The sequence below is a fragment of the Urocitellus parryii genome, chromosome 9 (assembly GCF_045843805.1).
Source record: "Urocitellus parryii isolate mUroPar1 chromosome 9, mUroPar1.hap1, whole genome shotgun sequence".
Taxonomy (NCBI): Eukaryota; Metazoa; Chordata; class Mammalia; order Rodentia; family Sciuridae; genus Urocitellus; species Urocitellus parryii.
This window is the reverse complement of record NC_135539.1, coordinates 36,394,892-36,448,078: the sequence shown is the minus strand read 5'-3', so window position 1 is coordinate 36,448,078 and position 53,187 is coordinate 36,394,892. Positions and strand designations below refer to the sequence as shown.

General features: G+C 42.1%; 2 protein-coding genes across 3 annotated transcripts; one reads left to right on the top strand and one right to left on the bottom strand.

Moving 5' to 3' along the window:
- Positions 1–1,420: 1,420 nt before the first annotated feature.
- Positions 1,421–22,728, top strand: LOC113195590 (uncharacterized). Its single transcript, XM_026407178.2, has 6 exons — positions 1,421–1,723; positions 2,042–2,167; positions 3,332–3,396; positions 10,843–10,993; positions 11,234–11,329; positions 18,772–22,728. Exons 3-6 carry the CDS (start codon positions 3,382–3,384, stop codon positions 21,507–21,509), a joined length of 3,000 nt encoding a protein of 999 aa, XP_026262963.1. The 5' UTR covers positions 1,421–1,723; positions 2,042–2,167; positions 3,332–3,381; the 3' UTR covers positions 21,510–22,728.
- Positions 22,729–30,369: 7,641 nt separating this feature from the next.
- Znf12 (zinc finger protein 12) lies at positions 30,370–47,782 on the bottom strand. Of its 2 annotated transcripts, XM_026407183.1 has the most exons (6): positions 47,554–47,782; positions 46,527–46,591; positions 38,634–38,760; positions 38,277–38,372; positions 37,449–37,538; positions 30,370–34,755 (listed from the first exon to the last, which is right to left on the bottom strand). In XM_026407183.1, the coding sequence occupies exons 2-6, from the start codon at positions 46,539–46,541 to the stop codon at positions 32,921–32,923; spliced, it is 2,163 nt and encodes a 720-aa protein (XP_026262968.1). In that variant the 5' UTR covers positions 46,542–46,591; positions 47,554–47,782; the 3' UTR covers positions 30,370–32,920. The 2 variants fall into 2 exon arrangements, with proteins under 2 accessions (XP_026262968.1, XP_026262969.1); XM_026407184.1 differs by lacking the exon at positions 37,449–37,538.
- Positions 47,783–53,187: the final 5,405 nt, after the last annotated feature.

The window sequence follows — 53,187 nt, the reverse complement described above, 5'->3', positions numbered from 1 at the left end:
TTTATTTGCATTTTGTCTTTTATTCCTTTCCATTTCTCTCACTAGTGAGCTAGATGATAATGCTGACCTTTTCATTGATTTATAAGAGCTATTTATAAATTCAGGTGATCAAGCCTTTGCTTCTCATGTGTGTTACAAGGAACCTTTCCTAGTTTGTCTCTAAACTTTGTTCCGTTTTTTTAAACGGAAGGGAAATGTTTAATTTTCTAAAATAAAAATCCGTTTTGGCTTAATGATTTCTCATTCTGTTGCCATCCCCATCGATGGATGTTATATTATAAAATTCACTTTTGTTTTAGGAATTTACTTTTGAACTTTAAAATGTGGGATCCAAGTAAATTTTTCTCTAAAGTGTGACCCAGGGATTTATCCTTAACTGTGTTGAGAGTGCAAACTGTTTAGTGAAAGTGAACTTTCCCACTAGAGGCCCTTCCAGTTCGCCTTTGTCCCAAACCTCTTGGGCTTCTTAGGATCCTTTGTTTACTTATTTAATGTTTAAAATGTCAGGTGCATGCCTAAGACGGGTCAACACCGCTCTGTCCGTGAGAATATGTGACAACACCCTCTTTTTTGGGGCTGGGGATGTGGCTCAAGCGGTGGCGCGCTAGCCTGGCATGTGTGCGGCCCGGGTTCGATCCTCAGCACCACGTACAAAACAAGGATGTTGTGTCCGCCCATGATTAAAAAATAAATATTAAAATTCTCTCTCTCTCCCCCTCTCTCACTCTCTCTTTAAAAAAAAAAGAGAGACTATGTGACAATACCCTCTTTCTCCTTCTCCTCCTCCTCCTTCTTCTTTTTAGAGAGAGAGAGATTTTTAAAAAATATTTATTTTTAGTTTTCGGTGGACCCAACATCTTTATTTTTATGTGGTGCTGAGGATCTAACCCAGTGCCCCGCGCACACCAGGCGAGCGCATCCTCAGCCCTCTCTTTCTTCTTTTCGTTTGAGGGTCTTTTGATACACCTTCAATTTTCATGTATTGCTTTTTGAAATTTGTCTTCCCTTTCTTTTTCAATCACATTTAAAAATAATTACTTGGCTGGGTTAATGTGATTACATTTTCACCTGCATTCCTGAATCTCTCCGAAGCTTGGAGGCTGCGGGGAGACGTGCGGACCAGGCAGAGGGGAGCGGGGTGGAGGTGATGTGGGGCAAAGGAGAGGAGGGAAGCGACCTGGGGGAATGGGAGAGGGTGGAGAGGATGTGGGGTGAAGGGATGGGGGGTGTCAGGATGTGGAGAGGGCTGCGGTGAACTGGGGTGTGAGGGATGAGGTAATCTTGTAGATGTGAGAGCAGCGATGAAAAGGGGTGAAGAGCGGGAGCAGGGGGTGTGCAGAGACCCCGCCCAGACTGGCAAAGAGGGGCGGGCCTGCGCTGGCCCCTCCCATGGGAGGAGCCTTCCGCACCGGGCCCTGCAGGAGCGGGTTGGGTTCTGTGCGCAGGCGCTCGCTCCTCAGGGTCTCGGCCTGGTGGGACGCGGTCGCGCGCGGGGCAGCGGGTGAGCCTCTGAGGCTGTGGGGAGGGCACGCGCGGAGCGCGGGATGTCAGCCTTCCCTAGCGGGGCGGTGGGTCCCGCGTAGGGTCGCAGGAGGCCCGGCGCGTGCGGAGGGGCTCTCGCGGTGGGGGTCTCAGTCCGCGCCGCTGCGGAGGCGACGCGCTCCAAGTCCGCACGCTCGGAGCCGGCGGCCAGCAGCTGCGGATTCCGGCCCGCGGCGGGCAGGTGAGGTGGAACAGGTGTCCGCGCCGCGCGCTGCGGGGCAGGAGTTGGCAGGCTGGCGGAGCCCGCGCTCGGGCAGCCGGCGTCCCTGTACAGCGCTGGCGGCCGCGTCTCGGCTGTTGCATCTGCGGCGCTAGGGCTTCCTGGGTCTCCAGGCTGCTTTGCACTAGTCCAGCGCCTTCCCGGCGCTGTTCGGTAGAAGCGTCTGTCCGGTGGACTGCGGCGCTTCTGCGCTGCCCAGGGCGTCCAGCCCTGGGACGTGGGCAGCCTGGCTTTGTCCCTAACGGTCCTGCTTTGTGTTTGTGGATGCTACGGCCTCAGGTGTCTGGAACTGTATTCTTAAACACATCTGGGGCCCCCGGGAAAGTTCCAGCCAAAGTGAGTTTGCGCCCTGGACCCTGCTGGAACAAAGCAATTACTGCGATGAGGAGGGGGCTTCAGGGACAGGTATGACATGCACCCCCGCCCTCCCAAACCTCTGACCCGAGATCTGTCAAGAGTTTCTGAGAAGGGGCCGAAGAGACCTAGAAAAGGGATGAGGCTTGAGTGATTTCACCACGTTCGGAAGCCATTTAAGACTGTGAGTCATTTGGCAGACAGAAGGGAGCCAGGACTGAGTGGTGGCCAGGGCCGGATAGTGCGAGAAAGGCCACCTCACTCTTTGGCAGGATGCTCAGGGGAAGCTTCTATCTTTAGCTTACCCTAAACAGCATTCCCCTGCCCCCCGCCTTTATTCGCCTCTAATTCTTTACAGAAGCCAGGCAGCTGTTAACCACCATCACCGTGTCTGGCACCAGAGATATGGTGGATTTAGTCTTTCTTGACCTTATGGGGTCAGAAGAGGAGTAGCCTAGGGAAAGTTTGCCAGGCTATCAAATTTTCTCTATTTTGAAAGAAGGAAAGAAAAAAAAAAATGTGTGTGTGTGTGTGGGGCCAGACCTCAAATGGGAAATGATTTGTTTCAGATTAGTAGCTCCTGAATAGAAGTCTGAGTCCGCCAATGCTATCCACAGAGTAAAACTGAAATATGTTGCAATTAAAAGATCCTTTTGGGAAACTACAGTTAAATTAGATTTACTTTTGTGTGTGTGTGTGTGTTGCTAGGGATTGAACCCAGGGCCTTGTGTATGGGAAGCAGGCATTCTACCAACTGAGCTATGTCCCTAGCCACCTACAGTCAAATTAGAACCGACAGTTTTTATAAAAGATCTATTCTTATAACACCTAACCTTTCCCCAAAAACTTTATGTGGATTCTCGTGTTTGAGTATTAACATTATTCATAGTAAAAGTAGAGCCTTGAAGCTGCCTACCCCCAAACTGCATCTCAGTTTTCATGTAGGTGTGGTAGGTCATCTCCTGAGATGCTGGCCTTTTGCAATCAGTTCTGTTTCAAATATGTATTAGTGAGAGGGGACATGCACTGATAAGCATTAGAGGCTTAATTAAGCTTCATGAAATCAGATTGGAGTGGCAAAGGGACGTGGGGATGTTTCCCTGCTGTCCTTGTGCAGAATCAAAGGTCACAAGCTGGTGTGTAGGGGTTTTAGGGAGAACTTAGCAAGTGCAGCCCTGACAGATCTCATTCTTTTCCTCTTTCCTCCTCTTCCAGGTTTGCTCTTTGAAGAACAGGTTTCTGAGCTCTTCGAGGAATATCAGAAAATGAACAAATTTCAGGTGAATTGTTTCTTTTCTTCCTATTTAGCTGCTGTGATATTTCATGGCTTTTATAAGTGTTTTTGGTATGATATTTTATAAGTGTTTGTAAATTAAGATGAACATTTTAAAAAGCCACTTCAGGGTCAGGTGAGCGAGTGGCCAGTGATGAACGGGCAAGGCACTAGTAGATCTTTGTAGGACATGATCCCACAGTCATGGAAGTTCAGCATCATCCTAATCTGCATATGGTATTCAGCAGACACCAAACAGTTACTCCTGGGACAGGTCTTCCTGGGCAGGACTTCCTGCTTTGCAGTGCTTAAAGGACTTCATGAAGTGGAGAACCCTGTAATAAACCTGTCTGTTGTTGCCTGTGATTGTTCTTTGTTCTAAGTGGAGGGTAGAACTCAGATCATATTGGGGGCCAAAGCACCCTGGACTCAGTAGAGAGTGTTCTGAAGGTCCTCTCCCTGGGCTGCGTCCTCTGTGCTCATTACACACTTGTGGGTGGACTAAACATGTGGTCAGCTTGATCTTGTTTGGAAGCAGACTCTTACTGAATAGATGCCCTATCTGAACCGAGTGGCCACCCAGGAGATTTGGGCTCTCCATTCCCATCTCTGAGTGCTGTTTTGGTCTTCCAGGGTGCAGTTTTCATTAGTGCGTTCAGCATCCTTCCCTCAGTCTGAGTCATTTGAATACCCTTATTGTGAGGCTCCTGTTCATATCTTTTGCCCGTTTTTCTGACAGTATGTATAAATTAATGTATAATGTATAATGTAATTATTAATGTATAATGTAAAAGTAATGTATAAATTAACTCTCTATGTAATCCTAAGAGGTGTGCTTTGTCATTTATATATGGTTTGAATGTTCCCTCCGGAATGTGGGCTAAAATTTAATTGCCATTATAACAGTGTTAAGAGGTATTAGGAGGCCCTCACCAGACTGCAGAATCACTAGCTGAATAAATCTCTGTTCTTCACAGTTACCCAGTCCTGGGATTCTCACAGCAAGAGACAGACTAAGACACACAGTACTAGAGAAAATTCTTGACTCTTTACTTTCTTAATGTTAACTTGATTAACAGAAATTCTGCCGCAGTCTGACTGGGCACAATTCAGGAGCCACTTATCAAAAGAAACAAACTTTATTTTTAAAACTACAAACGCCAAACAAAACAGCTCCTCAGGAAAACCCTCAGAGCCCAACTGCCACCACCGGCTTCCAGAAGCCTCTTCCCACACAAACCACACCACCTCCCACAATCCTCCTGCTCTTGAGGCCGATTGGCTGGGTCGCGTGGGCGGAGCCAAAGAAGTCCCCCAATGAGCAGTTCCGTAGTCTGAAGGGCAGGGAAACAGCCCAATGAATATCACCGCAGAGGAGCCAATCAGCTAGATGTTGCTGGGGCCGCTGTGAGCCAATCATCAGCTGGCAGTCTGAAGGGCAGGGAAACAGCCCAATGAACATCACCACAGAGGAGCCAATCAGCTAGATGTTGCTGGGGCCACTGTGAGCCAATCATCAGCCGGCAGCTGGGAGTTTGCTGGCAACTGGAAGTTTTCTGGGGCCCCTTTGGCTGTGGCGCTCAACAAAATTCCTAATTTTAACAGGGTCTGGCTTTCTTTTCCTTTAGGAGTAGGTCTTTTTTGCATCCTGTTTATAAAGTAGCTTCCTATCCCAAGGTTCTAAAAGTATTTGTTTCTTCTGGAATCCTTATTGTTTTACCTTACATGTGGGAAGCCATTCTTGCAAGTGATTGGGCACCTCCCTGATTGGGTGTGAGGCGTTCTGGCCAAACTGTGTGGGAGCTAATCCCCACCCTCTCCAGGTCCATGTGGGGGTGTGACTGACCATTGACCCTGAGACCAATCACTGACCCTGACATTGGAATGCTGTCCCCCTCGACCTTCATTGGATGGAATTTTCCCCTGAATTTCTTGTACCTCAATAAAAGGCCACTCCCTGGCGTGCCCTGCCTCTCTCTCCTGCTAGTCCTGAGTAAGCCTTGCTTCCCCACCTGGTGGTTCGAGGCGGGAGCCAGAGGGAGGGCCATCTCAGACCTGGTCAAAGAAAAAGGTAATTGAGTCTTGTGTGTTTATTTTGATCTCACTAGTTAACTTCTATGCTATGAACCTCATGTATGAAGCCAGCGTGCTGGTCGCGTGGTTGACTTACAAATTAAAGCTGAAATTGTTGTCTCCTTCTTAGTGTCTGGGGAAGAATTTTCCATATTTCATCCTTAAGTATATTGGTTGTTTAATCAGATTAAGGCAGTTTCTTTCTTAATTTGTTAAGGTTTTATCATGAATGGGTGTTCAATTTTATCTAGTGCTCCCTTGTAGATTATGTGCTTTTTCCTTTATTCTCTAAGCTTAATTTCATTGATCACATTTCAAATATTAACCCAATCTTGCATTCTTGGAATCAATCTAATTTGGTCATCATATTTCATGTATATGTTACACACACACACACACATTTAGAGGGTATGGGAATTGAACCCAGAAGTGCTAAACTACTGAGCCACATCCTCAGCCCTTTTTTATTTTGAGACAGGGTCTCACTAAGTTACTTAGGGTCTTGCTAAGTTTCTGAGGCTGGCCTTGAATTTGTGATTCTCCTGTGTCAGCCTCCCAAGTGGCTGGGATTACAGGGGTGCACCACCATACCCAACTAGATACCATTTTTGAAAATATTTCTCCTTGTTTGTGGCTTGCCTTTTTATCCTATCAGTGTTAGCACAAAAGGACTGGGCCAGATGCAAACTGCACGGATCAGCTGTTTATTCAGGGACAAGGTTTCATACAGGAACAGGTCGACGCTGGTGGACTCACTCTCCTGGAGGAAAATGAGCCACTGGACAATGAAAGGGACTGGGCTCCTATACTGAGATATGACTGAACAAGCTTGTCAGTTTGGGACACTTAGGAATTTGGGGTCTGTTTTACTGGGTGAAATGGGAGGGAGTCTGGGGTTAATGGTCAGTTTGGGGTGCTCAGGAAACAGGATTATGAGAATTTGAAAATTTGTTTTTATTGGGCAACATTCTTACTTAGAGTAGAATGGGGGGTCTGGGGTCAGCATTCAGAGCTTCTCTCTTTCCCTTCAGGATCCCATTGTCACTGTCACTGGGAAAGAATCAGTGCCACCAATATGCTGCTTTTCTCTGCATTCCCTTTTCCCAGACTATATTAGTTTGGGGTTTGTCATTTTCCATATCTAATAATCAGTATTTTTTAAACAGCAAAAGGTTTTCATTTTGATGGTATACAGTTTGATACATTGTTTTGATTATTGATAGTTAATGTCCCCCCCCCCAATCACTATATTTAAGAAATCTTTGCCAGAGCCAAGGCCATTGAATTTTCTCTCATGTTTTCTTCTAGCAGTTTTATGGTCTTTATTTTTGTGTTAAGATATGTGCTCCTCAGACTTTTTCGCTTTTTAGAGACAGGTTCTTGCTAAGTTGTCTAGCCTGGCATTGAATTTGTGATCCTCCTGCCTCAGCCACCCAGGTGGCTGGGATTACAGGTATGTGCCACCATTGCCTGGCCTTTTGCTTTTATTTTTAATCTTAAGGGTACAGGACTGAGTATTTAATTTTTTTCTGTGATGGCAGATACAGATTTTCATAGATGCCTTTTTACCACTTTGAGAAAGTGCCCATTTTTTTTCTTATACCATTCTGACAGTTTTGTTGTTGTTGTTGTTATTGTTGTTGCTGTTTTTGTTTTTTAATGAGGAATCAATGTTGGGTTTTGTCAGATTCTTTTTCTGCATTGAGAAAATAATAGGGTGCTTTAGCTTGGATGTCAGTCATTCAGGTGTTAAAGGCTTGGTCTCACTCCAGAAGATTACACAGTGTTTGGGAAGTTGTGGAATCTTCTGGAGGTAAGGCCTATGACAGGTCCCTGGGTTGTTGGGCACATCCTTTCTTTGTTTTTAGGTCCAAACACATGTAGCATTGTTACATCACATGCTGAATTGACCTCTATGTCCCTCTTACACCTGGAGAGTTTCTCACATTGACTTCTCTTTAGGCTGATGAGAATATGTTACTGCAGCTTTCTTTTTTCTTTTTCTTTTCTTTTTTGGGCACCAGGGATTGAACTCAGGGCACTGACCACTGAGCCACATCCCCAGCCCTATTTTGTATTTTATTCAGAGACAGGGTCTCCCTGAGTTGCCTAGGGCCTCGCTGTTGCTGAGGCTGGCTTTGAACTTGTGATCCTCCTGCCTCAGACTCCTGAACCGCTGGGGGTGTGTGGTGCTGGGGGTTGAACCCACGGACTTGTGCCTGAGAGGCAAGCACTGTACCAACTGAGCTGTATCCCCTGCAGCTTTCTTTTGATTTGTGTTTTCCTTTTGTGTATTTCCCCAATCTTTTAAGTTTTTTTTCTTTGTTTTCATATGTAAAGTGGGTTTCTTGTGGACAGTCTGTAGTTGGCTTTTGTGTTTTTATTATTCTAATGATCCCCGCCCTTAACAGAAGCCTAACTTTTACAGTTGCACTGTGAGTTTATAGTTAGCATCTTACAGTCTGTTTTACTCTCCATTTCCTTTTTTAAAATTTATTCCTCATTGTCTTCAGCACCCTTAGGGTTTCCTTTTCTCACTCCCATAGGCATTTTAGGGATACCTCTTTATTTGGTAGTTGCTCCAGGGAGTACCATATACGTATTTGATTTCTCACTTTCCCTTTAAGCAGTACCTATACTTTAATTTCCTCTTTCTTGCCTTTGTATTGTTGTCATGTCCTTAATTCCTAGAGTTTATTGGCATTATTATTATTTGCTTGTGTTGCTAAATATCTTCTTGAAAATCCAAAAATCGGAGGGGCATGTCTTTTATATTTACACATATGTGTAGCCTTTTGGTTTGCTTCATCTCTTTGTGAAGATCTGAATTTTCCTCTGGCACCCTTTTCCTTTGAATTCCTTCAACATTTCCTGTGTTACAGGTCTGGTGGTGACAGATGCTCTCGCATTTGCTTGTATGTAAAAGTGTTTATTTTGTCTTCTTTTTTGGCAAGATATTTTTTGCTTGATACTGAATTCTAGGTCAGTGTTATATTTTTTCTCCTTCTTCTTTGTTAGCACTTTAAATGTCCTTCTCTAGTCTTGAGCAGTTTCTTGTTTCTGGAGGGAGGTCTGCTGTCGTTCCTGTCTTAAAAAAAAAAAAAAAAAAGACAGGAAAGAGAGGAAAGAGAAAGCAGCACTTTCTCTTCCGCGTCTAAGTTTTCCATCCCTGATTTTCAGCAGTTTCATTGTGCTCACCTTAGAGTATTTTTAGTTGTATTTGTTCTCTTCAGGGTTCTTTGAACTTCTTGTACCTATGGATTTATAGTTTTCTTTAATTTGGAAAAGTTTTGGCTTTAATTTCTTTAAATACATTTTCTGTCTGCCCCCCCCACACCACCCCAACTTCTGGATCTCCAGTGACCCCTGTGGCCTGTCTGATGAGGTCCCACGGGCGGTCGTGCTCTGTCATTTGATTTTCATTCTCGTTTTTCTTAGGTGCTTCTTTTTGTTTAAGTTTCTGTTGCTGTGACTTTTGGTTTAGCTGATCTTTTTGATATCTGATTTTTTGATCCGTTTTTTTTGTTTCAACATTTGTGTGTCTAGAAATTTCGTGAGGGTCTCTTATTCCTTTCATTTTTCTCCTCCTACTCTATATTTCTCTCTATACTGTTGACCGGGTGGTGGACACCAGCTAGATGTAGCTATTTACATTTTATTTAAATTAATTACAAGAAAAGAAAAATGTAAAATTAACGATTCACTTCCTCAGCCATGTTTCCCACATTTCAAGTGCTCAGTCACCACCTGCAGCTGGTGGCTTCCTGTAGGTGCCAGTGAAGGACATTTCCCTGTAGCAGACAGTCCCGCTGGACGTTACTGCGGCAGTATCATTTCTTGTAAAATGTGAAGCTTCTCCTGGGGCCTGTCATTGCTTTTGAGGTCAGCTGGCTTCTCACTGTCCTCAGCAGTCACACCTACCTCCTAGGCAGGACACACCACTGACACATGGGAAGAAAACAGTAGATTGCTACAATGAACGATTAACTAGAAAAAGAGGCAAATCGGGCTTATTATTGTGTGCACGGGCAGGATGCATACTGTTTACTTAAATATAAATAAATTGGGGCTGCTCAACATTTTATTGCTTGGGTAGCCAAGGATTTTGGAGTGTGCTAAGCTGTGCTGATGGGTCCAGATTGATGCAGGACAGATGAGGCTGGACACTCAGGAATTTTCAGGAGGCAGGCTTATTTAAGCCGCAGTGGTCCAGAGGGGCTAATATCTAAAAAATCTCTGGCTCCCAGGTTTGGAAATTCTTTAGATTTATACTCAGTGTGGTGATTGCATGATGGTGGGCGGGTACATCTGGTATTCTTAGGTCAGACAGAGGTTTCATGAGTTTTTATTAAGGAAGACAGAAACAGGAACTTTGCACAACAACAAGCTCTCTGACCTTTGCATCGCACCCTTTCCTGAGGCAGAGTCTATGACACCATCTAGTTGCAAATCTGGCTTTTATAGGACAGAGGAAGCTGCCAACCACCATGAGTTCTCTGCAGAAATCCTGCTGACATTCTTTGCCAACCTCTTGTTGGCAGGAGAGAGGCTTATGTGTTACAGTTATGGTGGGGGTCTCTTTGGTGTGGGCACCTAGTGGCTGCATCAAGATTACTCTCTGTGTACCCTGAGGACCCTCATGGCTCTCAGCCTCTCCCAGCCTCGGCTGCTCTCCTTTATCCTGCTCTGTGCTTCAATCTGCTCTGTGTTTTTTTGCCTCCATCTTTGTTCATAATTGTGCCACATTAGTAATGATGTCCCATGCACTGAAACCCAGCCTGATTATATAAAACAGGACCATATTTTCTACTGCTATTTGACACTGATTATTTTGTATTGGTATTCTACCTCTGAGCTATATATCTCGTACCTCCAAACCCCACTCCACACTTTATTTTGAGACAGTCTTCCTGAGTTGCCCAGATTGGCCTTCAACTAGTGATCCTCCTGCCTCAGCCTCCCAAGTATCTGGGATTATAGGCATGTGCCACTGTGCCCAGCATCCACACTGGTAGTAAATGATTCTAGCACAGCTCTTGTAATTCCTTGGAACAAGTTAAATGTTCATACTTATAATATGACTCCTTGCTAAAATTTAAGCTCCTTAAAGGCAGGAGGGAAAAAAGATTTATTTAACTTAATATTTTTGTGAAGCTAGAAGAGTTTCAGACACATGGTGGGATCTTAATTTTTGAGTTAATAAGTACACTGACTGGGTATTTCTATCATGCTATTTCTTTATTCCCCAATAAAGAGATAAACAGAATAAGATATGGAATTAGCAACCTACATAATGTTTCAAGGTAGACTCTCAAAGTAAATGTGCTAAGAATTATTTTCCACATATCTCTTTCATGTGACCCAATACTAATCACACCAGATTGACCAGGAAGGTGCCGTCCAGGGATCTGTGTCATTCGATGATGTGACTGTGAATTTCAGCCCGGACGAGTGGCTATGCCTGAGCAGTACTCAGAGGATCCTGTACCGGGATGTGACACTGGAGAACTACAGCCACCTGGTCTTCGTGGGTGAGGAGTTTTCCCCCAGCAATGCCCAAAATGTCAGAGCCCTTGGTGGGGCTTGGTGATATTTTTGTGTGTGTTTCTGGGGTCAAAGGTGGTCATGGCCAGAACCGTTGTGTCCTTACCTCCCCAGTGAAAGCTTCAAATAGGCACCTTTTCGTAGGACTTCCGAAGCTGCACCCTCCTGTTCTTGCAGGCCGCCGTGTCCAGGCAGCCCTCAGACGTCCTACCTCTGTCTCATTACAGGATATTGTCTCACCAAACCAGACGTGATCCTCAGGTTGGAGCAAGGAGAAGATCCATGGACATTAGAGGGAGAGCATCCAGGCCAGGCTCATCCAAGTGAGTGTTACCAGGCAAGAAAAGAAACCAGTGGGAGTCAGTTCTAGGGTTGGAACCTTTGGACTGTGTCTCAGAAACTTAGATAAAGACCTCAGGCGTTTGGAAGTAAGTGAACCGCAGGCCACAATGGCCTGGTTAACCCAGGGTACTCTTCCATCTGCCACTTGTAAATACAGACGCTTTCCCCTAGTGCATAACTTTTAGGGGCATTAACTATTCTGACACCTAGAATCTAAACCCCACCTGCCGCATCTGACACCTTCTTTCTTAGCTTCTCTAGAATTCATTTTCCCTCCATTTTCATGAATGCTTTTCTATGTGATTCCCACCTCCAGGCATTAACTAATTAAAGCATTCATTCTGCAGATAATCATTGAAGACCCACTATGTGCCCCTCACGTTTTTGGCATTGGGGACATGGTAGTGAGTACAGTGTCCCTGAACTTGTTGACCACACAAGCTAGCAGGAGGACATGTCTAAACAGATGTATGTGTTGAGCAGTGACAAGACAATGAATGCTCTTGGAGCAATGACAGGAGATGGTGGCTGGAGAATGCCATTACAGAGATCAGCAGTTGAGCAGACAGTTGGGGGAAGTCAGGAAGCAAGTCCCCAGACTCTGGGGGCTGCAGGCAGAGGGAACAGCAGGCCCCAGGCTCTGGGGTGAGAGTTTGCTTGATGTGTGTGAATGCAGCAGGGAGACAGCACGTGTGTGGCAGGGAAGCACCAGAGAGCAGTGGTGGGGGTAACAGAGAGGTGGCCAAAAAGGCCCAGGCGCAGCAGCATAGTCAGAACACCCATACCAAAGACAAGTCAGATACCTTGAAGGTGCCAGAGAAAACCAGCACTTCACAGGCAGGAAAAGAATGGTTTGAATGGCTATAGATTTTTCATCAGAAGCCATAGACAGAGGACAATGAAATAACATCTTCTTTATAGTGCAAAACAAAAAGAACCGTCAACCCAGGATCTAGATCCAGTGAAATATATTTCAAGAATGATGGAAATGAAGGAAAACTAAGAAAAATTCTCCCTAGTCATTCTAAAAATCCTAAAATTTCAGGATGAAGGTAATTGATACTAGAGGGAAACCTGAAATGAAGGAAAAGCAATGGTAATGATAAATATCTGTGTAAATATAAAAGGCAGTTGTTCTTATAAGTTCTTTAAAATATTTATGGCTGTTGGGCTGGGGATGTGGCTTAGTGGTAGAGTGCTTGCCTAGTATGTGCCAGGTCTTGGATTCAATCCCTAGCTATATGCATACACACACACACAAAAAAAAAAGGAAAGGAAAGGAAAGTTTAGGACTTGACAATGAAAACCATATCACTGTGCAATGAGATCATCAATGCTACGTCTGCGGAGGTGATGTATCTGGTCACAACAGAGTGGTGCACACAGGATCTGTATGTTGTAAGGTTTCTGCACTTTACTTGCTGTGGTGAAATGTTAACTCAGAGTAGACTAAGTGGTTGGGTGTGTGTTGTCATCCCTACAATAGCCTTTTAATAAATACAAAGAAATATAGCCCAAGCCAATAGATCAATTAAAATGGAACACTAAGAAATGTTCAGTAAACCCAGTAGAAACAGGAGCTCAGGATGGCTTTTACATTTTAAAAAGTTTATAGTAGAGGAGGTGGGACAGAAACCCTGTGTTGCCCATGAACTTTGAAGTGCTTGGCATCTGGTCCTTCAGAAGCTTTACGGACCCCCTGGTCAGTGTCATTTTTATTTACATACGGGTGTCAGAATCACAAATAGAACATTAGCATATACAGTTAGTAGCAAATTAAATGATAATGTGCTATGTATTAAAATATTCTGGAAGAAAAAATTTATCTGTGGCTGCTCAAAAGGCATTAAAATAAAATTTAACTATTTTTCCCTCTTTTTTAAAATTAGGGATTGAACCCAGGGGTGCTTAACCACTGAGACACATTCTCACAACCCCAGCCCTTTTATTTTTACTTATTTTTCATTTTTTCGAGACAGAGTCTCACCAAATTGCTTAGATCCTCAGTAATTTGCTGAAGGTAGCTTTGAATTTGTGATCCTCCTGCCTCAGCCTCCTGAGTCTCTGGGATTAGGCTTGTGCCACTGTGACCAACTTAACATCCTTTTTTAATTGAAAAATAAACAGTAAAATTGGGCTAGATGAAAAAAAAATGTCTGATCCAAACTCATTAATACCTAATGAGGAATTATAGACTTATTGAATCATAGCAATGAAGATGTCTCTGATAACTACCATTATTTAATATTATTTTGAATGAATTAGAAAATAAGCCCATAAAGCAAGTTATTGGCATAAAAATTTAAAAGGGAGACACAAACTTGTTACCATATGTATGCTCCACCTGAATGAAAAGCATCCAGTCAGAAGATAAGAAAAAAGAATTGATTTTATTTAAAATAGCAACAAAAAGAGGGGAAAAAAGGCTAGGAACAAATGTATTAAGAAATTTTTAATATATATACTTATCTATATAGATATGAATGTATAAAGACATATATAAAATATTAAAATACTACTTGTGAATATAATAGACTCACAATTATGTTGTATTCTTGGCTAGGAAGCCACTCATGAAGGTAGGTAGACTTGGGCACTAAAGATGTCAGTTCTCTTAGGGTAATATACATGCACACCAGTAACTCACCAGACTTGCTGATAGGTGCTCAGGGAACCAAAGTCATCCAGTGCCCTGTGAAGGCAGTTAGTGGGTGATCAGCACTGGAAAGAGGGAATTCTTTGTTTTTTTTTTTTTTTTTTAAATATCAGGGGTTGAATCTAGGGTCATTGGCTCAACCATGGGACCACATCCCCAGCCTGTTTTTTAATTCATAATTTTGAGACAGGATCTTGCTAAGTTGCTGAGCCTAGGGAAAGTCAATAACAAGAGCATGGATGGATCAGTCTGAGCTCTGGGGTCCTGGCCTGGCTTTGAACTTGCCATCCTCCTGCCTTGGCCTCACAAGCTGCTGGGATGACAGGCATGTGCCACTGCATATGGCATTCTTTCTGGGTTGTTTTGTTTTGTTTCGATCTCTTTAAGTTTGAGCTATATGAATGTATTATTTTAATTTTTTTTAAAGTAAAGGAGGAGTATCAGCTGTGTTACATGATACGGAGAGATTAGGATGAAGACTGAGAATTAAATGCTGAATGTGGTGTACTGTTCTTAAGAGAAGTTCCTAAGGGATGGTTGGTGAAATCTTGCTGTGAGTTCATGCAAAACTAGGATCTCCACTCCCAGCAAAACAGTAAACCAGACCTCCTGTAGGGCCTTGTCAGTGCAATAGGACTAGAAATTTAGTAAATTATGATAGCACGTGGCTGGACTGTTTAAAATGTAAGGGAAATCTGTAATGCCCAAGAGAAAACAGAAATCTAGCAGTGAGATGAAGCCAGAGAAGTGCTCACTTAGCAGAAAATGGATATGGATATGCCATCGAGGTGTTGGAAGGCATGTGCAGGTTCTCATCATCTGGGGCCCAGGTCAGCGAGTCTTGGAGATGAGGACAGGGCACCAGAGCTTGGACCGATCCATCCCTGGAGCTCCTGTTATGGCTTTCCCTGGCCTCCAGCAGCTGGGAACACATGTTCTCTCAAGCAATGGATCTCCGTTCAGCCCCCAGGACTCTCAGGTGAAGGGTACCAGAAGGAAGCTCACAACAGAAAGCTAGTGGGCCCCGAGGAAGAAAGAAGTCATTTGTGGGAACCAGTAGAATGCAGAGAATCAAAATGCGAAGCACTGCAGATTTTAGAATTATTAGATATAAAACATTAAAATTTATAAGGAAGAACAAAGTCCAAAATAACCAAAGCATTTCTGAAGGCTCAGAAGAACTAGGCCCCCTGGGGGTAGCCATGACCCTCTCACTTGCCCAACCTGTTACTCTCAGATAAAAGCAGTGGTCATAACTATAAATACTGGGGAATATATCTGCGACCTTGAAGCAAGAAAGGATTTCCCAAACAGCACGCAAAAAAGCAGTTTGTGTGTGTGTGTGTGTGTGTGTGTGTATTTTACTTTTCATGTAGTTAAGTATTTTATACATTTAAATAGTGCAAAAAAAATTTAGACACATTGTCAAGCAGTCTTGATCACATGATCACTCCTCTGGGAAGAGGTCTTCTGCTGTCTCTTTAGAACATTTTCCCAGGGCCTCACCTGTCCCTGAGGTTTCAGCTTTCTGCTTTACCAGGTGCTTTGAGAACTGCCTCCTTTACCTCCTGTAGTGTACACAGGATCTGTATGTTGTACTTTTTTCTCAGTTTTATCTGAGCTGTTTCAGTCCTTCATCATCAAAATGGCAAAGACTAGCCTTCACATCATCTCCACATTGTCTTTTCACATTCCTTATTTCCACGTAATGAGGCTCCACCCTTTTATCTCCTGCTCTGTCTTGACAACCATGAAAATCATCCAGCCATCATACTGATTTCTGTAGTTCCTCATATGTTTTAATTTTCCTTTGAAAATTCTTCTATAGCTACTATTTTTATTTTCTGGCGACCTTACTCAAAACGAGAACCTTATTCTCTTGTGCTTTGGTCATTTAGTTCCTAACTGTAAGCACAGTTGACCCTCTGTATCCACAGGTCCCATTGGATACAGATTGAACCAACTGTGGAGCAAAAATATGTGATCTAGGCATAGTGTTGCATGCCTGTAATCCCAGGGGCTCAGGAGGCTGAGGCAGGAGGATCTCGAGTTCAAAGCCAGCCTCAGCAAAAAGTGAGGCACTAAGCAACTCATTGAGACCCTGTCTCTAAATAAAATAAAATAAAATAAAATACAAAATAGGGCTGGGGAATGTGGCTGAGTACCCCTGAGTTCAATGCCCAGTACCCCCTGCCGTGAAAAAAATGTGTTTGTACTGAACATATATAGACATTTTTGTTTAATATTCCCTAAACAATATAGTATAACAACTATTTATATAGTATGTGCATAGTGTTAGTTACTATAAGAAATCTAGAGATGGTTTAAGAAATCTAGAGATAGAGGATGTGTGTAGGTTATGTACAAACACTATGCCATGTTACATGAGGGACTTGAGCATCAGATTCTGGTATGTGCCAGGAGTCCTGGAACTAACCCCTCTCTGATATTGAGAGACAACTATATATACTAAGTGTAAATCAATCCATTTTGTGTTGTCACTGGGCTACTATAAACCTAGTGTTGCCCTCTTTAAAGACACCTCTTTTTTTTTTTTAAGGTACTGGAGACTTAACTCAAGGACATTTAACCACAGAGCCACCTCCCCAGCCCTTTTTTTATTTTTTGACAAGGTCTTGCTAAGTTGCTGAGGCTGGTTTTGAACTTTCAATTCTCCTGTCTCAGCCTCCAAGTTGCTGGGATTACAGGTGTGCACCACCATGCCCAGTTCAAGACACCTCCTCGTAACACAAACACCACACCAGTCTGTGTTCATTTTGTTGTTGTTGTTACTGCTCAAAAACTTATAAGTTCCACATAACCTGACCTCCTAAGTATTACTAATTTTTTAAAAAATTTAAAAAAATATTTATGTTTTAGTTTTAGGTGGACACAATATCTTTATTTTTTATTTTTATGTGGTGTTGAGCATCAAACCCAGAGCCCTGCGCATGCCAGGTGAGCGCGCTACCACTTAAGCCACATCCCCAGCCCAGAATTACTAATTATTACAACATTCTCGCCTCTTCTTCTTGAGGTTTGCCAGTCTGGATCTGTGAGAAAGGGCTCATACTGATCCTGGCATGTGATTGATGTTCCAGGTGTTATTTTACACATGACTTGTTTGTGCTAAAGTTTTCACCTTTTTTATTTATTTGGTTTTTTTTTTTTGGTACCAAGGATTGAAACTAGGGTGCTTAACCACTGAGCCACATCCCCAACCTTTTTTTGTATTTTATTTAGAGACAGGGTCTTGCTGAATCACTTAGGGCCTCATTAAGTTGCTGAGACTGGCTTAGAACTCGTGATCCTCCTGCCTCCACTGGGATTACAGGTGTGCGTCACTGCACCCAGATTTATCTTTGTTTTGAAGTGCTTCTTAATTACTCTGGTCAACGTTAATCTCTGGGCTGGGGTTGTGTGGCTCAGCAGTTGAGTGCTTGCCTAGCATGTGTGAGGCTCTGGGTTTGATCCTTAGCACCACATAAAAATAAATAAATAGAATAAAGTTGTTGTGTCCAACTACAACTAAAAAATTTTAAAACAAAAAAATTAATCTCCCCTTCATAAAGTACCCCCTGCTTTTTTTTGGTTACTGAGCTTCAGGAGACTCAGACTTGATCATGTCCCATGACATCCATATGACATCCATATGTTTATTACCTGAGGCTTTAGTCACCATTTGAAGGGTCTCCTTTTATTATTCTTTTTATGTGTAATATATAATTGATATGTTCTTCTGTTGCATTAATAGATATGTTTATGTAGAAAGTATTTCTTGAGTACATAGGCCTACATCACATTCCCATAGATTCCAAGTCATAAAAATATAGGTTGATATCATCTATAACAGTATACCCTAGGTTTTGAATAAAAGTTTCCAGTAACCCTATTGCACATTGCTTGTTGAGGACCACTGGCCATGTGTCTACTCAGAGCCGTTCAAAGGCAACTAGAGAGAGCACAGTAACACCTGCTAGGAGCATACGTTATAATTCTGACAAGTAAACAAATGGTATGAAATATTTTGAAGTTTACTGTTTATCAAGTGCTATTGGGATAAAGTTTATACTTTCCAAAGTTGTGTTAATGAAAAGTGTACATAGTGACTGCTTCCAATTTTTTTAAGAAAATGCAGGCTAAGAGGCCTGATTTTAAAAAGGTGAGAGAGAGAGATGGACACGCATTTTCTGGAGGGTATGTAAGTTTTAGTGGAGCAAAAGCCCGAACAGTAAGCCCTGGGGGTAAAATTATGTGTCAGACTTGTGACTTGTGTTTGGGAGTGATTGATTATTTAGGAGGTATTGATTGTGGATTTTTGTAAGGGTACCTTGCTTACATAAATGTATTCATCTGTTGGCACCTGGACAGTGGGCTCTATGGGTTATGTCTTACCCCTCAGCTAAGCTGCCCTGAGGTCCTTCTCCAGCACCCCCTTCTCACTGCACCTCTTGTGCTTATCCTTTTTTTGTGGGTTTCTCGGATGTGCTCAGCCCTCAGCTCACTATTTCATTTCCCCTTCTCTTTTCTGTTTTGCAGGTCATATTTTTCAAATTGCAAATATATGTGTATTTATTGCTAGTTTTACTCACCCACTTCCACTGTAGCAGGTGTGTCTTATATTTTTCTAAACCAAAGAGAAATGTAAGCCATGGGATTTCATCCCAGGAGTCTGGGCCTGAAAATAGGGATTCAGTGATATAACAAGTCACTTTTGTGGATATGTGTTAATGTTTTTAATGTACACTTAATTTTTCTCATTTCTAGAAGCCCAGAAGCTAAGTGATCTGGTAAAGAAAAGCCAGGAAAACCCAGACGAACACTTGTGCTGTTTGTCCCTCCTACACGACAACACACTGAGTAAGAAGAGAGAGAACATTTGTGGAAACACACTTAATCAGGACACAAACCCTGTTTCTTCAGGAAAAACACCCTGTGAAAATGACTCACGTGGAGTGAGTGTGAAATGTATTTCAGAATCGAGTGTTACTGATAAAAATGATTCAAGTAGGAACTCCAGTGCACTCACTGAACATGGGAAGTTGCCTCTTGACTGTGAGCAAGAAAACAATCAGACTGAGCAGAAGTCTGATGCGTGTAACCACGGTGAGGAATCTCTGGGTGGTAATGAGGGTCTTACTGAGCAACAGGAAGTTCAAGCTGTGGGACCACCTTTGGAAGATAATGATGGTGGAGAAGCCGTCCCTGAGCAGGCAGCCACCACCTCACCCCAGACGACAGAGGCAGGAGAGAAGCCCTGTGACCACAAGGAACCCACAGGAAGTACCGGTGCCATGTCAGTCCCTGACATCCCTCAAGAATGTCAGACGAGGACAGATTGCTCTGAAGTTAATGGGTGTGAGAAGTCAGTGGTTTGTGAGGACCAGCAAGTTAACATGGAGGAGAAAACCCAGGAAGCCAGTGAAAATGAGGGTGGCAGCAAGGAGCCCCGTCTCACTCAAGCTCCTGGAACTGGCACAGGGGAGAACACCTTTGAATGCAGTCGTTGCAAGAAATCTTTTCGCCAGGAGTCCCAACTTACTAACCACCAGAGGACCCATACACAAGAGAAACCTCGTAAAAGTAGTAAACGTGGGAAAACCTTCCAGAAATCACAGCTCACTGACTCGAAGAGAACTAACCGAAGACAGAAACGCCGTGAACATAAGGCACGTGGAAAAGCCCCTGTGAAGTCCCCTCTCGGGGACCAGCAGGGGACACAGCCAGGAAAGAAGCTGTATGTATGTGATGACTGTGGGAAACCTTTCCGCTATCGCTCAGCCCTCAAAGTCCATCAGCGGATCCATACGGGAGAGAAGCCCTATAAGTGCCATGAGTGTGGGAAGTCCTTCTATGCCAAGTCTAACTTCACTCATCATCAAAGAATCCACACAGGAGAGAAGCCCTTTGAATGTCAGGAATGTGGGAAGTCCTTCTCTGTGAAGTCAAACCTCACCAAACACCAGAAGACACACACGGGGGAGAAGCCTTTCAAGTGTAGCGAATGCGAGAAAACCTTCTTCCAGAAGTCACAATTTGCTGACCATCAGAGAACCCACACAGGGGAAAAACCCTACACATGTACTGAGTGTGGGAAATCTTTTTACTATAAGTCAGCCCTACATGTCCATCAGGGGAAGCACAGAGAAGAGAAGCCTTACAAATGTACTGAGTGTGAGAAATCCTTCTGCTATAAGTCAGCCCTGATTATACATCAGGTAACTCACACAGGGAAGAAACCCTACGACTGTAATGAGTGTGGGAAAACCTTTTGTGTGAAGTCAAATCTCACTAAACACCAGAAAATTCACACAGGAGAGAAACCCTATACATGTAACGAGTGTGGCAAATCTTTCTCTATGAATTCAATCCTTGTTGTACACCATCGGACCCACACAGGGGAGAAACCTTACAAATGCAATGAGTGTGAGAAATCCTTTTACAAAAAGTCAGCTCTTACTAAACATCAGAGAACTCACAGCGGGGAGAAACCACATGAATGTTCTGAATGTGGGAAGTCTTTTCATATGAAATCCACCCTCATTATACACCAGAGAACTCACACTGGAGAGAAACCTTACAAATGTAATGAATGTGAAAAGTCATTCTATGTGAAGTCTCATCTTAATATCCATCAGAGGAATCACACAGGAAAGAAACCCCATGTATGTGGTGAATGTGGGAAAGCCTTTACCATGAAGTCAAACCTCACTGATCATCAGAGGACGCACTCAGAGGAGAGACCTTACAAATGTAATGAGTGTCAGAAAGCCTTTCGCCACAAGTCAACCCTAACTGTACATAAGAGAACTCACACAGGGGAGAAACCTTACAAATGTAATGACTGTGGGAAATCCTTCTATATGAAGTCAGCCCTCAGTCAACATCAGAGAATACACACAGGCGAGAAGCCCTATGATTGTAAACAGTGTGGGAAAGCCTTCTTCCAGAAGTCACACCTCACTAAACACCATCGGACACACACAGGAGAGAAGCCCTATGAATGTAAGGAATGTGGGAAAACCTTCTTCCAGAAGTCACACCTCATTGAACACCAGCGAACACACACTGGGGAGAAACCCCATGAGTGTAATGAATGTGGGAAATCCTTCTGCTACAAGTCAGCCTTAACCATACATCAGAGAATTCACTCGGATGAGAAACCCTACAAATGTAGTGAATGTGACAAGTCTTTTTGTATGAAATCACACCTCACTGTACATCAGAGAACTCACTCAGGGAAACACCCCTTTGAATGTTATGAATGTGGAAAGGCTTTTTATGTGAAGTCAAACCTCATCAACCACCAGCGGACTCACACCAGGGAGAAGCCTTATATATGTAGTACATGTGGGAAATCCTTTGGTATGAAATCGGCCCTCACAGTTCATCAACAGGGACACACAGGGGAGAAGCCCTATGCATGTAATAAATGTGGGAAAGCCTTCTGCAAGAAGGCAGCTCTCACTAGTCATCAGGTGATTCACAGGAGAATGACACCCTGAATTTTAATAAATGTATCGCTTCCTCCTGTGTGGAGTCAGACTTTGTTGCACCAGGAGGACTTGCAGGAGGTGACGTGAATGTAATCATGTGGCAGCCCTCGTGTAACTTCAGTCTTCAGCACAAGGGAGACGGGCTAGATGACTCTCTACAAAATGAATATGGGAAGACTTTGTGTCATGTCTTAACTAAATGTCAGAGGACTCAAATGGGAGAGCGCCCTGAGACATCCTGTGTACATTAGTATCCACCAACATATCAAGTGCACATTGCAGAGAAGGCACGGGGAAAAGTGAACAGTGAAAGTGTAAAGCCATTTATGGTCACAGCTTACTGCACATCAGGTAACTGATATGGGTGTGAAATTGTGTGGGCATTTCGTATGCACATAAGCTCCAAAGTAATCAAACTAAATTGAAAAAGTAAATAGAAAAAACACTAAGGGAACATTATTAATTTAGGTGATGGGTACTCCTGATGCTTCTGGAAATGTAATGCTGAAGTCATGTTTCAGACTTGATTCCAAATTTTGAAAATATGATGAAAGATGTGTCTAATCTTTGGATGATAAAGGTTTTTGAAAAACACAAGTTGCTGCAGCAAGCAGCAGTTATTTGAAGAGGACCTGAGGTGAGTAGGGCTTCTGAATGTGAGTAGGTAGCATGCTTATGTTGTGTACCTTTGGTTTTCATGGTGAAACTCAGTGCCGTTGCCAGTGAAAAATGTTGCCCCACAGCTTAATAACCGTTAGGACAGACTTCCCACACTGATGCCACCAATGCTTCTTTGTAGCTTAACAGTGCAATATGCATTGAGTGACATTTGAAAAATTTGAGTACTGTACCACAGCATATTATTATACTGAGGAAAGCAAAATATAAAAAACTATATGTAGCATGTTATCTTTTATGTAAGAGTTGAGGGGACATGTGTATGTATATACGTATACCTTTTTATGAAGTTTTGACTTTTGAAAATGATTATTTATATATGCAAGAGGAAATAAAAGCAGGTTTTAAAATTGAAAATGAAGAGAATACTCAAGGTTATTTCACATGGGTAAATCAACCACACAGAAATTATCAGAGACTTTTGAACACAGTATCATAACTATACATCCTTAGTTGGAACATTTTTCAGGAACAAGAAGGGTCAAAGAAAATGATAATGTCACTCATTAATTTCCATGGTAGTAATATTGATGCTATTTTTAACCTATTTTGTGTATATTGTAGGATGAAGCAAAAAAGAGCCAAAATTTCCAGTTTAAGAGGTGACAAGAACTCCAATTCTTCAGGGAAAACTCCCCGTAGTGATAAATATGAGTTGGAAACTTTAAAAAAAAATTATTTCCACATCTGTTCATTGACAGGGCCTTTAAAAAGTGTTACCAGGGCTGGGGATGTGGCTCAAGCGGTAATGCGCTCGCCTGGCATGCGCGGGGCTCTGGGTTCTATCCTCAGCACCACATAAAATAAAGATGTTGTGTCCACTGAAAACTGAAAAATAAATATTAAAAAAAAGTGTTACCAGTATAGTGATCAGTAGATTCTGTGCCTAGCATTGCCACCAAGGGAACGGAAACTCTGTGGAGGAATAGCTGGTGATTTGGGGTCCTGAGGCATCCACAGTGAGCCTGGGGCCTCCTGGGTAGGAAACCAAGGAAATGCTCAGATTGAAGGGCAATGAAAGAACACAGCAGCTAGCTTGGAGGGGCTCCACTGGCCAAATTAGAAGTAATTTGATGATCAAGAAGGATGACTGTAACTGATTGAACAGTTTTAATAAACAAAAATCTGAGTCTGCAATAATCTCCACACATAAGAGGGGCCAAAATAATCTATGAGCTAATACAGGCAGAAGAAATGGTAGAATTTTAGAACCTGCAGTAGCATCCCCTAGTGCATCTAGGTAAAGATCACAGAGCACATGGATGTGAACACGGTTGCACCTTGTGACTCAGGGCTGGGTGGGTGGAGGCTGTGAGCTGATGGAAGACCTCACTCTGCTGGGAAAGGCTCAGTGAATCAGCTTTGCCACTGAGAGAATCCAAGCCTGTTGGAGTTAAGATTCTTTGGTTATTTGGAGCTATAAGACATCCTCACTTTGAAGAGGGATACCTTTTTAAAAATGTCATTCAGGTTCTGAACTGTAACTCAGTGGTAGAGGGTGTGCTTAGCAAGCACGAGACCTGGGTTCAGTCTCCAGTTACCATTCCTCCAATTATGTAATTTACAAGAACACTCTATGGCTGTTTGGGGAGAAAACTATTTCAGCATTTGTTTTCTGTTCTGTAAATGTCCATGTCATGAGGAGATATTTTTCTTTTTTTTTTAAAATATTGTTAGTTGTAGATGGATACAATACCTTTATTTATCTTTATGTGGTGCTGAGGATGGAACCCAGTGCCTCACATGTGGTAGGCAAGTCCTCTACCACTGAGCCACAACCCAGCCCTGAGATATTATTTCTTGTTTGAAAGAAAGATAGTACAGGGAATTTCCTTTGGGGACCTAGTTATGTATAAGTATCCTTATTTCTCTTTATACAAAACAGTCCTTTAAAAAAAACAAACACATGACTGATTGACCTTTTTCTGAGAGTCTCACTGTGCTGCCCAGGATGGTCTCAAACTCCCCAAACCAGCCATCCTCCTACCTCAGTCTTTCCAGTAGCTGGGCACAGTAGTTGTGTGCACCAGGCCCAGCTTCCTTTTTCCATTTTAAAATAAGCTGTGGTTTGATTTAAGGATCTGGTCTTTTCCCAATGAATTGCTAGTTGTCCTCATGCCATTTAATGAATCCATCCTTTTTTGTTTCTGATTTGAAATACTATCTTTATCTTGTACTAAGCTGCTGAGCCCCAGGGCTGGCCTGTGTGCCCTGGAGACCAGTCACCATCCTACCATGTCGTCCAGCTTGGTTTTTCAGGGAGAGCCAGTGTGGGTTCTCGTGAGGGGTTTGTGATGAGAGGTCATTACAGAGCTGTATTTTCTTTGCTTTGACCCTGGAGTTGCATTGGTTTTCTCTTCAGTGTGTGTGTGTGTGTGTGTGTGTGTGTGTGTATGTGTGTATGTGTGTGTGTGGGTGTATACTGGGGATGAAACCCAGGGTTGCCTTATTTTTTACTTTTGACAAGGTCTCTAAGTTGCAGAGGCTGGCCTCCAACTTAAGATCTTCCTGCTCCAGCCTGCTGAGTGGCTGGGATTGCAGGTGTATGCCACCACACCCTGCGGCCTGCAGTCTCGATGCATTTGTGTGGCTGCTTGACTGATTTTTGTTCTGTTTTACTGGGATGATTCTTAATTGTGCTCGAGAGGGCTGTGTTTTTACAGTGGATTTGGATGTATTGAAGAGCAAGTCCCTCTGCTCTATTTTTCAAGAATTACTTGACTTTTCCTCCATGGCCCTGGAGGGACAGAGGGCAGGAGTCAGGCAGGTGGCTCCTTCTTCTCTTCCCTCTTGGGTCCTGGAGCCCCATCCTTTCTCTCTGGATCATAATCTCAAGCCTCCTGAGCAAATGGTCCCTCCCAACTGAGCGGCACCCTCCTCACTGAGGACCTGCTGAGGAGACCCAGGAGTCCCTGAAGCTGCTGAGCCACTTTGCTGAGTCACCCGTGTGGGAGTATATACATGTTTCCCAAAAGAGGGTTCATCACACCACCAAGGTCAAGCACCAGAGCTCAGCTAAGATCATAGGAATTCTTCAAGTCCTGGCTCACCTCCCAACTTCATGTCACTACTCTTGTCATTTGTCCTAGGAACCAGGTAGGGTGCTGGGATCATGGTGAGAAAAGACAGGGGCTCTCTACCACTGAGCACAATCCCAGCACCCCCAGCCCTTTTTCCCCATACTTTATTAAGAGACAGGATCTCACTAAGTTGCTTAGGGCCTCACTAAGTTGCTGAGGCTGAGGTTGAACTTGTAAACCTCCTGCCTCAGCCTCCTGAGCCACTGTTGGTCACTGCATCCAGCTTCTTGTCTTTTTTATTATCATTATTCTTGTGGGTGTGAGTGGTATCTCATAGAGACTTTAATTTGCATTTCCCTGATGACCAGTGATGTTGGATACTTATATTTGTTGCCCATTTTAATATCTTCTTTGAAGAAATGTCTGTTTAGGTCCTTTGCCTTCCATACCCCCTTTTAAGTGATTTTTTAAAAAATAACTTTATATTTTTTAATACGGTGCTTAGGATCCAACTCAATGCCTCATGCGTGCTAGGCAAGCGCTCTTCCACTGAGCTACAACCAGCCCCTTTTGCCCATTTTTAAGTTGGGACTTTTTTTCAGCTGTTGAGTTGTAAGGGTTCTTTATATATTTTGGATATTAATCCCTTATCAGATATGCCATTTGAAAATATCTTTTTCTAGTCTGTAAGTTGCCTTTTCATTTTGTTGATTGTTCCATTGCTATGCAGAAGCTTTTTAGTCTGATACAGTCTCACATATTTTTAATGCTGTAGCATGCATGCACTTTTGGAATATACATATATATAATTTCTTTTTTTTTTTTTTTTTTTTTTTTACCAATTTTGAGTTGGATTTTGTATATGGTGTGAGGTAAAGGTCCAGCTGAATTCTTTTCCATTTGGTCAGACACCCTTAGTTGATGATACTGTCCCTTTCCTATTGTGTCCTTTTGGTGCACTTCTTAAAAATTAGTTGACTACCTATGTGTGGGTTCATTTCTGGACTCTCTGTCCTGTTCATTGGTCTGTTTGGGTTTTTATGCCAGTACTATACTGCTTTAGCTATTACAGCATTGTGATATCACTTAAAATCAGGAAGTATGATACCTGTTTTTCTTCCCAAGTATTGCTTTGCTGTTAAGGTTGGTGTGTGTATGTGGTTCTATATAAATTTTTTTATATAGATTTTTCTTTCTTTTGGGGAGAATACCATTGGAGTTTTGGTAGGGATTGTGTTAAATAGGTATATTGATTTGGTTATATGGAATATTAACAATAGCAATTATTCTGATCCACACAGAATATCTGATCCACACAGCTTTTTTGTGTCATCTTCAGTTTTGTTCATTGTTTTATGGTTTTTAGTGTAAAAACATTTTCCCCTCCTTGGTGAAGTTTATTCCTAAGTATTTTTTTATGTTATCATAAACAAGATTGTTTTCTTGACATATTTTTAACTAGGCTGTGATTTGTATATAGAGGTACTATTGATCTTTTGTATATCGATTTTGTATCCTGCAACTTTATTGAATTCATTTGTGAATTCTAACAGGACTTTTTGGGTACACTCTTTGGGGGTTTTCTAACTAATAGGAACATGTCATTTGCAAATAGAAATGATGTTACTTCTTCCTTTCTGACTTGGATGCCTTTTATTTCCTTTTTTTTTTTTTTTTGACTTATGTCTGAGCTCTTGTCATGTTCTGGTCTGAGATCCTGCTCAGCCACTGGCCACTGTGGAGACTTTATATGAGAGATTTCCATAAATTCCAGTGTACTGTCGCCACTCCAGTGGAGGAAAGACCTCTGAGTCTCCCTTAATCCCACACACCTCCTCCTGGCTACAGTCCCTTTCAAATTTTGGTGTTATCAAGGTCCAGTGTGTCCTACGTGGCGCTCTCAGCATGTATCCAAAGTTGTGCATATTTTTCTATCACTGGTAGTATTATTTTATACTTAATTTTCATCTCAAACTATGGCTTTGAGGCTTATTGATATTAAAATATCCAACTCCAGTTTATTATGTTTGTGTATTCATTAATGTGTAATAATCTGATTTTGATTCTCTTAAATGTTTGTCCTCTCAGAATTCATTTGTTGAAACCTTAATCTGCCTGTGCAAGTGCTAGGTTAGGCTTTTGGGAGGTGACTGAGTGGGATCAGTGCCCTTATAAAATAGACCAGAGAGAGCTCGCTCCTCCCTGGCCCAAGGCAGTCAGGGTGTGTGCACAGTGCAGGCCCAAGGCTCCTGGGAGCCCTTGGGAATCCGCATGGCAAGGTGTCCCTAGTGAATAGGTAGAGCCTTTGAAAGGTGCTACAGATGGCAGCCAGCTCTCCTGAGGATGCTGCCCCCTTTCCAGCAACATTGCTTTCAAACTGTGGGATATGGTGACCCATGATTCTGGGCTGTGGAATCAACTTAGTGGACTGGTGTGCTTTTAAAAATAAATAGTTCAGAAAACATGAGGAAGCAGCATGATAATAAGACATGTTGTTCTGTGAAATCCTCTCTCTGTCCCTTCTTCCTGGGATACACTTTCCTTCAGGTCCCTCGGCGCCTCTCCCCTGCACCATCTCCAGTTTTTTTCAGTCACCTTAATAAACCTGCTTAAAACGAAGCTCCTGCCTCTTCAGCTGTCTGCTTCTCCTTTTCCTTTTTTGCAGAACCCTTTTATTACCCTCCACCATGCCCCGTGTTCTGTTGCTTGTCTTCCCTGTGAGAGGGCAGGGACCTTGGTTTGCTCAGCTCGCTGCCATAGTGGCACCTGGAACACAGCGTGGTGTGCAGTAAGCACTCATCAAAACTTGAGTGAGTGCACGTGTACACTGTCTTGGGTGGCAAAGTGAGATTCATTACTTTCTAAGGCTTAAAGTGGAAAAAAAATTGGAAAACACTGCTCTAGAGAAACACACCTGCGATACACACGTACGGGAATGTCCGCAGAGTAGACATGCTGCAGTTGTAGGACAGTGGAAGCCATCTGCCTTGGGTGGCTGTGACAGCATCAGCCTGGTTGTGTATAAACAACTGACATTTATTTTCTTACAGCTCTGGAGACTGAAGTCTGAGATCAGGGTGCAGCATGGTCAAGTTCTGGTGAGGGCCTCTTCTGGGTTAGAGACCACCAACTTCTTTCTGTGTCCTCACTTAGCAGTAAGAGTAACTCTGAGGTCTCTTTTATAAGGCCACTAGTCCCATTCATGACGGTGCCATCCCCATGACCCTATCATTTCCCGAAGATCTTAACTAATACTATCATTTTGGGGTTTGGATTTTAACATATGAAAGGGGGGGAGGACATAATCATTTAGCCCATTGTGTGTGGGGAGGTAGGGTAAGAAAAGGGGGGAAAATACTCTTAGCTTTTGCAGGTTGGTTTTCTGCTGGGGGTCGGCCCCTTCAGAGCTTGGCCTTCACTTCCAGCTTAGATCCTGAAGGTGAGTTCAAGGTGAGAACACAGGGCCTTCTTCCTTGGGTCATTTTGAGATGTGTCCCTATCCAGTACCCATGAAAGTTGTTAAAATCCGCCTTCCTCCACATATCTCCCTTCACCCTCTTCCTCTTCATGTCTTTTCCTCTGTCTCTTGCTCATCACCAGAGTTCCTTGCCCCAAGCTGCTGCAGCCAATATCTGTAGGCACCTAACTGCTTTAGGTGCAAACTACCTAGGAAGACGCTGACCATTCGGAGTTTAGTAAAACTAAGAGAAGCTCTGGTGACAGTTTCATAGACAGCAGCAAACAGGTGAACCCACAGCCACAGTTCTGCCCCCTCATACAACCTGAACCTGGAACACTGGCTCATCCTTTAGGCTGATGCTCTGGGTGGGGTGCAGGCCATGGCAGATGGGTACTTTAAACAGCCACAGCATCTTCTGACTACAAAGGTGCTGCCATAACCCTGACCCTGACCCACTTCTTTACCAAGCCTTCATCTGGTGGCTGGAAGGTTTAGATTCTATAATTTTGCAGAGGATAATTCTATCAGTTTTGTCAGTTCAACAGTTATTCCTGTTGGGGATTTCCTTGCTCTGCCATCCATTATAATATCACCTCCCTTCAATTCCCCCCCACCTTTTTTGGGGGGGTGGTAAGAGGGATTGAATCACTGAGCCACATCCCCAGCTCTATTTTGTATTTAGAAACAGAGTCTCACTGAGTTGCTTAACACCTCACTTTTGCTGAGGCTAGCTTTGAACTTGTGATCCTCCTGCCTCAGCCTTCCAAGTGCCAATGCTCCCCACTCTCCAGCCTGTTTGGCCTTGGAATAATCTGATTCTGTGATTCTACTAATGGTTACACTTAGTGGGAGATGAAAACTAGAAACCAAGGTCTGGACAGGTGTTTTTCTAAAGATAAAATTACGGCATATTCCTTTAGGAATTAAACTAGTTCTTGTACTAGGATTGTTACCAATTCTGCTAATACTCCTACTATTTTAAGGATCTTGAGTGGATTCCTTTTACTTTCTAAGACCTAATTTTATTTAGTCACTTTGCACACCACTAGGTTTTGGAGAAATGCATATATTGCATTTTAGAAGAAATGACTATCCTCAATTTTTCCTAATTCTGTCTATTAAGTTGGCTGCAGAGGAAGGTAGCTTAGTAGCCGAGACAGAGACTGTCATGTCATGTACAATTCCACGCTAATATGTGGTCCAAGGGAGATGGGGGATAATAAGTACAGGGAGGAAAAGCAAAGTCTGTGTAAAGATTACAATTCAGGCTTTCCTCAGCATCTGTCTCTCGGCCATTACCTGACTGGTCTTTAGTTCTCTGGATCCACACATAGCTTTTCCTGCTATGGCATCTCCAGTAATGGGCCATGGAAACAAGCCAGGAGCTCACACTAGTCATCACTTTGGCAGAAGGCATAGACTTTAAAATTCAATCAAGGAAAACCAATTTGCTTTTGATATAGTTTTTCTTTGTCATAAGAAAAAAGCAACATAATTTAAAATATGGATATCCTTGTGGCTCCATTTTATTTAACTAGAGGTGTTCTAGGAAAGCTGGTCATTATTTAGGCTGCAGTCGCGTTGCTTATTATATAGTTCTGAGGATCCTGATTGGACAGCACAGCTGAACATAGTGAGATGGAATAAAGACAGGGAAGGGAGGCTGAATCTTGGTCTCAAATAGAATGTAGCTCTGGTATTAACATCATGTCTTTATTTTTGTCAAAATGTACATTGTGTAATAAGCTGTAATGACATTCCAGGGTGGAAACCTTTGTAGATAAAATTTCAACAAATATGCTATAAACTTTTGGTTCCTACCCTAAACTATACAATCTACCAGACTTTTAATTCCTATTACATAGCATACAATCATCTAGAAAAATATGGAGAAAAAGTGCTAAGCAACAAAACAGGAGTGATGTGTGTTTCACACATGAAAAATATGGCATTTCAGTTCAGTGGTGTAAAGGGGTAAATTAGTAAAATGAGACAGGCTACCTGGCAAGTAATCATTTGAAAGCAAAATTAGATCCTTACCTTATACCATATATTGCCAACTAATGTAGCGGTGATCCATGAATAATAAAATTAAATTACCTCAAAATTTATTTCACATATTAGAAAAATGGAGGTGCACCTGAGGTATGACAGATTCCAAAGGTTAATTCTGCAAGTCTGTGTTATGAGAGTTCAAGGAAGCATAGACATTTAATTGTTTTAAGTTGATATCCAATGCTCAAACTATTTACATCAAAATTTACAGGAAATACATTTTTTATCAACACCTCAAAATAAGTGCTTAAAGTCCACTTCTGAATTGCATAACTCCTATAAAAGTGTAACTCTGTTATCAGTTACAATGTCTTCAATTATTAGCAACAGAGCATTCTGAGTCAACTGGCTTAAAAAATGAACTTAGTCTATCACAAAACAAATAGTCCAGACATGGAACGGCCACAAGGCTGGCTGGTTCGCGGCTCAGTGACATCATCCAGGTCCCAAGTTCTTCCAATCTTTCTGGTCAGGATTAAACTATAATCACTGTTGAAAGCTGATACCAGGCACCAGATCCAGGAAAGGTGACACTGACCAAAGACTCCATTTCACCTTGCTTGAGTCCTTGAACCTTTGAGGAAATCTTTTCCAGAAAACACCTGTCAGGTACCTCTTTATCTAGACTGATCCCAGGACCACTCTAAACCAACTGCTGGCAATGAGAAAGGTTATCATTACTGATTGAAACTAATCAGGATTTATCTCCTATCCTGTGAGGACAAATGGATACCCAGACTCTGCCTGCAAAGAGTAAGGAGGGAGGACTGGGGGAATCATTCAACAATGTCTGTCACAATTAATGTGTTCTCAATTCCTTCAGTATTGGAAAGGAGCAGAGCACAACATTCACAAACTCTATCATAAAAAGACATCTAATTTCTATGTTATACAGTATTTGTGCTCTACACACACTTATGTAAGCATCCAAATAAAAAACAGGTGAAAAACAGAATGGGAATATTTTAAGTAACCCTCTCCCCTTTTTAATTGTATAGAATGCAGTAAGTTCTAAAGCTCTTTGTCACTCTTGGAGACTTCCGGCTTAACAATTTAAAATTATCTATGCAGAGTTTTCTATTTTATACATCTAGATCTATCTCCTTTATCTATAGGTGAAAATATTACAAAAAATGGCTTCATTATGGATGACATAGTTCATTAACAATGATCAAATGTGTTTGTAAATGACAATTATTATCTCACTGAAAATACATATTAAGATATTAACATTGTGATGCTATTCAGAGTGGGCAATCTTACCCTATGTGTTATAAACTAATAAGGAAACAAGGTTTTTCAAACAAGATTCAAACTGAATAACAATTACTATAATGTATCATAGTAAAAAACAAACAAAAAGTCCCTAAATCCTATTGTTTCTCAGGAACCGTTTACATGAGTTTAATCTAGTAGAGTTGGCTAGCTATCCCAATAATTTTACATTTTCTATTTACAAAAAGAGTATGTTTATTCACAGCAGATATGTTCTGTTTTTGTTCAAACTGTTTACAAAAAGTTTGTTATATGAGAAACACAGCTTTCCGTATTAACATTTTCCAAAGGAGTACGTTTACCACATTCCTTAATCTGTTAAAATTCCCTGATATGTAAAGCAGTTCAAATCCATGGTGAGACATACACATTCTAAATTTTGACATTTTTATTTCTGTATAGTCTAGTATTTATTTAGTGAGTTGCATGGTCTTGTTAACAGTTGTGGTTCTACTTCGTGAATGTTCAGATGATGAATCTGACCTATACGCAAGGGCCTGTCCACACTCGCCTGCACGAACTGTGATATACAATGGTGCCTTGGTATCCAAGGCTGGATGAAGGGAGGGCTGGTTATTGATTCCATTACCCCTCAGATACCCAAATGTGCAGATGCTCAAGTCCTTATGTAAAACGGTATAGTATTTGCATATAACTAATATAATCCTCCCCATATACTTGAAATCATTTCCAGAATACTTACAATACATAACATACGTGTTATGTAAATAGTTGTTACACTGTATAGTTTAGGGAATAATGATAAGAGAAAAAGTCAGTGTTAGAACAAATGCAATTTCTTCACCAAATATTTTCAGTTGGTCAAATACGTAGATATGGAACCCATGGATACAGAGGGCCCAGTGTACAATAGTGTTTGACTTCATGTAGAGTTTTTGTCTATTATATTAAAAGGTTTCTGAGGTACAACTTCAGAGAAGCCTTCCCACATCAACTATGTTCATATTCCCTCTCCTATGAATTCTTTGATGGCTATTGAATGCTGATTTGTGGTAGAATTTTTTCCCACATTCAGTACATTCATAGGGCTTCTCTCCTGAATGGGTTCTGTAATGCACAGTGAGGTAAGACATCCGAGAGAAGGCTTTCCCACATTCGTTACATTCAAATGGTTTCTCTCCAGAATGGATTCGATGATGTATGGTGAGATATGACATTTGAGAGAAGCATTTCCCACACTCAAAACATTCATAAGCTTTCTCTCCTGTGTGTGTTCTCTGATGTCTATTAAGGGCTGAATTCTGACAGAAGGTTTTCCCACATTCACTACATTCATAAGGTTTTTCTCCTGAATGAATTCTGTGATGTATAGTGAGGTATGACATCTGAGAGAAGAACTTTCCACATATGTAACATTCATAGGGCTTCTCTCCTCTGTGTATTCTCCGATGTCTACAAAGGGCTGAATTCTGGTAGAAGGTTTTTCCACATTCACTACATTCATAGGGTTTCACTCCTGAATGAGTTCTATGATGTATAGTCAGGTACGACAGCTGGGAGAACAGTTTTCCACACTCATTACATTCATAAGGTTTCTCTCCTGTGTGTACTCTCTGATGTCTCATGAGGGCTGAATTCAGATAGAAGGTTTTCCCACATTCAGTACATTCATAGGGCTTCTCTCCTGAATGAGTTCTGTAATGTACAGTTAGATAGGATAACCGAGAGAAGAATTTCCCACACTCATTGCATTCGTAAGGTTTCTCTCCTGTGTGTGTCCTCAGGTGCGTTGTGAGAGTAGACTTGCGGCAGAAGCATTTCCCACATTCACTGCACTTGTAGAGTTTCACACCTGTGTGAATTTTCTGGTGATCATTAAGTGCTGATTTCTGGGAGAAGGTCTTTCCACAGTCATGGCAAACATAGGGCCTCTCTCCTGAATGTGTTCTCTGGTGTTGTGTGAGGTGTGTCTTCTGGCAAAAGGATTTTCCACAATAACTACATTCATAGGGCTTCTCTCCTGAGTGAGTTCTCTGGTGTTGAATGAGGTGTAACTTCTGGTAGAAGTTTTTCCCACATTCGTTACATTCATAAGGCTTCTCCCCTGTGTGGGTTCTCTGGTGTACAGTGAGAGTTCCTTTCTGGCAGAAAGACTTCCCACACTGGTTACATTTATAAGGTTTCTCCCCTGTGTGAGTCCTCTGGTGTATAATGAATTTGGACTTTTTACAGAAAGATTTTCCACACTCTCGGCATTCATAAGGTTTCATTTCCATGTGAGATCTCTGATGAACACTGAGATCTGACATCTGGAGAAAGGCTATTTCAGATTCATTCCAATTATACGGTTTCTCCTCCATGTGATTAACAAAAACTGTGTCCTTTTGGAAGGCTTTCTGGCATTCTATGTATTCAAAGGGTTTCTCCAAAATATGAATTTTCTGATAAATATTTTGTTCACTTAAAGCATAAGCTTCTCCATTTTGATTAAATTCATAAGATTCATCTCCTGGATGAGGTTTCTCAAGTTTAATGTGGAGAAGTGATTTCCCACATCCACTACATTCACTGGGTTTCATCCTTGCATAACTTCCATCACTACTGATATACTCCGAAACAGATGTTAAACTCTTTTCACATAAGTCACATTTAGAGGCCACTTTTCTTGAAGGAACAGGGTTTATTTCTACATTAAAAGCTTTACCAGAAACATTACCTCTCTCTTCACCCAGGGTTTTGTTGATGAAGAACATATCTTCATCTTCCTGGAGCTTCTCCATTGGGTCTTCCACTTGCCAGACCTCATCTAAAAAGAGGCAAAATGAACCAACTTTTGTACATCTTCCTACAAGAGATATGGAATGAGACTGGCACACAGCACCTTACTGTGGGTAGGTGCTAGCTTAATGGACAGATGGATAAAATTCCAAATGCTTTTTTCTCTCATTCTTTTGTTTGGAATAACAAACAAACACACTAGAAAGTGGTAGAGAAACAAGTAAACTTGACAAAAACATGGCACCTTTGATCTTTGCTACTTTGTATTTTGTTCAAGGGTACACAAGGTAAAATGCAGACACAGCAATGACTGGTAGAAAAAAGATGTTGGATGAATGGCTGACAAACATGAAAGGACTGGGAACAAACAGGATGAATGACAAGGAGCTCTGCTGAACAAGGAGGGTCACATGCCATAGCCAGGCAGGGATTCAGTTTGGAGGTGGATGAGCACTTTACTCCATATCACTTCCTATCAGCTGGGAGAGGTGGATTGCAGTCTAAGGCATTATTCTAAGATGTCTGTGGCAGCACTCTCCCTGCTCTGCATCCTTACATACTACTTTGCCTTTTCATCTCCATCCCCCACAGTAGTACTGAATAAATTTACATCTAAACTTTCTCATGTCTAGAACCTATAACCAGCGTTTTCCCTAACTCAGCTTTACCTGGAAGGAGAGTTCTGGAACATCCATGTCCACAGGAAGTATAAAATGGTCCACAGGGCACCACCCTTCTGAAAGTTTAGATTCTACATATTCTAACAACACTGATTTAATACTAAATTTATTCTGGCCATGAAACTCCTTTTCTTCCTATTTGGACAGTCTCACATGAACTCTGACGAGGCAGCCTGGGTGAGCTAGTTAATAGTGGAGATGATGGCCCCTACCTCATAGGGTTGTTATGGGATTACTGAAGTTAATGATACGCTCAGAACAGGCCCAAAACACATGCTCAATGATTTGAGCAATTATTTCTTATTTTCAATCTCCTGATAATTTCCTTAAACCAGTCCTGCTCCTGACATTTTGCTCTCACCTAATTGAGTGTGAATGCTTCCCCATCTCTCAGTTTAATATAGTGTATAAACCTTAAGCATCAGATCCCTCAGCCTGTTTTTATAATAATGGGTTTTAAACTTTTTTTTTTTTAACTTATCTTACAAATTCTGGGATGAACCTAACTAATGTACCTGCTGTCATCCATATCAAATGAAGCCATATCAATTTTATTCTCCCAAACCAAGAGCTTCTCTGAATCCACTGCTTATCAACAGATAAAATGGTCTTTAAAAAAATCTGATAATACTTGTTACCATCTGGATTCACAATGGCTAGGATGAGTTGTTACTAAAAATACTCTGTCCCAGGAAAGCCAAGCTCATTTGTTGGATGAAGAGGGTGATAAAATACACCTAAGCAGGGATTTGCTTTAGAGGAGGTAATCAGCACTTTGTCATGACATGTTGGTTGTCAGAGACTGATCATGATCTCAGAGCCCTGACTTATGTTAAGACTATTGTAGTGCCCAACATACCCCCAGTGCATTTGTAGCCACAGGTCTCTGATCTTATTGCTTCCCTCTTTACCTGGCTTCATCCACTCAAAGCCTATCTGTAAAGGCTTTTCTATCCTTGAACAGAATCAGAGATATTCTTAATTGGAATCACAGAGGTATTTTTCTAGTATGTAAGAAAATATGGGGATGTGACTCAGGCATGCATATTTAGAGATAACTGCCTATAAATTATTTTTGAATGGATGGACAAGAAAGTTCTTTGATCTGAATGGCTCCTCAGAAAAATCAAGAAACAAATGTCTACTCTGTTACATACTATATTGAGGGAGAACATGACATTTTCTTTATAGGATTATAATTCAGGAGAACAAAAAAGCTCAAGCAAAATATATATCCTGTTGGATTACAGACTACTTTTCTTTTTCTTTTTTTGGTTGAACTGAAGTTGAAAGAAGGAAGAAACTGGAATGATAAGAGGCAGGAAGGAAACAAACTTCAAATAGGTAGAAAATTCAAGCCCAGACACTAAAAATATGTCACTTGGGGAAGGAGAGCCACCCTAGTGAAGTGTGAAGCTGCAGGAATGAAAATCTCATGAAGAGAAGATGTCAGGAGCATGGGCAGAATGAGTTTAGTGAGTGGGAAATTACTTCCTCTAGGCAATACAGGGCAATACTGTGGTGATCCCTGAAAGACAGAGAAGTCATAATGGATAGAGCAGGTTTGTCTTGTAAGGCTAGTGGTAACATAACTGGAGACGTCAGATGAAGATGTCTTGAAATCCAATTATGATTCGCAGTAATATAGCTATGAGAGAGTACAGTTTTGTTTACATAAGGCAAAGGAAACTGACAAAATTCAAAAGATAAATTAATACATCTCACAAGGGATAAAACCCAGTCACTCATCCTGGCCAGATCAGTAATAGCTGGTGACAAATGGGCATTTTTATTGAGTCCACAGGGGCACTATAAGGAAAGAGAAGAATAGTGTAATTTAGTAAATAAGGGAAGGGGGAAAGGTTCTTAGTAATTATAATTTTAAAAAGATCATGATCATTTTTCAGATATGTAGAATGAGAGAAGCTCTGCACTGCTATGAACAGAAAACACTTGGTCTGTACAACAGTGTTCTACAGAAAAGTAGCAAAGATTTCAACCTTAGTGTGAGCAGTATAAAAACATACAAACAAACAAAAACCTGACAGACTTGAGACCGGAGAAACCCTTTTGAGGATCTCGTGAAACAGGGAAATCACAGCAGGTGGAAACAGATCCTTCAGAGACATTTCTGGAGAAGGTGGAAGGACAAATAAATCAAATATAATTTATGTATGTAAAACCTATTAAGCAGCCGCTACAACAGCAATGTTACTAAAGGCATTAGGAACAACAGTAAATTAGAGTCAAGATAAAAATGAGCACTTAGGAAAAGAGGGAGTCACTAGGGAGTTACTACTATTACCAAACTCCAGGAGGGCTAAATTTCAGGAATGATCAGCACCATCCAATAAAGCATAATGTATATACCAACGAAGGTGGATGAAATCTACTGGTTTAGGCACAGGTAGGGATTTTGGCATCTGACCTCAAGGAAAGAGGAGTAAAAAGTGAAACTGAGGATAATAGTAAGTCTGAGGCATTTCACAGCAAAGACAATAAAAACATTTAAAACAGGAAGGTAATTAGAACATAAGAGTCACATGTTATTTTTGGTAACAGCCTTAAGAATGTCTAAAAACAAAAGGAACCTATGATAATGGATACTGAAATGCTAGAAGATTGAGCAAAGACCCAAGGTTTAAGAGGAAGAAGGAAGGGGGCTGACTTTTGATTCTGGGCAGTGGTTAAGTAGGGCAAAGCTCTGCAGACATACATTTTCATTAGAAAGGAAGGAGTCTTGGGGAATGAGAGTCAGGTACCTACAGTGTAAAAGTAACTAGTATTTCTAAGGGTTTGGGACCATTAGAAAAGTCCCTGGGAGAGAAACTCCCCATTACCAATCTCCTCTCTGCCTCCACTAACACACCTGGATAGCTTTGAGGTGGAAATTCTCCTTCTACTATCCATGGCTCTTCTCCTTGCTCCAACTTGATGATAACATCCGGTTTGATAATGTGATACCCTGTTAATGAGAAATGAAAGAGAACTTGAACCTGGCTGCTTGGCTGCAGGGTCTCTGTCATGCGGGGCAAGTGCTGCTGTGCCAGCTGCACAACAAAGTGCCCTGGTGCTTTATTAAAATCAGAGCCTTTCACTGGGAAGGTCAAGACCACAATGCCCTACCTGGTGCCAAAAACACTACTCACATTTGTCCCATCCAATTCAAAGTTAAATCAGAGAAATCCCATGTATTTTAGCAACTGAGAAAGTAAGTTTTTCTCACCCACAGAAACGAGGTTGCTGTAGTTCTCCAGCATCACATCCCTGTACGTCACCTTCTCATCAGGGTCCAGCTGCTGCCATTCCTCCTGGGTGAAGTCCACAGCCACATCCTTGAATGACACTGGCCCCTGCAGTGGTACCACAATTGGAATTGGGTGACATGGAAAAGGTACACAGAGACAAGATCTTTTCAAGCTCACTGGTAAAGTTAACCATGAACATTGTATACCTTGGCCTGAGGCTATAGCTCAATTGGTACCGTTCTTGCCTTGATTGCACAAGGCCCTGGGTTCAATCCCCAGCACCACAAAACAGAACAAAACAAAACACAACACAACACTGTATACCTTATTTTACATTACAGTCTGTGGAAGAAAAACACATATATCATAAATATAGTGCCAGGGGGCTTATTCATATACATTAAGAAAATGAAAATGCTGGACTTGCACTGGGAGCCAGGCATAATCCTGGCTGTTGGGGAAACTAAAACTAGCAGGCACAACTCTTATCCTCAGGGATACAGGTCTGAAAAATCCCAGGACGCACCGTGCTACTCAACTGAATACTCTTCATTTTGCCTCCAGAACAAAACAACGTTAGTTCTCCCTTAACCTTTCTGGCCATTTTCCTTTTCAATCTCTTCTGCCGGTTCCTCTCTCCTTCAAGTAATCATGAAGTTGGAGGGCCCCAGGTCTCAGTCTTTGGTCTTTTACTCTTTTTATCTGTGCTTGCTGCTTTGATGGTGAGTCTGACTAGCTTCTTGGCTAATTTAATTGCCATCTATACAATGACACTTCTCAAACTTACATGACCAGTTCAGGCCTCTATCCTAAACTCCAGACAGATAAATATGTCCCACACCTGAAATACATACTCACCACACCTGAAATTCAATTGCTATTCCTGTTCAAGCCTGTACCTTCTCTAACCTTCTGAACCACTCTGCAGTATTTGCCACAATCACCAAAGCAATAAGCAAGCCAGTATTTGCCACACTCACCAAATACTCTGGCTTATGTTCTAGTTTTCTCTTTCACTATAGGAAAGTCCACAGCCTGCTACAGAAGTATCAGATAGCATGACTTGGTTTCTCTAATTCCCAGCTGGGAACCGAGAGTTTCCTTTCTTTCTATTTACACATTCTAGGAGAGGAGACGCACATTTCTGAGAATGGACAAATAGCCAACGAAGAAATTTAAATGTGCATCCTTAAAAAAAACTGTCCCACTCACAAAAACACACCAGCACTAAAACTGCTTCCTTTAGAATCATCACCTCTACGATAAGATAATATAATATGGTCCCGATCACATACTGAAACATCAGCAGGAAACAGGAACTCCACAGAATATACTTGATGCAGCTTTGTGGACATGATGTGGACCTAGCAATGATGTCTACTGCCTGTCTTACCACTTTTATGTGGCTATTAAGTTTTATACACTTGCCAAGAAAGGATTATGAAACAGGTAAAAACAGTAGTTCCAGTTGATTTCATCTAAATGAAAATGAAAGACTCCATCATGTTCAGGGTCCATGTGGGACACTGATAAATTTCTGATGTTTCTGAATGTTTTGGCTTCTCCATGTGAAACCATCCACAAGGACAGGAAGGGTCCTGCCGGCAGGAGATACTGTGTTGTCTTTCAGTTCTATTTGCTAGGGTGTCCAGGGATCAGGCTCAGGGGCCTGGAAAGGCTAAAGGTGGTCAGGGCAGAGAAAGCCCAACTGCAGATGGGACACATGGAGACAAAAATGGGCCTGCCCCAGCCAGAATGACCTATGACATGCCTGCCCAGCAGGTGATAGAAAGTAAAGCATGGCTTCCAGAAGCTCTGCCCATACTCCATGCAGGCATCACAAGACTTGACTTGGGGCTACCATAGTGAGGACCCACAGGGCCCAGAGTTTGTACACTGCATCACTTTGCCTCACTAAGTGGACCTAGCAATGATAACTTACTTATTTTTTAGAAAAATAAGACTGGTTTTATTTACTCTGACGATGGGTCCATGTTTAATTATCCACCTGATATTTACCAATACAGTCATGTGGATTGGATAACAATAGGCATATCACCAACACAATGCCTTCAAATCACTCTTAAGGAGAAGAGGGGGAAATGTGGAGAAATCATCAATTCAGGAAAATTCAGGTAAGGAAAGAGTCTTATAAATACACAATACATGTAATAAGACCATACATACCTATGACTATAACAAAGTGAACTCATATAATCTCTTTTCTAAGCCAGAACAGTTCTTGTGGTAAACATGTCCTAGGGACATGCACTTTATCAAAAACACACTTAAAATAAACATACTAAACTGGATGTGGTGGTAATGCCTGTAACGCTAGCAACTAGGGAGACTGCAGCAAGAGGATCTCAAGTCCGAGGCCAGCCTTAGCAACTTAGTAAGACTACATCTCAAAATAAAAACTAAAAAGGACTGGGATATAGCTCAGTGGTAAAGCACCACTAGGGTCAATCCCCAGTAAATAAACAAACACACCATTCCATTTACACGTCTCCTCTATAGATCTTATTTGAGTCTTTCCCACTAAGGGAGTCTTAAAGTGAGTTTAAGAAGGAATATTTCATTATTTTCAGAAGCCCAATATTTAGGAGAGTACTTACATTTATGAATGAATAAATGAGTGATTATTTAATTAATAAGGAATACTAACTGAGGGAAGGAAGGCTATTCTGGGGTCAAAAAAGTCAAATGGGCCAGTCACCTTCACCTAAGTCCTTGTATATTAAAAGTCATCACCAAATGCAAGAGACTGAGGGAACAGGGCATGAAGAAACAGTCAAATGTTAATACACCTTACTTTAACTCTCAATTTGCTTTTTTAAAAAATTGCTTATAACTTTGCCTTATGAGGGAAATAAATAGTATATGATGAAAAAATTACAGTTTGTTGTTTTTAATGCCCACAACATGCTGCTGGAAAACAGCATTCTCATGAATGTTCCAAACTGAGTTTTTTATTTAATGATGGCTTTCAATCATTTGCCTGAGTTCACTGTTATCCACAAAAGGAAAAATTTTATCCACAAAAGAAAAAATTTCACTGTTCCTACTCTGGCATAAAACAAGAAGTTTTATAATGAATAACTTTGATAAAATGGGTTTCAATAAACCTAGATAAACTATTGTTAGAAACAATCAGAACTGTAACATTTAAGGGCTTTAGGTCAGTTTTATAGGACAAGGGTACAATGTAATGTCTGCTTAGCCAGGTAGGCATGCCTGTTGTCCAGCCACTTGGGAGGCTGAGCAGGAGGCTCCCCTGAGTCCAGGAACTCTTCATCAGCCTAGGAAAGACCATGAGACCCCATCTCAAAGAAAAAATGCTTACTAGATATATTATTCCAGAGATAGTTTTATAATAATAAAACTCAGGACCGGATTATGTTTCACCAAAGCCAAAGCACTGGGCCTGAGGGTGAGGATAATTTTGTGAACTTCTCAATGAACAACTTCCTCAGAGTTGGGTTTCGGTGCAGGCAATGCTGTCCTCCACTGCTGCAGGGAAGGAGCCTTCTCCTTACCTCTCTGAGACTCCTTCTGGGAGTGGCTGGGGAGAATAGGAGTTCAAGGTGAAGCACTGGAACTCCACTAAGTAAACAATGAGAGAAAATGCATATTCCTCAAGACTGTAAAATAAAAAAGACCGAGAGAACTTCAACAAATGGCCTGTTAGCTTGGTTGCCTCTAAAGGTCAGTGATCTCATGTGCATCACTGGGAACCAGATGGGGAGAGAACAGCTAAACCTTCCCAAGGCCAAAGGACTGCAAACTGGGGTCTGCCCAACCAACAAGCGTGCTCTTGTACATCATGCCAAACATTCTCAGTTTTACAGATTCAAGAGTGAGTTGGTCAGTATGCCATCTACACCCCATCCAAGGAACATATTGCATGCAGCACTGAAAGGGAGGGAAGGTCAAGATTCCCAGAAATGAGAACCACAGAACAAACCCCTCCCAATCCCACCACTGATGTCACCTGTTTAAGATCCTGCACTGGAACACTGAAGGAGAGGATTCTCTGGATCTGGAAAGCCCATCCATGCAAGCTTTCTCATTCTGAGAAATGTTAAAAAAGGTGAAATACTCCATTTCTCAAAATGAAAATATTTAAGAATATATGGTAATGCTGAAAAATGAAATATAAAGATGATCAACTTGGAAGAAAATGTTTACCAACATGACCAAACTGGAAAATTTAAAAATGCCCAAGAGTACTCAGTAAACAAGAAAAAAGCAAAATAAAGTAATCTTGTAATAGAAAGATCTGCATGGATGTTATGAGTAGGCATTTTACATAAATGGGCAAGTCTGAAAAGGCTCCTGTACAGTTCCATGATTTGACATTCCAGAAGGGACAACACATAGAAACAGTAAAAAGATTAGTGGTTAACAGGAGTTGACGGTAGGACTAAGCTAGAGACAATATGGGGCATAGGATTTTAGGACACTGTAACTGCTCTGCATGAACCTGACAGTGGACAGTGGATACCACAATATACATTTTGTCAAAATCTGAACTAGAAGCCTCTGGGATAATTGGGACTACAGACCTGCACCACAGCACTGCACCTGGCTCATTTTACGAAAAAATAAAGTATTGATACTAAATCATCAGCTATAACAAATGTATAACCCCACTCATGATTCAGAAAAACATCAGCAGACTGACATACCTGGGTCTGGGGTCATGGAAACACTGTCACATTCCCCATCTGGCACCTTAGTTAGAAATCCGAGCCCCCTTGTGAGGTGCCCCCAGAACCCCCTCATGGCATCCTTTACGCATCTCAGCCTATTTGTTACATCCTTTTATCAGACGACTCTCTTTCCCAATTAAAAGGTTTCAAATTCTATGAAGGATGAAACCCAAACCTGGTACAGCACTGTTAGGTCTTTCGTCAGTCTCAGTATTTACCTTCATTCTTGGCTCTGGAAGTGAAACTTGTTACTGGTCCTCCAGAAGCCTTGCTCAGGGCACCCATGCAGTCTCCTAAACCCCTTGACTGACCTCTATGACTCCTCAAAGCCCGATTACACTACCACCATGGAAATTCCTCCTCATCCCCTGAGACTTTCCCCTCAATGAATAACAGAAATGGCACCTTGACAACACAATAAACATGACTTCTGCTTTGCCATCACTTCAGTTTCCCAGGCATTGAACACAGACCCCTTTTACTGCTACCAGTTACTCTATGGATTGTTCCTCAAAGGAGCATCTGGGGTCCTCAAGGCTAAGAAGTGCCTCTTATACCCCCATCCCCAAAGCTGAAGTCAAGAGACAAAATACTAGATGAGGAAAAGGGCCAGAAAAGCAGGCCCAGGTAAGCAGGAAGCTGCCTTTGGAAATCCTTCAGGAAACAGAGGAGAGAAAGTGTCTGTGGGGGCAGGACTGGTCTCCACAGCATCCAGCTGAGAAGCATCAGGCAATGACAGGAGCACCCAAAGACCATACTACATCCAAATTGTAAGAAATGAAATGACTTTTCCGGCAAAGGAAGGAAGATACCAGGAAGTCAGATGGCTGACCCTGTGTGCTCCCTCAGTCTGGGACTGCTCTCCCCCTAAACCTGAAGCCTCACCCTCTTAGCTCATGAGCTAATTCCTAGAAGACAGAAGCACACAGGAATGTCACATCCTACCCCCACCACTGAACAACACCCAGAACACCTGCAGCGCAAGCCTGCAACGTGTCCCCTCTCACTGACTCAAGGACCCGCCACCATCCAGCCGTGTACCCCTCTCCTACATGCATCAAAGATTCTCCTTTTTTAGTGGATCATACACTTTTTTATTCCTCCCATCAAAACAAAACCAAACAAAAATCCTATTTTGACCTCAACTCCTAACTCTAGTTACTGGCCAATTTCTCTTTTCCCCAAAAAATTTTGGGTCCAAATTCCCCACTTAAAAAAAAAAAAAAAAACAAACTCAGGAATATACCAAATCAAATTCTACCACTCTCTCTTAAATCAAATCAGATCCAGCTAAACAAATTCTCAAGGAGTCAGAGGATCTCCCCAGAATTGAATCCTATGGCCAGTTCAGTCTTTAGGCTTAACTAACTATGAGTAGAATTTGACATAGTTGCTTTTCCACCCACAAACCTTTCATTTCCCTGGTTTCTGAAACTTCATGCTCCCAGTTCTCACTCTTGCCCCACCCAGTCCCTCCTTCGGTAGTAGACTTTGCATATGGGAGAGTCCTGGGCTCACCCCCTTGTCCACCTCCCAACACAGCTTTCTATGCTGACTCCCAGTCCAGTCTGTCTCCTGACTCCCAGTCCAGTCTGTCTCCTGAAGTCCCAACACATGTCCTGCACTCTTGCTATTGCCACTTTACCTCATGCTAACAGAATCAATTAAAAATGGCTAAAACCTAATTTTCTCAAACCTGATTTTCCCACCATCTCCCCATTTCCAGTTTAACAGAAACCTTGTTTTCCTAGTCACTCAGGGAGCCTCTGAAGAGCTTTCCACATGCACACAGCCTGATCAAATTAAAGTTTCAGGAGAAATACTCAAGGCAGAAAGTGCATTTGAGCCAGTGAAGGAAAGATGTAGAAGCAGAGAAAGGGAGTTTCTCCAAGAGTCCCAAAACACTCTCCTGCAAAATGTGATAAGGGTGGCAGGGAGAGAGTAAGGAGAAAGGATAAAAATCACTTAGAATATGAAATTAACATGCTGGAACAACTGCACAAGGCAACAGAGATGGAGAAATTTAAGGGATCCCATTTTTTCTGGACAGGGTCACAGGCTGGACAATGCCTCAATGAAGAAATAGGGACGAGAATAGGAGACATAGGTGGGGGGGGGGGCAAAAATGATGATTTGGGGATCCACCGCATCTATAAGCTTGAGGTACCCTCTGGACACACCCCAGGGAGATTCTCTGAAGGCAGCTGGACAGAGGCATCTGATCCTCTTGGGGAACAAACATGGACTCATGGTTAAAGCACTGGACGGTGAGATTAGACAGGAGTAAGGAGAGTCAAAAGCTATAAGCAAAAGAAAAATATGTGAAGAAGGCAGGAGAACTCCTCAGATTCAAAATAGAGGGCAACAAAATAAATGGAATAAAAAATGACAGGGGAGACTGCAGAGTGTCTAAGACAATGAAGGGCAATTAGCCCTGGGTGTGCATGTTAGAAATACCCAGTGTACATTAGGTCACGGGCAACCTTCACCAGAACAGGATGAGGGAAGTGTCAGGCACAGAATGGAGACCGTGGGAGGCAGGATAAAATGGGAATGGAAAATGAGGACACCTCTGCCAGGGATTTCTACTGCATTGTCTGATGTGCAACCCAGTCCAACCTGCAGAAAGAACTGCTTAGACTCACTTAAGGGTGAAGCCATTCCTCCAGCTGATCCAGGCTTTATCCCTGCATGGAGCAAAATGTCCGTATGGCAAAGTTTTAGTCACCAGAAAGATCGTGTGTGCTGAGTTCTTCCTGGGCACTATGCTGTCTGCTCACATGACAGAAAAGTAAGGTATCAGTGGCAGCAGCTTACAGGTTGTTATTTGGGAAGGTTATTCACAATTATCAAAGAAATCTTTAAAATCCACGAGAAAGGAAACATCTCACTTATGGTCAATGTAAGTCAAGGAATGTACGATATTTATAATTTTTTTGCCAAAAATAGGAGGCATACATGTACTTTGACTTTAAGAACTCTTTAGGGATCATGCTATCTGCACATATGAATATAGCAAAACTGCTGAGTGCTGATTGCTACCATTTTGATTATATCTTGACTCTTTCTATTTTCATGTTTTGAAGTTGCAACTCTTATTTGCCTCAGAAGGAGTAAACAAAAGGACAGAATAAACACATGAACAGAAAAACTCACCAAGGATTTACTCATGTTCTGCTGCTCTTGGAAAAATATGGAGAATTGTGAAAGCAGAGGCGGATCTGGGAAAGAAAAATGCAAGCAGCGTCATTATAAGTTATCTGACCTGTCACAGCAGGAATCTCCTGCATAAAAACCTACCCAGAAAATTCTGAGGACACTCTATGGAAGACTGTCTCATTAGGCCTTTTCAGAAGGAATTGGAAAATTGGAAAATACTCAGAATGGTGCCTACCTATATGTTCGCCAACCCACACATAATTAGTGGTGAATAAGTGTGAATTAACATCAAATTTAATTGAAATAATGTGCTATCCTTAAATGTAAGCTTAAAAAAAAAAGAAATTCTGCTATAGAAAACTCATTTACTTTCTTACTTTTCAAACAACTTAAGATCAGAAAATTCATGAAATTCTCTGACTAAAGAAATACAGTCACCATGGTTGGGACTTTAATCATACAAATGTGAGTGGCCTGCTCAAAAAGATCCTATTAAGAAATGTACTGTAACTTAATACAGTGGAAGGAGCCAGGCCTTGAAGTGTCTAAAAACACCCGGGTAACCTTTGTCAAATCATCCACCATGTCCTCCTCTATCAAACGAGGCAGTAAAAGGCTTTTCTGGATTCACACTGCGTGACTCTACAAAGGCAGAACTAAGAAGCAAACTGTAAGGAACAGCGTTGCTGATGGACCTTTAGAGACATCTGGAGCACTACGAGGAGGAGGAGGAAAGGGAGTCGGGGTGGAGAAAGGAGTGCAGCCAGAAATCCCAGATGAGGCCGGTGTCCACTCCTCCTCAGGTACACTGTCCTCAAAGACCCACCCACCGAGCGCCTTGTCCCTCCTAGAGCTGCACAGCAACGACCCGGGCGCGGGCGGTTCCCGTGGGTCTCTGCAGATCCGGGATCCCCGCCCTCGCCCTCGCCAGGCCTTTCGGTTCCTAAGGAGTCGGGGCTGGACCTAACGCACAACCTCGGGCAGCGCCTCCCTCCGGGACCCAGATCCGCCCCTCAGGACTCACCGTGCCGCGGAGCGCCGGCCCGGATCGCGCAGCCCCTCTGCCGCCACTGCTGCTGCTTGACCCTCGGGCCCTCCGCCGCGAGCTCGGTCCTCGAGGTAGCGGTCGAGCCAGGGGGGACTCCGGGACACACAGCCTGCGCCCTTCGGCGATCACCCAGCAGACTCCGCGGTCCTAGTCACCAGAGGCCCTAGACAGAAAACCAGGGCGGTCACCTGGACGGACAGGAAGCCAGGGCGATGCCGCGGCGAGGCGCATGCGTGAACACGCACTCAGGGAGAACCGCACATGCGCAGGACGCCGCCGGAAGCCCGCGGATCCCTGCTCGGACTCTATTTCCCAAAAGTCTGTGCGCCGCCGGATTTAGGGAACGATGCAAAGGTCTCTGCCTCGTCCTGCAGTTAAGAGGTGCTGTGCTATGAGCCCTGGCCGCCGCGAACCCCGCGCTCAGTTTCGCATTTGTCTCCGGTCCCTTTCGGCTTCTAGCAGCCGGTTGTGTGGTTGGTCCCGGGAGCCCAGGTCCTCTCTTCCACAGAGCCTTCGGTTGGGACCAATGTTCTGACAAACCGAAGAAGGGTGTGTCCTGCAGAAGTTTTCTCAAAGGCTAGGCTACAGCAGTTGTCCAGCGATGCTGTCCAAGGAAGGGAAAGAAGACAGAAACCGTAGCTTTTCCAGATCGCACAAGTAATGTGCCCAAACTGCAAAAAGACAGCGCACACCAACTGAAAGGAACCACCTGTGACTGTGCCTGTCCGAGAAGATCACGTTTAGAGTTAGGTACAAATGTCCGTCCTCGAAAAGGAGACCATAAGCACAATGGGTTCTCACTATTTTTGGCTGAAATAATGCAACAGTTCTCTGGCCTAATTGGTTCTTAAAAGCTGGTGGGGGAAATAGTAAAAATAAAATCTGCCAACCCAGGAATTCCTCTGCACAAATGCAGAAAGTGAAGACAACCATTTTAATCCCGAGGAAGCACTGAGCCAGACTGTGATGCGCATCCTAGGCGAACCACTAAGGAGACTGCAGGAGGAAGCCTCGCCTTTCTAATACCAAGCAGGGACCCTCCAGCCCTCGCACCCGGGCTCAGGATAAACTGCAGCTGGTCCTGGGTGAAAGCACTTGACGCACCGTGGGCTCACCGTTCTCACAGGACTCATCCTGAGTTCATCTGGTAATCGAAGTGGTGGTCCGAGCTCTTGCCTTTATCCCAACAAAAAGCAAAACTTCTCACATCTCTATGACAAGCAGGTAGACAACAGCTCAGAGAAGGGTGCCTGCACCAAACTCCCAAGGTGACAGGGACATAGGGACGCTGTCTTCCTCAAGGTTTACATCTTAGATGACTCAGGCCTAGGAATGCATTCCTGGCTGGAATGCTGGCAAGCAGCTTATACCACTTTTTAAAAGATTTAGATGTGAATCAAAGGGAGACAGGAATATTTCTAGGACCAGTTCTCTAAAGGAGAACCTCTACAAAAGGGAGAAGAGAGACAATCTGTACCTTTTGTCAACAAGCACAATGTAATCTTTTATTTATTAAGTTCTTTATTTACAATGCTGAGGATGGAACCCAGCTCAGCCAGCACTCTACCACTGAGCCACGCCTCCAGTCCCATCTTAAAAAAAAAAACACCCATAATATGCTAATAACAATGTCCAAGAATATGGTAAAATAAAAGGTGTTAATAAAAATAATAACATACTCAGGATAACCAACACAATATATTTTAATATAAAGATACACTTTCCCAAGAATATCTAAATAATAAATCCATTTATGTCATAATTACAAATACTCCAGAAGGGGTTTTAAAAGAAAATTAAAACATAAAGTAATATTACATGCTCTTTAGATGGGGCAAAGAATCAAATCCCACATACCCCACTAGGTTTTTATTAGAGAATGTCTTTATGGTGTTGGATAAGTCAGGAACTATTCTGTGATTTGCTTTCCTTTTTTACCTTAGAAACTTACAAGTAGTAGGTTATTAAGTAGGTGATGATTGGTGTCACATTCTCCATCTAGATAAGTGGGTTAAACCTTTGACCCCACTCCAGTGCCTCCTTGAGCCAAGAGAGCACACCTGCACTCAGCTGGCCAATGCAGGTGTGTCAGATGCTATAGAAATGTTCAGGAGCTGGAATAGAGATCCACATAGGATGAGCCAGCAGGGAACCAAGATGGGGCAACAGGTCAGGGTGAGGAATGGGAAAGAAAACCAGGCTCTGAAATGAGGATTTCCAGATGTGTGCTCTCATCTGGGAGAGAGTAGAGAGGGGCCACCTTAGAATGAAGATGTAGAGCAGGTGAAGAGGGAAACCCCAGAAACAGGCACACACTTCAGCTCCAGTTGTCACGTATTGCTGTGTGACTCACACAATTTTCTGAGTGCAGTTTCCTTGCCTAACAAAAAGAAATAATTTCTGATAATGAATCAGATTCCATATTTCCCCCAGCATTCTCTCCAGTCAAGGTTTAGCATTGTTGTTGTAAAAGGAGAGAGATTTACAAGGACCAACTCCATGATCACAGAGCAAGCAAAGAAGGTGAATTTGTAGCTGAGAGACAATAAATACATAAGATATCTATCTTTATTTCTATATCTGTACATCAGTGCAAACCAGCGTCTTGAGGCTGACAATATTCTGTCATGTAGATAACACTCATTTTGTTTCTGCATTCATCTGCTGATGGACATTTGTTTAGTTTCCTCTCTTTAGCTATGGTGAATCATGCTGCTGTGAACATCTGTGTACAGATCTTTGTTTCAAGTACCTGCTTTCAATTCTTTGGGGTATATACACAGGAGTGGAATTTCTGGATCACATGGTGGTTCTTGTTGAATAACCACCAAACTGTTCCATTCGAATTTCCACCAGCAATGTTAAGGGAGTTTCAGTTTCTCCCCGCATCATTTCCAAAATGTGTTATTTTCCTTGAGTAATGTTAACATAGCCATCCTCAGTGAAATGATTTCTTATGGTGGTTTTGGTTTAGATCCCTGTTTGTATCCACTCTGGGATACAAATCAATCATTATTATTTTTATATTAACTATTATTAACTTTTCATACTTTCTAACATAATCCATTTCCCAAACAAGTTGGTAAAGTTTCTTTTACTCACAGTCTTGAACTTTATCTTATGACATAACATACATCTCTTTGTTTGTTGCACTTGTTCTATTAATTCACTGCCACTTATGTTTGTGTTTGTTCATAATTCTTAGTTTTATATGTCACCCAAATAATATGTCAGCATAAGTCTCTGATAATTTCTCCTTTTTCACTGTTAGTTTTTATATTTCAGATAATATTTCATATTTGTTGCCAAATTCCCCTCCAAACAATTCCACTGATAAGATCATAATGCTGCGTTCTGTATCTGTTGAACAATGATGGTCTTTGTTCACCTGATTTCACAGAGATTTGTGAAATGGATCCAAGTTTCTGAGCTTCTGCTATCAAACCTCCCAAACCTGGATTCAAAACCTGACTAGATTTGCTTTGTGGAGAAAAAAGATGAGATGTAGTTAGGTTTAAGTAAAGATCAAACAATTGAAAATGAGACTGATTATAATCTATTACTTCTGAATTTTGTTTTATTTCTCTTTACTCATCTGCTTCTCTTAACCACAACACTCTCAACACTTTCCAAAGAGAAACAACAAACAGAAGTCCAACACTCCATCTATATTCTTGGTAAAGGAGAAATCAAGAGAATCGACATTTGATTTTTTAGGCTGAAAAACATTTCCACACACGGAAAAACTCATGCTGAATAAGACAGACACCATACACACACAATCGCAGACTTGCGGCTCCAGAAGCTCACCTTGCTAAGAGCCAGTGGAACTTTACTATTGATGACACTTGTGTCATACAATACTGTTTTCCCTGTAATCCCCTTTTAGAGCAGATGTCTTCTAGCCAATCTCCATAAGATAACTTGGGCTGATTGACAGATATCACCTGAAAAAATCCAGCAGTTCTCAATTTGAAAAACTTTGAGTTTCTGTAATGATTTAAAATCAGAATTGACAAAGTGCAATGGTTTCTATCTGGAGTGTTCCTCAATGGCCCATGTAATGAAGGATTGTATATGGAAGACCCAAGGTGGCTATAGTTAGGCTCCGTCACTGAGACTTTCAGCCAGTTGTTTTAGTATGTAGTCAAGGTCATGAGTATCTTTTATGACCCTTATTCAGCATATGGACTCAAGGTCATAAATATCTGCTGTATGCATTCACCTATGTAACCTGTTGGCACTGTGCCTTCTTTGGCCTGCATATAAAAACGGTCTATGGAAAGACTTGGGGCAAGGATGCTTCCATATTTGGATAAAACATGTCTACTGTCCCAACTGCACCTCACATCTTCTTCCACTGCCAGGATCCTGAATCTATATCCTAGGTCTGAGCCCCTGCAGGACCTAGCTCCCCAACCTGAGGTGCTATTGGGATGTAGTAGATATGTTAGGAGGTGAGGCCTTGCTTTTGGAGATAGTTAAGTCTATGGATGCCTTTGAAGGGATATTTGGACCCTGGCCCCTTCCTGTTTCTTTGCTTCCTGGTTGCCAAGAGGTAAACAGACTTCCTATGCCACCTGCAATAATATATATACTGGACACCCATAGGCCCAAAGAAACAGGATCAAGTAACATGGACTGAAACCTCTTAGCCCATGAATCAAACAACGAAACAAACAAAAAAACCTTTCCTTCTTTTAAGATAATTGTCTAAGGTATTTTGTCATGTAGCAAAAACAGACTAACCACACTAGGTTATGAAAATAATGTTAAGTATGAATGATGTATTCATGTGTGAGTATGTTAATTTGAGTGTGCTTGTGAGTTTAAGAGCAGGTCGTATATATATGGGAATGTGTTCATGTTTGTATGTAAGTGATTTTGTGTATGCATGTGAGCATGTTCATGTGTTTGAATAAATGTGTGGCTTCTAACAACAAATGTGTAGTCCTTGGGCACACCATATGTCAACAGTGGATGTTCAGGCAGTCAATCTTTGGATGCTTGAGGGACACAGCCTGATGAAATGGCCATCATCTCAAACCTTGGTGTGCCAGATAGAGAACAGGGCTTTTTCCACCTGTTATACCCGACATGGATTACTCTCCCCTGAAAGCTAAGCTCATGATTTGCATTCCCAACTCTCTGGCAGGAATTAGTCACTTAGTTTCACCCAAGTACAAGGGATCCATGAAGTGAAGCTCTACCCTAAAATTAGAAAGGAAGTGAATTAAAAATTTTGGCAATACCCCCACCACAAATAGAAAATCCCCAGTAGGAACATAGTCTCTAGGTGGTCTTCTTATGCCTTAAATGTTGTAACCCACTGGCTCCTCACAGAAGTCCTTAGGGTAGACATTGTTGTCGTCCCTATTTTAAAGATGGAAAAAATCAAGATCTGAAAAAAAACAAAGCTTCTGACCATGGACATGCAAAATTCTGAACAGTGAGTCTTTTAAAAACTTGATATTCGCGAAGTCACATTTGGCAGCTCAATGTAATTTAATCCCTCCTTTCTCTGCTCTAGCTTTGACACAATCAAATAGGGTGAGAATCACTCTCATGAAGTAAATAGCAATTTTCATTCAGAATCTGAATTAAACATCC

Coding starts and splice junctions, on each gene's coding strand:
- Znf12 (XM_026407183.1), bottom strand. Junction 38,373..38,633: donor CAGCAACCTCGTTTCTGTGG/GTGAGAAAAACT, acceptor TCTCATTAACAG/GGTATCACATTATCAAACCG. Junction 34,756..37,448: donor TCCGGTCTCAAGTCTGTCAG/GTTTTTGTTTGT, acceptor GCCTCTTTTTAG/ATGAGGTCTGGCAAGTGGAA.
- LOC113195590 (XM_026407178.2), top strand. Junction 10,994..11,233: donor CAGCCACCTGGTCTTCGTGG/GTGAGGAGTTTT, acceptor GTCTCATTACAG/GATATTGTCTCACCAAACCA. Junction 11,330..18,771: donor TCCAGGCCAGGCTCATCCAA/GTGAGTGTTACC, acceptor TCTCATTTCTAG/AAGCCCAGAAGCTAAGTGAT.